Source organism: Lactuca saligna, chromosome 8, assembly GCF_052625555.1.
Source record: "Lactuca saligna cultivar CGN05327 chromosome 8, ASM5262555v1, whole genome shotgun sequence".
Lineage (NCBI taxonomy): Eukaryota > Viridiplantae > Streptophyta > Magnoliopsida > Asterales > Asteraceae > Lactuca > Lactuca saligna.
Genome location: NC_136424.1, coordinates 14,585,325 through 14,657,413, shown reverse-complemented (window position 1 = coordinate 14,657,413; position 72,089 = coordinate 14,585,325). Strand labels below are relative to the sequence as shown.

The following is a 72,089-nucleotide window of genomic DNA, read 5'->3' as shown; positions in this document are numbered from 1 at the left end:
AGTCCCAAGGCCCAAAAGATATGCCATGACAAAAATGGGTCCAAGTCTAAAAGCCCATCATAGAAAAACTCACGGTCCAACAAGGGCCTAAAGTCCTTAAGCCCCAAAACGGTCCAAAATAAAAACCCAAGGCCCACTTTGATGAGTACGCTTAGCGTACCAATCAGTACGCCTGGCATACTCACACCCTCGTATCATCGGGACTTCAGACGCGTACGCGCACCCCAAGGTACACCTGACATACGCTGCAACTGGCCTAAACTTCATTTTAAGGTCTTAATCAGCTAAGACCAAACGTCTAATTTTAGATCTAGGCTTATTAAAGTGCATTAAGCCATAAATTTGTCAAATGTATGCTTTTACAGTGCTTAATAGGACAAATCTTGGATTAAACCACATTATCTTCATGAAACCACCTTCAATCCTTGCATGATTGAACTTTATCCATCAAGACTCCATTTTTATGTTCAAGGGACGTTAGAAACACTAGGATCTAGCATAATAACCTTCTGGAGTAGCTCATACTCTTAAGAAATACCTTAAGGGCCCTTTTACGATGAAATAAACCCTAAACTACAAACTATCACATGGAGTCGTCAAGGTAGAAGCTTTTTACCTCTAATAAGAAACCTCCGTATCCACAAGCTCTTTCTGATCCAATACTTCTTCAAAAATATTCTTCTTCTTCTCTAAGCATCATACACACCCAAAACACACACAAGGTCAAACTTTAGGGAAAGTGGAATAGGGTTTCGAGATATGACTCAAGAGGCAAAGGAGGTTGATAAGGTGATAAATATGAAGGACTTAATCAGATTAAATAGGGTGCAAACGCTGAAAATCCGAGTTTGCCTCTAGCTTGAATACGCCATGCGTACAATTAGGTATGCCTAACGTATGTTGATGTCACCCCGAAACGTGCATGAAAAGGGAGTACGTTGTGCGTACCTTATGTACACCCAACATACCTGTAAAATCCAAAACATGATCCCAAAAATTTTGTTTTTAATAATAGATAAAATAGTGATTCCAATAACATCTAATCATCTCAAATAAAAACCAATGTATTAATTGTCATAAAATCAGAGTAAAACAGCAAGTGCGGAATCCAATGTTGTGTGCAATGTAATCATCCTGAGCTCTTCCCTTTGGAACCAGAAGTACCTGAAACATACACTGAAAACCATAAGCACAAATCTTAGTGAGTTCTCCCAAAATACCACATACCAATCATACAATAAACAAATAGTGGGCCCCGCCCGACATCGAGTTGAGCTCGGTAAAATGGGTCCCACCCAACACATAATAGCATATATCAAAATAAATGCATACATATGCAATAATCACAGAGATACATAGCATACATATATCCATTAGTCCCCGCTCGACATTAGGCCTTAACCTGGAAAACATATAAACACAGAACATGCAAAAGTCACGGAAACAACTAGCATACTAACAACATAATATAAACTTCAGCCGGCCTTGGTGACTTCGACCTACTAAACCCGGTAAGGAATCTTACATCAAATGTTGAATGGTAACTCGAAAAATCCTAGCCCCGAGAAATCAACTCTACCCAACCCCTAAATAGAAACAATCGCTTAGATACATATCAATATTTCAAAACCCCATAAAGGTCAGGCTTGGTCAAAGTCAACGTTCTGAGTTGACTCAACTCGCTAAGTTGTTCTTCTGTAGCACTTGGTTCTTGGTACGTCTTCTTTTATTAATTCCTTAAATATTTTGCATTTTTAGCCTTGGACTCGGCGAGTTGAAGGACCAACTCGCCGAGTTGAAGCGGGATGGGGTGCGGGACTTAAGTGACGGACTTGGCGAGTAGGCCCTGCCTGGACAAAACCCTAACCCAAGGGTTTACACCCTATTTAAACACCTTAACTCAGCCTCCTTCTTCCCATTTGCTCCCAGAAGACCCCCATAGAAAACCCTAGTCGTTATTGAAGCAATCTAAGGTATTTGGAGTCATTTTGGTGCTTTTGTGACCCAAGTAAGGAAGGAAAAGCTTGAAGGATCAAGAGGAGGCTAGAAGGATCCGATTTTGAGCATCATTTGCAGTCTATAGAAGGTATAAAGTCTATACCTTGTTTGTTCTTTTGATAGATCCCATTTTTGTGGAGTTCTAGGGCTTTTCTAAGCCATTTTGGTCACCAACCATGATTGCAAGCATGGTTAGGGGTTGATGTTTCAGATCTAGGCCCTTAGAGGGGTTACAAGGCAGAAAGGAGTGGCTCTTGCACTCAAGGAAGGCCCCATGCATTGTAAGAGATTGTTTTAGGATCTTTTGAGCTCAAAGTCCCATGCAAGCACGTAAAGGTTTTAAATTTACATGCTAGATCGATTGTAGAAGCATAGATCTATCATTTGATCAAGGGTTGTACGTCAGAAATCGAAGATTTAGTGAGAGGATGTGACCGACTCGACGATCCCATTCTTGGACTCGGTGAGTCCAAGGTTTCTGTCCCATATCAGTTGAGGGTCACAAGGACCCAGTTGAGTGTGGAAAGGTTTTAGCCGAGAGGGGGGGGGGTTCCCGGGAGTGACCCAACGTTCTGGACTAAGCCATTGTTCTGGAAGCTCATGGGACTTGGCGAGTGCATGAGCAGACTCGGCGAGTCCAAGACAATCCTCTTAAGGATGAAGATGAACTCGACGAGTTGTTCATACAACTCGGCGAGTCGGATGAAGATTCAGTCGATGTTCTATTAGAAGGAAAAGTCGTCGAGTCATCGCCTAACTTGACGAGTAGAGACGGGTATAAGGAAAAATGGAAGGATAAGGACTGGGCGAGTTGACGAGCCAACTCGGCGAGTCAGGTCAACTAGAAGTTAACTTTGACTTTGATTTGGTCAGGGGTAAAATGGTCATTTTACCCTAAGAACAGTTAGCAGTGTATGACTAAGTGTTTTGTGGGAATTATAGCCGGAGGATTTCCAGAGCAGCAGTCAGAGGATTCCCGCTCAGATCAGTAGCTACTACGAGGTGAGTTACCTTCCAGTAGCGGTGGGTCTACGGCCACAATGTCGGCCCACCAGTAGGAGATGTATGTTAGATGATTGTCTTTGTGATATCATCTAGGTTTGCTACTACCTAATATGTTATATGTTGGCATGATATGTTATATGTGATAGTGATAGAGTTCGGTTGTTAGGACCGAAGGGTAGGTCAGGCACCCCAGATATGTCTGACAATATGTGATTATATGTTATATGCTGACATGATATGTTAAATGTGATAGAGGTAGTAGGAGGGGAATAGTCCCCAAGTTCAGTTGTTAGGATCGACGGGTAGGTCAGCACCCCAGAATGGCTTGACATGGGTAGGTCAGCACCCCAAAATGGCTTGGCACAGGTAGGTCGGCACCCCAGAATGGTCGTACGGGTAGGTCAGCACCCTAGAATGGTCGTACCGGGTAGGTAGGGCACCCCAGAATTGTCCGACAGTATGTATGATATGTGATTGTATAGTATGTGGTACGCTGGGGGAACTCACTAAGCTTCGTGCTTACAGTTTACAGTTTTTGGTTTCAGGTACCTCTTCAGCGAAAGGGAAGGAGTTGGCGTGGTAGCGGCACATCATACATACACATGTTGGTTTTCCGCATTAGAGTTTCTTGGGATTGTACTCTAACATTGTTTTATTTTGTGAATGGGTTTCAAACATGGGTTGTGGATTTATGAAAAGTTGTTTTTAACTGGTGTTTTCTTACAAATATCTTTACAAATCAATTAAGTAAAAATGAAAATTTTGGACTTGAGAATTGGGTCGTTACATCTTCGACTCACCAAATTTCCTGATTAATTAACAAAATTGCAAAAAACCGCTCCAACTTGCCCCGAGTTCACCCATGAACTCGTTGAGTTCCCCCCTCCCCGGTTTTAGCAGAGTCGGGAAAAACCCAACCAACTTGCCGAGTTCACTTATGAACTCGCTGAGTTCTTCATTCAGCAAGACCCCTTAAACCAATAAGCCACAAATCTAAAAACTAAATCTCTCCCATTCAAATCTCGACTGAAATTATGTGTATAAGGGTAAAGTTTCCAACTTTACCCTTAAGAACCATCCTAATGGGTTTAAACTCAAACCCTAATCTTAGGATGCTAAGGGCCTAGCCATTAATCACCAAATCTTCAAGATAAGGCTCAAGAATGCATATTTGGACCTTAAGGGCTAAAAGGTCACGTAAAGCTTCCAACTTACTCACATGCAAGGCTAGAAGAAGCTTAAAAGCTTAGAAAGAGACCATAATAAGGGCTTAATGGATGCATAGAGCCCTTAAGACTATCAAGTTGATACCTTTATGCAATAAGAGTTCCTTAGAACTGTAGATCTAAAGGACTTAGCCTCAATGGGATGTCTAACTCCGATCACACACTCCAACATGTATAAAACATGCAAAATAATCCTAAGAAGAAGATCTAAGTATAAACTAAGCGAGGTTGTGACTTTTTACCAGAAATATGCTGAAAATGGAGTAGGGAATCAAGATCTAGAAGCTCCCTCTCGAATCACCAAGTTGCACCAAGCTCCTCTTCCTTCCAAGAGCTACAAACACACCAAAATGCACTCAAAATGGGATCACAACACTAAAAAATGCCCTAGGCTTTCGAGATTAGGTTAAGGGATAATGGAGATGAAGCATCCTAAAAATACAATCCAAAATTTTTGTTTTTAAATCATTATTAAAACCATAAATATCATTACAATAATATAAAATCATAAACCATGTATCTTAAAATGTCATAATATCTATCAACATATCAAAATCTCATATCAAATATCAGAGTAAATCTCCCATGATAGAAAACTATGGTGTGTGTCATGCGATCATCCCGAGCCCTTCCCTTTGCTAGTTGAGATACCTGAAACCAAACTGAAAACTGTAAGCACGAAGCTATGTGAGCTCCCCCAAACTACCACATACCATACAATAACACATACTGGGCCTTTCCCACTGCATCGGGACCCGCCCGGCATTGGACGAATTCGGCATCAGGCCTCGCTGGGAATACGACCGAAGTCCAGCATCGGTCCCCGCCCGACATTAGACTGAAGTCTGGTATACATATATCATAACAACAACACGTAACACATAAACATATAACATATAACATGTAAAGCTTCCTCGGGCTTGCCACGACATCGGACCGAAGTACGGAACACATAACACATAACATATAAACTATATCTTCATTGGGCTTGCCCCGACATCAGACCGAAGTCCGGAACACACAAACAATACATGCAAGAATCACGAAGACATCAAGCATACAACATTCCTAGAGCTTTCTCCGGCATCGGACCGAAGTCCGGTACACATAAGTTGCATTGGGCTAACCCCAACATCAGGCCTAAGCCTGACATATACTAACATACATGAACGGGCTGTCATTGGTGCCTTCGACTCATTCCTACTAGAGAAAAACCCACCTCGCAAAGCTGTCTGTAAAATCTTGCGGTGAGGAATATCTGGTAGCTGCCCTAAAGACTCCCCGGGTATAAAATCACAATAATACTTAGTCAAGATATGATAATCCTTTACAAGATAAAATGACCAATTTACCCTTGGTCAAAGTCAACGCTCTAGTCAAAGTCAAAGCTTGGGTCAACTCCCAGTCAACCCAACTCATCGAGTTATCTCCTAACTCATCAATTTCTATTCTATCCAGTTTCGTGATAACTAATCCAACTCGTCAAGTTCCATCTTATATAGAATCGAGACAAAACAAGTCAACACGTTGAGTTCCTTCACAGACTCAACGAGTTCTTTAGTTTCCTAGTCTTAATCACATCCATCTAGTTGAATCACCTCCCAACTCAATGGATTCACTCATAATCAGAGAAGGTTGGGGGGGGGGGGGGGGGGGGACTCGACTCGCCAAGTTGTATGAACAACTCGTTGAGTCCCCCAAATGACAAATCTATATAGTCAACTTTAATTGGTTTCAATGCTTCTAACTCACATATCTGGACTCCTTAGGCTAGCATTACATGTAAAGTTTCTAACTTTACGTGCATGCATGGTTTTATGAGGCTAAAACACCATTATCAAGCAAAAATATAGGTCTACATCATGGAGTATGGCTATGGTTAAATAAAGGTGGAAACTTTAAGCCTCTAGAGCTCAAGAGTGCCCAGATCTGGAGTCCTTACTTTACCAAGATTCCAAATCTCATAAATGACCTTGTAAATGGTCCAAAAATGACAACATGAAAGCCTAGAAGAATTTCTTAGTGAAATGAAGCCAAGGTATAAGATTTATACCTCCAAAGGGTCCGAAATGCAACACAAGCTCTGGATCTACTGTCTCTTCTTGAATCACCAAAGATTTCCTTTCTTCTCCTAGCTTCAAATCACACAAATGGCAAGAAAAATCTTAAGAACACTCAAGGGTTGATTAGGGTTTCAAGAGTAGGATGTAGAGGTGATGGAGACTAGGGTGGAGGCATGATATGATGCTTAAATAGGGTGCAAAACCTAAAGATTAGGGTTTCCTCCTGACGGACCTACTCGTCGAGTCAAGGCTCTCGATGCGTCGAGTAGACCGCTTAAATTCTGCATCCAAACCGGCATCTACTCAACGAGTTAGGGCTACCAACTCGTCGAGTAGCTCTTACAAAATAAATACTTAAATAAATTAAATGTGTACCATGAACGGGACGTTACACTGGAAGATGAGGGCAACACCTGGGGTTAAGGCCTTTAAATAGGGTGCAAAACCCTGAAATTAGGGTTTCATTCCTTTACACCAACTCGTCGAGTTGGGACTTCCCAACTCGTCGAGTTGATCACTTCATCACGCGACCCAACTACATTCCAACACGACGAGTTTGGGGCATCCAACTCGTCGAGTTCTTCTATAAATTCCAATAATTTGAAAGTTAAAAACATACCGGAAACCAGGCGTTACAATACCCTCGACTAGTCCTTGATTAATTGAAATAATGTTTAAGGTTCATACTGGAGACTCGGGCGTTACAAGAACACTCCAAAACAATAAAAAGAAAACTCAAGGATCTCACAAATGGGGCTAGGGTTTCGAAATTAGGGTTAGAAAGGATGGAGGATGAATGTAATAAGGGTTTGGAATGAGTTAAGGTCTTTAAAAAGGGCCCAAAACCCAAATATTAGGGTTTACGTCAGGCTTGCATACAGCCAACGTACGCCTGGTACGCTCAACGTACTAGATTGGGCCTCCGCGATCAGCCATGCCTAGTACGCCTAACGTACTAGGCTAAACCCAAGGTTGTAGAAAACGTTAGACGTTAGCTAGTCGGTAGACTGGAGTCTAGAGATCAATCGGCTAGGTGGGGATTAATCGGAGGATTAATCGGGGACTATTAATTATTAAGAAAATTATTCAAAAATTTATAAATCTAATTTTATTCGTAAGAATATAAATAAATAAGTATAAAAGTTTAATAAGAAGTTTAACAAACACAATAATTTATCATCCAATTAATAAAAAATGTTATTCAAATTTTAATATATCTTAAGAAAATAAGTAAATTCGGGTATTTGTATATTAGAAAACATAGAAATTTTGAAAATTTTGGCGAAAAGCTTTAAATTTGTTTTAATTTTTTTTTTATATATTAGTTGAAAATTAAAATACTATGAACTTTTGAAAATTTGAAAATTTTGGTTTAATATTTAAAAATTTGAAAATTTGAAATTTAGCTGATTAGGCCGCCTAGGACCGATTAGGACCCGCCTAGGACCGATTAGAACCGTCAAGCTCCGAATTTGACCCCTTTTGACCAAAACCGATTAAGCCAACCAATTAGCCTTAATCCTATTCGGTTGAAGACCACCTAGCGATTAATTCACGATTAATCGGCCGCCTAGACCGATTTTTACAACACTGGCTAAACCCAAAACATTCCTAACTTCGAACGGTTATAACTTCTTTGTTCTAACTCCAATTTCGACGATATGTATATCCACAAAAAGGTATTGAAGAGCCCCACAATATTATCTGGATATATTGGACTAAAAAATAATCGAACAAGAATCCATATTCCATGCTAGAACTCTGCCTATGACTTTCCCCTTTTGACCATTCAGCCAATACACAGTTTAAGGGTTAAATCTCTTAACCATCATTACCTCCTTTTACAAGAACTAAAATTAACCTCCTTAAGACCTAAAGCCTTTACACAATCGACTTTTGGTCCACGGCCCTAAAATAAGAAATGACAGGAAACATGATGTTACACACTGGTCTTGGGCATTATACCCCAGTGCATGGCATGGTCAATACATGTAAGGCGATCATATAGAGCCGAAGATTGTTGTTGAAGCAGTCACATCACATGATCTTTGGATATGACATGCATTCTTTGGTCCAGTTAGTGTAAACAACGACATGAACTTTCTCAACTAGTCACCGATATTCAACGACATCTACCTTTGAAAGTCGCATAATGTACTGTTTGAAGTAAATAGGGTGGCTTATAAGTGTGGGTACTATCTTATTGATGGGATATATCCTACCTTATCTGTTTTTGTGAAATAGTTTACATATCCTAACGATGAAAAAAGGAAAAAAGTTCACATTCATCACTTGTCACACCCCCAAACCAGAACGGCATAAACATCTGAGGGTGGATGACTTTCATGTATTGTATCATAACATAATGAATAATAGTGATCAAAGCAACAACCATCATTATATAGTTAAGGAGATTACATTGTACCCAAACACTGTTTGTTTCAATACCAAATACATATGCCAAAAGTAATTAACGTGATGTTGTGACCCCCATCCTCAAAACCTTTTGATTACATGTTTACTGATTTTCTGAGAATACAAGTTGTTTTGAAAAAGTGTCAACAATTAAGTTGGTGAGTTCATAAGAGTTTTGTATGACAAATCCGGTAACTTTTCCTTGTAAAATGATAGAGTGCGCTTTCAGAAAATCCAATATTTTCTTTATAAAAGAGTTGTAAGTCGTAAACCCTAAGACCAAAAATGTAAGTAGTATTGTACTGCAAAATAGTATCATGTAGTTTTATCATTATATAAAACCATTTGAATGCATGTTAGCTCATGAACCAAATGTATTGTTAATACCCCATGTGAGGTTTTATAACCATGCTAAAAGACATAGATGGCCTGTCACGACGTTCTTCGGGCGTCAGAATGTTAGATATTTGTCACCCTAGACCCGTCGGTCTAACTGTAGCTAGCAGCTTGCGTGCGGGATTGTCAGTCCTGTATAAATCTTTACACAAGAATCATGTTCTCTTATGAAATATTATGGTTATAATACAGGTCTTTTGTAGGTACTCTGGTAGGTACGTGAAGACTATGACTCACAAAATTGTATCAACAGGTTTATGTATAGTGTAATGAAAACCCTTTTTGTAAGTGGAAATATTGTTTTTCCTTAGTAAATACATAGTGTAAAATAATTATAAATTTAAATAGTTATATGTTTCGTCCAAAATGATAAAGTAGTATTTATGACCCATAAACTATACCAATTATTGTTTATTATAAATGCTTTGTTAACTCCATTTATAAAATCATATATATATATATATATATATATATATATATATATATACACACACACACACATATAAGTTAACATGTCTAGATGTTTTAAAAGAGTATATCATATAAATTTACATCTAACACAAGTATAAGACCATTTAGTACGATAAAACCAATTTCTAGTTTTTGCCACTTTTAATGACATTTACCGATAACTAGTCAAATGTAACTTTGTAAAACTTATTTTTACCTTTTTGGTGTATTTAACTCGAATTAACTTTATATGTTTAAAACCATATATTTTTAGTCAAAACCCACAAAAATGATGTCATAAACTAAGTTTTATAAAGTTAAATTTTTGTGGATTTTGACTAAAAATATATAGTTTTAAACATATAAAATTAACTAGAGATAAATACCCCAAAAAGGTAAAAATAAATTTTATAAAGTTAAATTTTACTAGTTACCTGTAAATGTCGTTAAAAAGAGGCAAAAACTAGAAATTGGCTTTATCGTACTAAATGTTCTTATGTAAATGTCGTTAAAAAGAGGCAAAAACTAGAAATTGGCTTTATCGTACTAAATGTTCTTATACTTATGTTAGATGTAAATTTATATGATATAATCTTTTAAAACATCTAGACATGTTAACTTATATGTGTGTGTGTGTGTGTATATATATATATATATATATATATATATATATATATATAATTTTATAAATGGACTTAACAAAACATTTATAATAAATTATAATTTGTATAGTTTATGGGTCATAAATACTACTTTATCATTTTAGACGAAACATATAATTATTTAAAGGTATAATTATTTTACACTATGTATTTGATGGGTTTCGAGAAAAACATCATTCATATGGTGTACATGCAAAAGCTAATAGCTTTAGGATCTAGTTTGTCTAATGAACATGCAATTGAATATCCAAAGCTATAAACTCTAGATCTAGCATAAAATTAATCATATTAACATAAAATAGGGTTTAGATCTAACATTTGAATGTTATATAGCAATAACAATCTAATCCTTGGCTTCAAAAACTTAGTGCCTCAAGTGTTGCACCTCTAATGGAGTTACAAACACCACTAAGCAACAAGATGAAGAAGGAGAAGAGCAGAGGCACCCAAAAACGTCTAGGAACCCTAAGGAATCAGTTACCCATGTTTTTGGGGCCTAAGGGGTCCTTTATATACTTGTGTAGGCTGCTAGGGTTTCAATCAAAACCCTAATGGACAGCTTAAACTCTAAGCAGCCCATGGAACCTTCTGGTATAAGGCCATGGACGAAAAAGGCGATGGTGTCACACGATCTATCCAATAATTGCAGCCCAGTCCCTTATATTTATTTAATCTCTTTTAGCCACAAAATTAATTATCAGTTAATTGTTGACTAATATTAATTAAACAATATGATTTCTCCTTTAATATATTATTCTTATAATATATTAATAAATCATAATTAAACCTTTCTCTTTCCATAATTCATCTTACAAGTTGCTATGGTGAAGGTAACCCAAAAGGACCATGCTCATAATTGGGTCAAGTACATACCAAAATAGTTATGGACTTAGACACTAATCCAACAGTATTTAGTAAGGAAAGGCAATATTTTCACTTACAAAAAGGGTTTTCATTATACTATACGTAAACCTGTTGATATAATTTTATGAGTCATAGTCTTCACGTACCTACCAAAGTACCTATAAAAGTCATGTATTATAACCAGAATCTCCTGTTAGAGAGCATGATACTTGTGTATAGATCTATACGGGACTGACAATCTCGTACGTAAGCTGCTAACTACAGTTAGACCGGCAAGTCTAGGTTGACAAATGTCTAACATTCCGATGCCCGAAGAACGTCGTGACAGGCCATCTATGTCTTTTAGCATGGTTATAAAAACTCACATGGGGCCCCTTCCTTAGTGAGATTATTCAAGCAAATGCCTAAACCAAAATATTTTATTTCTATGGGAGCATGTACAACTACAGGGGGGATGTTTAGTACTAATTCTTATAATACTGTTCGTGGAGTCCATAAGCTAATTCATGTGGATGTATATTTGTCGGGCTGTCCACCTAAACCAGAAGCAATTATAGATGCTATAACAAAACTTCGTAAGAAAATATCTCGAGAAATCTATCCAGATAGAACTATGTCTCAGCGAGAGAATCGTTGTTTTACTACTAATCACAAGTTTCAAGTTGGGCATAGTATTCAAATACAAAAGTTTAGTATATTCCCCCGAATTAGTAAATTAGACAGGATTCTTTGCACGGAATAAAAAGTCACGGCTCAATCTTCATAAATTTCAATATAAATTTGAAATAATTATAAAAAATGCGGGAGAGATAAAAAAGATGCAGGGTCATTTGTCTGTTTAGCTAGTTAAGCATGGCCTATTCATAGAACTTTGGGCTTTGATTATGAAGGAATAGAGACTTTACAAATCAACCCAAGGGATTGGCATTCCATTGCTATCATTTTATATGTATATGGTTACAATTATCTCCGCTCCCAATGTGCCTATGATGTAGCACCAGGCGGACTATTAGCTAGTGTGTATCATCTTACTAGAATAGAGTATTTACCCCGAGGAGGGATCCTAGAATTTCGTTTGTTTTTTGGGTTTGGAAAAGTGTGGATTTTCAAGAACAGGAATCCTATGATATGTTAGGAATCTCTTATGATAATCATCCCCGTTTGAAACGTATATTAATGCCTGAAAGTTGGATAGGATGGCCTTTACGTAAGGATTATATTGCTCCCAATTTTTATGAAATACAAGATGCTCATTGAATGATAAATAAACAAATATTCAATTATACATTTCTATAGATTCCATGTTCAATTCTAGATTAAATAGAGTAATTGAGGTCCCATTTATGGTTTGTATTTTTATTATGTATAGAGTAAACAAATACAATAAAATAAAATTAGGAATTAATCAGGATTCTTAAATTTGTAAAATACTTATTTCGGATGAGCCAAGTCGATAGGAGGAACCAAACGAATTATGCAACATCAACTTTGGAGTGCACAATTCACTTAAGCGGAATCTTATAAAGTCATGTAATGTAGGAGTAAATTAAAAATGGAAAAGAAAATACAAAATTGAATCTTATTTATTTGCATCCTTCAACTACTCTATTGAATCTTTCAACCTTAACCTTCGAATATGCATATGTGTATGAAGTATTCACATTCTTTTCTTTTTGAACCAGAGAAGAAATAAAAAAGAAGAGAAAATAGAATCTCCTTTTTTAACATACTTTGTACAATAAACTCTTTACCCCCTCTATAAAAATCAAATAGATGGGGTTCTAAAGAACGAGATGGATAATATGTATTATTATCTAGACTCTTAATGAATATATATTCAATCAATTAATTGCTCATATCAATTAATTGGTAGAATAGAGACTCATACAAATTAATCATGTGTTAGGAACTAGATTTGAACCGGTGACATGAGCATATTCAGTCCTCTACTCTACCAACTGAGTTATCCCAACTATTCCTCATGTCTCATACTCGTTTTCATTTTACTAGAGAACTTGGGTATATGTCAATTGAAAGGGTATTACAAAGCCTCATCCCGGGCAGGCTAACATACATTTAAATGGTTTTATATAATGATAAAACTACATGATACTATTTTCCAGTACAATACTACTTACATTTTTAGTCTTAGGTTTTAAGACTTACAACTCATTTTTAAAGAAAATATTGGATTTTTTGAAAGCGCACTCTATCATTTTACAAGAAAAACTTACAAATTTTCTCATAAAAAACTCTAATGAACTCACCAACTTAATTGTTGACACTTTTTCAAACTACTTGTATACTCAGGAAATCAGTAAACAGGTAATCAAAAGGTTTTGAGGATAGGGCGTCACAGCATCACGTTAATTACTTTTGTCATATGTATTTGGTATTGAAAAAAACAATGTTTGGGTACAATGTAATCTCCTTAATTATATAATGATGGTTGTTACTTTGATCACTATTATTAATTATGTTATGATACAATATATGAAAGTCATCCTCCCTCAGACGTTTCCACCATTCTGGTTTGGGGTATGACATAATGGTATCAGAGCTAGCGCATGGGTCGATGTGTTCAACGGGGACATCGAATCCTATAATGGGGGAGGGGGTGAAGGTGGCTTGCACCTGATCCCACATCGGCTTGGAAGGAGAACTAAACACTCTTTATAAGGGGTGTGGATACCTTCCTTGTCACAACACATTTTAAATTCATAAGGGCAGTAGATCCCATAAGAACTATGCAATTAAGCGTGCTCGTGCGGGAGTAGTACTGGGATGGGTGACCCTTAGGGAAGTCCTCGTGCCGAGTAGCGCAAAGCGCACAATATAGTGATACGTACCAGAGGGGGAGGTTACATCACTCCCTTCGTGCAGATTTGGTGGACCACGTTTACAAGGCTCACATACAACTCGAGGTCGAGTATCAACATGATGATTTGTTTGATGAATCAAATGAAGATCCGGATATGTTCACTTAGGACTCAAGTGAGGATTTGGATGATGAGGACGAAGATTCAAAGTTATGTACTTATTTAATAATGGCTTATTCTTTTTGTTGTGTAATTTTTAATGATGCTTTTAAGGGTTTATTATGTAATTTCTTATTTTCAAGTAATGAAACATTTCTATTTTTCTTATTAAAATTTGTTTTTATCAATGATTTTTAATTAGTTTTATTTATTTTTTGAATTATAAACTTTAAGATTAATTTATTATTAGTTTTTAAAAAATAAAAGTGAAGGTAGTGAAAGGTGACCATTTTTGTTTTTTGATGAGCGAGTGAAAAGCTAATGTAGCACTAAAAAAGTGAGTGGTGAGGTGTGAGTACACCCTACAGTTTAATTGGCGATATGGAGACATCAGGCTTCATCACGGTTTGACTCTTAGTCCTTATGAATGAACTCTATTACAAGATTAAAGATAAAATCTATTGGAAGATCCAAGAAGGGGGATATAGCGGCTAGAACTGAAAATCTATTACAAGATCCAAGAAAGGGGATATAGCTGCTAGAACTGAAAATTGGGATTCATTTTCTTTCCATCAAGCCAAAACATCAAAATTCTCAAACTCTTGCACACTTATATATATGCCAAAAAATCAGAACGAATGTACCATCTGAGGTCTCTATAGAGGTGTTAAACCGAGCTCGTTTGGTATTTTCATTCCTTAAAGCATTATAGAGTCGAATTGTTTGGTTATTTTTGTGAGAAGTGGAACAGGGATTCCTCGTATTTCGTATCATGTCATTGAATGTTTGTTGAACTATATTTTATTAAATAAACATCAAACAAACTTTGTTAAAATTTAAAATTTGCTTTCATGCAAAATCTATGTCATCTTCCAGTAAAACCCAAATCATAAGAAATATTTTCAAGTAAAGTCTCAACCCTCCAACATTTAAATTCGTTCAAAGTAGCAACACAAGTTACAACAGGGGGCATATTTTTAAATTTTACTTTCATCGGTTTCACCATATTAACAAACATCACGCCTCTAATTTCAAACTCGTTTATTTTCGAACACATTAAAAATATTTGATTTAAAACTAAACAACTTGTATGATAATAAAACCCCAAATACAAAGTAGTTTTTATTAAACTCCAAACATTTCCAAAACAAGTTTGATAGTATCCCAACTTGACCCCGGATAAATCGTAACCCTATTACGTTCTACAATATTGTCATGAAACATTTTTAAAGTGTCTTTTCGAGGCAAGGTACATTCAAACATGTTGCAAGTAGAGTTTCATTGAGTAGGTACGTCCCAATTCTGACCTGACCTAACCTAAGGGCATCCTCATGGGCACAAAACTTCATATAATTATGACATTGGACATTATTAGAACTATAAATAATCTTTAGCATTTATTTGAAAGCATCTTTTACAAGTTCAATACTAGATAGTCCATCTTGCATAACCAAATTAATGACATGTGCAACACATCAACCATGGCATAAAAAAAACCCTGTCGCAAATCGGTTTATATTTTACTTTTAGTTGTCCAATCGCGAAGGTGTTGTTTGATGCATTATCAAAAAAATACAGAAAAAACTCTTCCTTGAATGTTATAAGTTTTGATCTCATAAAACTTTATATAAATTTACACCGATGTGCAGGTATTCATACGATTCAAAAGTAATTGTATGCTTCATCATTACGCAAGTTTTGGGATTTACCCGATGAACGGTAACACAAAGGCACACATCTGGTGCAGTGTGAGGAGTCATCCAAACATCACAAGTTAAATTTACATCAGTTTCTAGAACTTGAAATCCTAAAAGTATTCATTTTTTGTAAGTTTCCATATTTAGATACTTTTGCACCTTAGGGAAGTACAACTCACATGGCAATATCGTGGTTGGAGAACTTCTTGGATGAGTAAAGTCAATCTTTTGTTGTTGAAGTGGTCAAAAGGAAAGCATTCTTGAATAAAAAAATTCGTCATCCTATCCCAAACTTTAGACGGCTCGTAATTCCACATTGTAGAATCTTTCGTCTTCGTTGTTTGATTATACATCGACCCAAATTTTCCCGATGGGCATCTCTTGTTTATAAGAGTTTTCAATGTTGAATTCTCTTCTTCCATGAAAAAGGCACCACATTTCTTGCATCACGCTTTATTTGGACTGCTCGACATTATACATAAATCATAATAGCACCGTATCTTTGGGTTTTAATTTGTTTCTTTGATGGAAACAACAGTAATATTGCTCGATGAATATTCAACACCAACGGAATCCAAATCCATTTCTTGAAATGAGAGCATTTTTTTATTTAAGAGAGTTTTTTAGTAGTTTGCTATAATAACGTTAGAATAAAACAAAAAAGGTAATGAAAGTACACTGTTAAAACCATTTCCACTAAATCGGTGCCAACGGCTATATCCTCAAACCAATACAAACCGACGGATGGGTTCCTCTTGGATCAGTTTAAGTTGAACTGATTTTTATGCACATCCACACAAGAGTGGTCACCACTTGACCACTCAAAAAATGCATTCACATCGTCATCACATTAGTACTACTTCCTACTATTTTCCTATCACGATCTTATGGAAATGGAAAATGGTCATCACTCCACCTCACTAATATAATTTAAATTTTTATTTATTTTAATATAACATTTAATAAATTAAAATTAAATGTTATATGAAAATTACAAAATTAAAAATACAAATAACATAATTAAAAATAAAACAGTAATTTCTAGTCGTTGTCATCATCATCATCATGACCATCGTCCTCATCATAGTGAATCATCATCATCATCATCCATATATTATTGTTATTTTATGTATCGTCAAATCATGACGAAGTTTGTGCTTGTATTTAAATGCATTCCACTTATCTTTTATGATTCCAAACGTTTATTCAACATCCTTCTGTGTCGCTTCTTGTGCTATTTTGAACAATTTTTTTTCTCATCTTGTGAATATGGATATGATTTGGAAAATATAGCGTACTCCAGATATATCTCATCACCAATATAATAACCACACTTGTACTTATTTCTATTCACAATAAAAGATAACTAGGTGCTTTGCCGTGCAAAATTTGGTTGAATATCAACAATGTACCAAGAACATTTAGGTTGTTATTTAACCCTGGCATACCAGACTATGCATGCGAAAACCATAGATCGTGTGACACCATCGCCTTTAGCATCATCATAGGATATCCTTGATCATCGTACGCGCATTGACCTCGCCATGCATTCAGACAACTTTCTCATACTCAATGCATACAATAAATGTGTCCAATCCTTCATACGAAACCATATTTTTCACTATGTACCACATTTAATTTTGTAAAATCACTTCTCGTCAGTTGTGGCAAATATATGTGACCATAAAGCTCTATCACGTAGTCACAAAATAAATAAATATATTCTCATGCTGATCTCTCTGACATCTTCACATATTCATCTATGGCATCCGGAGTCATGCCATATGTCAAATGCAAAAGTTTCATCATACATTTTTGTATTGTAGTAAACCATCGTCTACCTCTAGCATCTCATTTCAATTCAAAGATCGTGCAATTATCGTTCAAATCATTAGTGATAAGCATAAATGAATATCTACTCAAACGATAATGATACTTGAATGTATCCTTATCATACAAATAATCATTGACAAGTAGTCGCATACAAGATGTTCGTTTGCAGCTTCATGTTCCCTATTTAGATATCTCCTACTTGAACTTTCACCTAGTACATGAAACATTGTATGTTCCCTATTTAGATATCTCCTACTTGAACTTTCACCTAGTACATGAAACATTGTATGTAGTAGTAACTTGAAGGAAAGCATGGAAAAACAATATTGTCCTCATCCGAAGATGATGTTGAATAATTTTCCATAGTGTTTGTGTAAAGTATGGAGTAAAAAAGAATGAATTTTATGAAATTGGTAGTTGGTATTTATAGATATTTAAAAAATAAAAAATAAATAAATATATTTTAAACGGTTATATGACCGTTGGAGAAGAAAAAACCCCGATCAAATATTGTGGTTCCAACTACGACTCTTCACAACAACGACAATGACACCACCGATAGGGTGGTGTTTACTATGTTAATAAGCATGTTGTGCATGCCCCCTATGTCTCACTCCCCATAGCATGTACAAATCATAATTTTTTGAGATTTTTATCGGCTTCTTGGTTTGTTTCTATAATTCCTTTTTTATTTTTTCGGTATTTCGGAAATGGTGGTTTTATCGGTTTTTCTAAAACAAATAATAATTATTATTATTATAATCATAAATATCAATAATAATATAATAAGAATACCATACCAATAAATATCAATGATATCAATATAATGATAACATAATTATAAAAATATAAAAGTTTCTCAAATTACAATGGCTTTCTCTAAAAAGAAAGTAAAACTTTGGGTTTTACAAAAGGGCTTGGCTAAAAGACCATACTATACCATATAGACATTGTTATTCGGTTATTAAGTTATTTTTATTGATTCGAATTGTATTTTTTATTTTTTTCGAAAAACACTCTTTGCAATTGCATTCATGAATTGTTATGGACTTATGGCCGGTGGGTTATAGCAAGTCAGTAAGTCACTATATAAGCTTCATGCAAAAAAAGAAAAAAAAAAAAAAAAAAAAATCGTCTTTTCAGGAAATAATAACCCATCAAAAATGCAATTGTTTCTTTTTTGTAACAAGGCTACATAATACCCAAAGATTATCATTAATTAATATGCCCCTATTGTCCGGTTTTCTCGAGGTTGTTGTCCTAAATCCTAATTAAGAGGTCGCCACAAGATCTTAATAGATGAGTTTGAACCATGTTTGATCGCAAAAATCGGACTAGATTTATCTTTCTCATCCCCAAAATCCGAGGAATCTTTTGCTGTTTTCATCGGATCATCTTTACGTTTTGTTTTAGGAACGAGTGAAACTCCTATTCGATTTGCAGCTTGAGAAGCAGTACTCCAACTCTGGCGCAAGGAAACTAAAATCACACTGTATACTGAATTCAAGTTGAAGCACGCAGCTGTGAGTCTCAATGAATTAAAGGAAACATATCCCACGTATGTAGATGTTATTCGGCAATGGTTCGTTGCATTATAATTAGACTCATGCCAAAACCTAAATGAAAGATCTTCATCTGGCTTCTCCTCCTTAATGCTTATTTTAATATTCGGACATCCATCGTGGGTAACAACCTGCCCACAAGTACATACTCCTTTGGAATCTCATAATCAAGAATCACACTGATAAGGTGATCTTCAATAGCATGCCCCTGCATGGAAATTAAACATACGATTGAAATAAAGAATGATTGAAATTGCAAAATATGCGTAAGTAGAGCTTAACCTTGAGCATGGAGTCTAGTAACATGTAACCAACAAATGGATCTAAATTGTACACCCCACGAAGCGAGAATTTCCACAGCCATTTGCAGTGTGAAATAGCTCCAAAGCTTTTAAGTGAGGGACAACCATACGCTTCAACAATCGCTATGCTTGATGGGAGCTCTGATAATTCTACAAGGTCTGAGCAAAATGAGACGTTGAGCAATTTGAGCCGAGGAGTTCGCATGAAACTAAAGTTTAATCGTGAAAACTTATTTTTTGATAGATTGAGTTTTTGCAAGTTGGGTAACTCCCAAACAGCAGAGCTGATGTCTTCATCTCCCAAATTGCACCAACTGAGATCCAGTTCTTTCAAGTCTTTACGAAAAAAACATATATAACCGTATGTGGTTCGAGTTGGATAATTGGCAAACAGAAGAACCGATGTCTTCTTCTCCCAACAAGTTGTCCATCTTCTCTTGGATTTCTGAGAGCTCAATAACTTCGGGGCTCACGTGCAATGAAAGGGTCTTGAGTTTCTTTAGTCGGGTAATGGATGGAAATTTCTTAATACGCTTGCAAAGCACTATAGATAAGCAAACAAGCCTGTCCAAGCGTCCAAACGATGAATGAATCTCTTCTAGTTTCTCACATCTCCAAAGCTTGAATCTTTCAAGATGTGGAATTCCATCAAAATTTGGTGTCATGATTAGGTTATTTAAATCGTAAAGTTCCATTATCTTCAGATTTGGGAGCACCTGTCATATACAAGTGCAAACAGGTCATAAACATATCAAAGTGATAAGAATTTTGATAGAACCGGATTGGCAAACACAAATACTCGTAACTTAATGCGTAAAGAACAAAAGATAGGGGGCCTAATATACTCAAGGATCTCCACAAAATTGAAAACATATAAAACATTGCATGCCTTCTTAGAACCGGTCCTAACCCTATGTATTGACTCTCCTATTATACTCGTAGAATGAAGCCCTATAAGGAAACTAAAATCAACTAGATAAATACTAAATAATAAAGATACTATAATAATTATAAATTGCGAAACAACCACTGCTTTCTTTTTGAGCCTCTCGTAGACCCGATCCTACTTCTCCACTTGGTTCATATCATATTTAACAAAAGTTGGGACGGAAATCATTCGAAGTGGTTTATTGTTAATGCGTATACGGTACATATTTATTATTTCTGTATGTGATGATAGATAGACAAAAGAAAGAACTAATGGAAATCATTTTGATGTGTTTGATTGTTTAATTATATATCTAAAAATCACTTAACAAAAACAAAATCATAACAGATTTTTAAGCCCAAATTAAAAATAGAGAAATTAATATCATTCTATATTTCTTTTTATATATCCTCATACATATTTTAAATGATGACATCACACAAATATATTAAAATATTTTTATTTTCATTAAAAATGACATGTACCATCATTAAGATGGATAGAAAGATATGTAGGAAGATATTTAATTTCTCTTAAAAATATATCAAAGTTTAATAATCAACAAAGCGAAAGATTTAAATTGAAATCTTACATAAATAATTAAGTAGTATTGTTAAGAAAAAGAACAAAATCGATTCTTATATATTTGTTTAGACAAAGAGGTATTCATTTTTCTACACTATAGGTAGTTATTAAATTATTATTAGTTTATTAAATACAACTGAAGTTGCTTAATAACACCAATGATAGGTAACATAACCATGTGCTCCTACTCAGTTAACTACTTCCAATGTACTCTCTAGATTGGTCAAGCCTATAATTCATCACCTACTTTGGTTCATTTGTGACTTAGATAAACAAAAAAATTTACCTTACAACCATTCCAAAGTTGTTGTTGCATGGCATCACGCAATATCAGACAACAAAGCTCCTTTGGTGGAAATTGCTTAAGCAATGGATTTACTGGTTCACCTTTCCATTGAATATACCCAAGGAAAAACTCCCACGGTGAAAGTTTCTTAAGCAATGGATTTGCAAGGTCACCTTTCCACCGAATAAACCTAAGGTTCCTCATGTTTGCAACAATCAAAGGAAGAGGAGGTTCTTCATGTACTCGAAGTCTATCGGATTCAAATAATTCTACTCGCAATTTATCGTAATGAACTTGTATTGCTTCAATCTTGTCAAGTTCCTGTGTTAAGAGGAACAAAAGGTATCAATGTTGGGTTAAAAGTGTTTGTTTATACATGTATATCATGCAAAGCTAGCTTAAAATTTACCATTGTTGCATCCATAGCACATATTCTTTCAACATCTTCCTTCTTCCATATTCTACTATGTTTTTCAGGATTCTTAGGGTGGTCTCCTCTAACAATGTAGTGTCCCATTTCTTGCACTAGATCATGCATATCAAACTTTCCATCCGAAATAGTTATGAGAGCCTTTTGTCTCAACTCCTCTACTCCTATAACAGGATGAAAACCACAAGCATCAAGCTTCTCCATAGCCATATCTATTTCCTCCCACCTAAAAAAACATGCAATATCAAGGAACAAATCTTTTGAACCTTTGTAAGTCCATCAAAGTTGACTTTTAGCTTTTCAAGAATCTTGTTATCTAGGATCTCTTTCATCCTGGTTAATGCACTCCTCCATTGATCAATGTTTTTGTCACATAGAGAAGAACCGAGAACTGTAAGTGCTAATGGAAGCCCACCGGCATAAGAGACTACCTCTTTTGAAAGTTGCTCATACTCTTCCATAGGTATGCAACCCCGAAATGCATGCTTGTGAAAGAGCTCAATAGCCTCATCACCATGTAACAAGCTAACATCATGTACTACAACTTTGTGAGCTTTTAATAAATGCTCATCTCTAGTTGTGAATATTATTCGGCTTCCATCACCAAACCAATCAGGTGATCCAGCTAACATTTCTAGTTGATCAAGTTGATCAACATCATCAAGAATAATCAATACCCTTATATTGCATAATTTCTTATCTCTTAAGGATCTTCCTCTTCCAACACTGTTTGCTCCCGTTTGTGAAAGAATTTCTTTTTCTAATTCTTTCAAACCACGCCTGCTTGATTCCTCTCGAATATTTGCAATAAAACAGCAACCATCAAATTTTTTTGATATTTCATCATATACAGAAGATGCGAGAGTAGTCTTACCACCACCCCCAACACCCTATATTCCAATCATGCGCACACCACATGTCCCAATTTGTAAGGCTGATTTTAAACGTTGCACACGAGGTGCTATTCCGATCAATCTCTCATTTGCAGTACTTGAAGTTACTAGTTGCAGCCTCGATGAAATTTTGTCAACAATTTCTTTGATAGCCTTTGATTCATGTCTGTAGATTGGATATACAAGGATAATTAATACATGATCAATCACATTAATAAAAGAGATATTATGTATCATGTTCTATGAAAAAAGGAGACTAAGAACCCTCATTTCATAATTCACATTCGATATAGAACTCGTAATAATTAATACCAAATGAAGTTTGTAACAATATTCTTGGGAAATATTGACTAGTTTCAAAAAGCAAAAAGTGAAGCAAGATGAATTTGTTGTTGTAGCTTCAAACAAGGCGTTAAGTATGGAATTAGGAGGTAGAACTCAATAAATTCCATCGTAACTAAATTTGAGCTTTATCCATCATCCTAAGACTTGAGTCTTGAGATATCTTTTAACTAAACAACCTGATCAATTGATTTAGTCAAAGCCTCTTATTTATCAAGGTCATTAACATCATCAAGAATAATTAAAACATTTGTCTAAATGCTTATATTGAAGTATAGAATTATCTTATAGAGCACACATATCTTAAACGTAAAAAGTGCAAAAACAAAGAAGAACATTACCCGTTGGCAATGTTCTTAAGTTCCCATCCAGAGACGCTACTTGCACCCACAAGTGCTTTTTTCCAACATTCAACTTTGTTCTTGTTCTCCAACTTATGTTTGGCAAATGCTTCTCCATATTTTTCTTTTTGATTTCGGACTGTAGACGGGTCCACGTCATAAAATATAGGCATAACAATTAGCCCATTTGTATCCTTGCATTTCATAATATGTACAACTTCATCTAAGCACCACGATGAATCTACATAGTTTATAGAGAATATGATGACAGCTATCTGTGATTTCTCAATGGCCTTCATAAGGGATGTACTGATCAATTCGCCTCCAGGAAGTGTTTCATCATCCCTGTAAGTGTCAATTCCTTGTAGTACAAGAAACGAGTAGAGATGATCCACAAAAGTCTTGCGGGTATCTTCTCCTCTAAAACTAAGGAAAACATCATGATTCCATGATTGAGAAGATGATGATGATGATGATGAAGATGCCATTGATCACTTGATTTGTAAGAGATAGAAGGTATGTGATGAGGTTTCACTTTTCAGCACCTTAATGAAATGAAGCATACAAAGAAATAGAGAAACATGTGAGTTTCCAAGAAATTTCCGATTTAGTAGAAGCTCACGAAATATCTATGTAAATACATGTTGATTGGTTAATAATATCCAATCTACCAAAAGTTAAAGAAATATCCACTTGACATTTTCAATATAAATCATCAAAATCAATGATTTTTTATTGCATCTAATAACAACTTGCTTAGCTATTTCTACCAATATATATACATCAGATTTGATTTTCGAAGAAACTTCCAATTTACCAAGAGCTAAAGAAACATCTGCTTGACATTTTCAATATAAATAAGTTGACTTTATATTAATGATATCATCATCACAATAGCTATATATTTATACGAATAAACGCAAAAGATGTCATATTCTTAAAATTTTGCAATTTACCAAAAGCTAAAGAAATATCCATTTTACTTTTTTCAATATAAAGTGAGTTGATTTCATATTGATGATATCATCATCATAATCAATGATTTATTGCAACAACTAACAACATGCTTAGCTATATCTACCAAGTACCAATATACAAAATATGTTTTTTTTTATCATCAATAACAATCAACTAATATCTTTTCAGTTTCACCGATAATAAACAATTTGTAAATTAGAACCTATAAGATGATGATATAGCACCCATGACATGGAATTTTCTAAAATTAAAATAATTTCAAATTTATTATCGTGACTATTATTAATAGAAAGGTCAAATACTTATTTATGCAACAACCTTTCATCTTTCTGCCATATATGTGCTCTTATTTTTCCATTATGAAATGCCATGTGAGGTTAGTACCCAAACATGCAACTGAACTTTTAAACGGTAACGTTTTATTTTGTCTAAGAAATGTTTATGTGGATTAGAACATAAAACCAGATCATATGCAAATAATTAAGATTTAATAAAGAATATTTTGCAAATTTGTAGCAATAAATTTATATTTTGTTAACTTCCGCAAATATACTTTTCACGTTATTTAGTATCATTGTAGTAAACCAAAAACGAAAGTGTGTAAAGTAGCATGCACTATTGCTATTGGCGGAGCTTTATAAGGGCAAGGGGGGTTGTGGTCCCCCTTGATTTTTTAGTTATAAACAGCCCTCATACTTTCATTTTATATATTTTTGGCTGAAAAATATAAAATTTTTGTTGTGGCCCTCCCTGCTTAATAATTTTTTTTTACATATTATATTCCCCTCCCCTCCCCCCCCCCCCCCCCCCCCCCCCCCCCCCCCGCGCGGAAGCAAACGTTGAAGCTCCACCCCGTCTATTGCCCAAAAACTACATTGATTATTATACTGTTCTAAAATCTTGGAAGTTCATTGTTTCCTGCTTCTTCATCTATTATCATAATTAAATGTTAGTTTCAACTCCTATAATCTGTTTTTCTACTCTTTTGATCTTAATCTCTTCTATGCTCAATGCTATTTTTCCAATATTTTGATCAGTCATCATCAAATAAGTAAATTTAAGTGTTGTTTGTTTTTTCAAAGAGAAAATTTATGAAATTTGCATACCACCTCTGCAATCCTTTGTAGTAGAAGAGGTGAAACAAACAACTACAGCCTATAATAAAAAGCATGTTTGTTTTTTAACATCTGCAGATTGCTGCAGTAAACTGAAATTTAAATAAATTAATTTTATAAACTGAAAATAGTCTCAACACCAAAATTTTAATAATTTTAATCTTAAAACATTGAAAGAATACGAAAAAACATGTAAAAAACGAAAACATAAAACTTTTTAAAAAAAACTTAAAAAAATATAACAGAAGCTAACATTTTTATTCTAGAAAAAAAATTGTAAAAACATTAAAAAAAAATTAAGAAAGTATTGCAAACGATGTCTACAAAATTCGTAAAAAATTACACACGTTAAAAAAAAGTATAACTGAAACTAAAAATATTATTAATAGAAACGGTAAAAAAGTTAGAAAAATCAAAGTTCTTTTTTAAAAAATCAAGTTAAAAAAAATTGTGGAAACTATAAAAAGAAATTGTATCAAATTAGTCTAGCCTAGAACTTCATTATGCTATGGGATCTCTCACCCTTGACATCTCATTATTTGCTTTCATGGAAACAGAGGGAGCTCGAATTACACGAGATAAAGAGGAAGATGTGGACAAGAAGTGTGCAGTTGCAAAATGATGGTTGTTTCTTTTTGTAAAGTCTGCATGCATGCTACAATTTCAAAACACATTCAAAAACATAAATGCCCTCAAAAAGAACATATGAACTTATAAAGAAGAATTATCATGTACCAATTCAGTATGAACACAGAAAGAACAGTGCTTACTGACCAATTCATCTCAGAATTATCTCATGTAATCATTCATTCATAGACATTCAAAATGATAATATGATCGAAGGAATATCATCATAATATGATCTCATGTAATCATTCATTCATAGACAACCAAGAAGGGAGTGAGAATTATTAGAGACTTATTGGAACCTATTTTTATAGATTTATTTTTTCTTTTTGCACGGGTAAAATCAAGATCCGATTATCACGCCTTTGGCCATAATTAGTGGCTTGATGACTATAAGATGGGTCATCGGGTTTAAATTAAAGTACAAGTTAGAGAAATTACTAGGATTGTATTAGGCACTAATTATGTTCCAAACGTTGTTTTATAGAGTAAAAATGTTCATTTTATACACATAATAGATCCCGTTAATCTTCATCAGATATAAAGTTATGAGTTTAAACATTGATACAAATTTCATTAAACCAACTTAACACATATACGCTACAAAATCACATAATGTCCAACTCCAAAAGCATCATTCTATTTTACACACAAATCCAAATCAAAAACACATTCTTCCATTTCTATAAGATGCCTATAAAACTATCACAATCTCTACAATCAACAACTTCCAAAATTCACTTGCAATAAGCAAAAAAAAAAAAAAAAAAAAAATTATATAGTAACTCCCTCATTGAAAGAACCATGACTTAATAAAAATAGCAAGACCAAACTGCAACACACATGCAGCAACCAACACAAGGGTCAACTCAGTCAACTCCACATGTGACCTCAGATTCAAACCAACAAAAGCTGCAGACGCGACACCTGTTATGATCGTGATGCTCCATCTCACAAATTCCACAGGTATAACCAACAAAACCTACCAAACATGTTTGTTAGAATCTAAGGGTAAAATAGTCATTTAGTCTCGTTCAAACGGTTTATTCAGCAAGGTTAAAGATGGATACTTACAGAACTGAGGATGAAAATGAAGAGAGAGTATCCCCACATGCACCACAAATGAACAAGCCCAACTTTTGAACCAAAATACTGAAGCAACAAGTAAAAACCAAGTGGGACCAGAAATGCATAACCATACACTGCAATGGCTGACACCTGGAAGTAGTTCACATCAAAGCTCCATGCAACACTAGAATCGCCTTTTTTAATCATTAAATATGTGGCAAGATTACCCACTGAAGCTATCACAAACACCAATGTGGTAGCAATCCAGATGAGCCCATATCTAAATATGTATGAAGAAAAAGGTTAATATTTAATAACCACCTAATTTCAAGATTCTTAGCTGGAGTTTATAATCATGAAACTTACAGATCTGGGTTAGCTTCAATTTTCCTGAAAAAGTCACCAGTGGGGTATAAAGAACTTGTTAATCTGTTCACAACATCATCTGTATCAACATTAAAGTATTGTGTGTAGGATGAGATGCTGAATGCTCCATTCCAACTGTTGGCAGATTGTTGTCCATTTCCATCTGTATATATGTAGAAATGCAGGGAATTAGGTTATACTTATTGGGTATCTGTCACTTGATCATTTTCTCAGAGTGTGATGTAAGTTGTAACAATACCACTTGGGCCTGTGAGAGTCTGGTAACCCCTGCCACCAGCATTGCTGTTAGGAGGAAATATTTGCAGGTTTGCTTCAGGATCTACAGAAGATTTGAATAACAGGTAAATAGGTTACATACTTTTAGTTTAACTATAGTTGGAAAGAGATATTAACAAGCTATAAAACAATATCTTAAAGAATCTCATACCCTGTTGTGTAACTGGAGCCTTTACTTCTGTGATGACAGCCTGAATATAACAGAGAAATCACATAATTACTTAGATGTTAATCGTGAATAAGTCTTTCATGTGTTTACATCAAGCACATAAATTGACATATTGATCCTAGTAAAAGCATACACATTAACACAGTAAAAGATGAACAGGACACAGGATACGTTAACCCTACACACAGGCTGATATTTCACAGATTAACCAAAATTCGTGATTCATTTTTAGTTCATAAATAAATTTGAATTTGACAAATGGCTTTCAGGAAATCATTTGGCAGATCAAACCATCCAACTGTTCACCTAGAAAGAAGCTAGTGTTTTGTCTTTGGGTATCAATGGGTTAGTTTCAACATCAAATTGGTAATGAATGTTACACTTTGAGAAGAGTGGATAACTACTTAAACCGTATGACAATTAACAAGTCATGTAAATCTGTAATAGCGTAATGTCGGTAGATGATTTTAAACGGAAGTAGTGCATTGGTATTTCCGCCAACGTAACACAGTTCAACAGAAAATAAATTTCCAATAACACACAGTTCAAAAGCATATGTCTACAATTACATCACAAATCAAAACGAAAAACGAACAAAATAGTGAAAGATCATAAACTTTCACCATCCGATCACTTCACATCCCCGACTTGAGATCAATTTTACAACATCAAGCGATAGCAAATAATTTGTAACAGTGATCATAAATTAGGGCAAATTTACAGTATAAAAAACATGATATTAGCGACAACATACCGGAACGGAACCAGGCAAGTGACTAGTAGGAAGGCTGGTGTAGTTCGAATCCGCCATGGAATAGTGTTTGTCGGAGAGGGGAAGAAGAAGAAATGGAGATTTTCAACAATACATATTAATGCAGTGGCGACGAAATTCGATCGAGATTGGAGTTTTCTTGTGGTACACAATCGGAATTGATGAACAAAATGGAGCCCTAATTACGAGAATAAAACTATAGAATTAAATAAAGCGACACTCCTCAACTAGGCTTGTCCTTTACTAACTGGTCGACCTGATAACGTGTTCGGAGGAAACTGAATTTGTGAAACCAAATTAAAATTGAGATATTTACGAAAATATCAATTGCTTTTCTAAGTCGCATTAAAAAACTAACATACAAATTCAACGTTTTACATCTTCGATTATTTCAGCGTCAAGTCGAAGCCACCACTAAATTATCACGAACAAAGTTTTCATTTTTTATCAAGAAAAGACATGACATCACAACATTTAAAAAGTAACGCGGATAAAACACGAAAACAATAACATACAAAACATAATATTTACGTGTATGAGTTATCAAACATACTTCATAATATTTTCGTGTATGAGTTATTAAACAAAGGTTACAAGTATTATTTAACACAGATTAGTCTACTCATTAGAATTCAAGATACACACAAATGACTAGCATACATATTTATTTATAAACTAGAGATCAAACTAAAACTCGAGATCGGACCTAAAAGTCTAATGGGTCAAATTCATTAATTTATAGACCCATAAAAGGTCAACCAATCACAATCTGTTATGGATGTTATTCGTATTGAAACGGATCGAAGCTGAATAAACTGAAAACCGAATAAGATTAATTAGAGGAACCGAAAACCGAATTGATTAAACCAATACGGGTCCGATTCAGATATTACCTGAATCGTTCAAATAACATTTACGATACGATTAAGGATCGAAAAGGGCCGAATAAACCGTATTGTTTGGTAATTTTTTACTTAGGGGTTGTTTTTGTAACTAGTTAAGATATTAGAAATATAATAAAATATATTTTCGGATGTATTAAACTATTTCTATCGTTTGGTTTCACAAGTTTTGAAATAATATTTTTATTTTATATTTTTAACATGCTATGACGTTACAATTAAATGTTAATTCATGTCAATTCATTTATTATTTAAAAAAAAACACAAATGATTATCGGTAATTATAAATTATATGCATCAAAATCTTTAGATATAATTATAAGCAATATATTAAACACTAAACATTAAACATCCAAAAATTCATATATAATTATATAAGTTGAACATTAAACATTAAACACCCTAACTAAATTATGAATAAACCTAAAATACATACCCGAGAAGCGAATCAGATAGTTTATTCGGGCCTAATTTGCTCTTGTTCCTTTAGGTATCATTTGGTACGTGGACTAGATAGAACTGAACTGAACTGAACTGGATTGGACTGAACAAACCAATAATATTAGTTGTCTAATGTTTGGTTTGACTAGTGCAACACAACACAACACAACACAACACATGCAAACCCTTCAAGAACTTGTTCAACAATTGAACAAAGGAACCTCTACAATTGCTGAATTTGGACGCAAGTTCAAAGCTATACGTGACCAATTAAGTACTATTGGCCATCCTATCAGTGATAATGACAAGTGTCACTAGTTTTTACGAGGCCTTGGTTCCTCGTTTAAAACCTTTTAGACAACTCAAAGAGTCGTCTACACTCGGCCTACTCAAATTGATTTAATGGCTCAAAAAGTTGCCAACTTTACATTCATGCATGCAAAAAAGAAGCTCTAGAGCTCAAGAAAGGCGTAATAAAGTACTTATTGCATGAATGTAACCTAGAACCTAATAAAGCTTGCAAATTTAAGCCAAATGAGGCCACAAAATGGCCAGATCTAACATAATAACCCATGAAACACTCAACTCCTTGGACATTCCATCAATGAGCCCAAAAATCATGATGAAACCCCAAAACAAGAGATCTAAACAATAACAAAGCAAGGTATAAACTTGATACCTCAAAGAGACTACAACAAGTGGGATATTTTGGACCTAAAGCTTTCCCTCCAAGCTAAACACCTTCAAGCTTCAAGGCTTTTTCAAAAGAGTACAAAAATCAACACTCAAGGCTCTCCACAAGCTCACTCACTCAACAATGGAAGATGATACTCGACTTTAGGGTTTCTGGACAAAGGAGGCTGGTAAGGAGGCCAACCAAGGGACTTAAGACCTTTAAATATGATGCAACACCCTAAAAATCAGGGTTTCCTTCCCAGCTGCCAACACGTCGAGTTGAGGCACCTCGACTCGCTGTGTTGGTTCATTAATCTCCGTGGCTGACACGCCATGTACTAAAGAAAAAACTATAAACAATTGAAAAAATAAGCTCATATCAGAAACCAAGCGTTACAGTATTCATTTGTTTATTCAAATGTTTTGAATTTATATACCTTAATGAAATATACACAACTTGGGAAGAAACCATTTGCAGATTGCGGTTTCCATGTTATTACCGTGAAGAATGGTTGTTTTCATGACATATGAAGTTTCAAATGTAGCTTGCAAAAACAACTATCATTCGTGAGTGATCAAAATGTTTCTTTTATAAGTCATAATATATTATTTATACGACAGAGCACTACTGGTGATGTTAGTTCTATTAGTTAGACGAAACCACTTCCCCGATGTCACCACCATGACTATACGACTTCTATGAGGCCACTAGCAAGACTTGACCTCTTCATTGTCCATTAGGACCCGTGACCACTAGTCGGACATGAAAACCTTTTGTCTCCATCCTATGATGAAGAAGATAGGTAGAGCACACTTTTTTTCCTTCAAGATTATTAGACCACCTATGTTTTACAATGATAATAAGCACCTTACGAGAAATAAAATACAAGGAACATGTGCAAAATGAAAATGTGACAAAACATGACAGACAAAAAAGTATTCCTATTAAATTATCGCGCTACCATTCTCTATCTTTTGTGTTACCATGCTAAGTTTACTTGACTTTTAAAAAACTAAAAAAAAATCATATGTGGCAACGTGCTAAGAATACTAGATAAAATGTCAATGGATAATGCTAAGCAAGTACATAGGTGGTGCCCTCCCTCTTTGAGGTCGATGGTTCAAGTCTCGTTGTGGATATAGGTGAAATAGGTGTTGTTAGCTTAGTAGTAAATTAGATTTGACAGTTCAAAAAAAAAAGGACATAAATTCTATAACTATAACTATAACCATAATAATTGTTCCATTTATGATACACTTATGATATTTTGAAGAACTTTCTTTAATTAAATCTAAAGTATTTTTGAAACATAATCCCTTATTCGGTTTTCTTTAACACCCATACAAAAAAGAATTGAATTAATTTAGTTATTAGGCCATCTCCAATGGTATTTAATGGAGAGTTGAATGGGGAGTTTAATCCCATTAAACTCCACACTCTCTCTCCTCACACACACATACATAAATGATGTGACAATCCATTAAATTGTATTGGGTTTAATGGAGTGTAGAGTTTAATAGATAAAATTGTATTGTGAGTGGCATGTACATGTGGCAATCCATTGAACTCATTTGAGTTCAATGCATTGAAGATGACCTTAATTTAGTTATTGATCGGTAATCTCATCTCCAAAGGTAAGCTTGTAAAACGTCTTTAACATCTTGTAGATCCAAGTACCATTACTTATTAATCTCTTATCTCTTAAGTAATTAACAAACAATTTTTATTTTTATTTCTTTTTGTGGCTAAACAAGCCTTCAAACAAAATATATTTTTAATTATAAAATAAAGGGAAAATGACTTATATGGGTAATTATGTTTCAAAATTGTTCAAAAAATACCATTCAAATTTGGTGTGTTCAAAAAACACCATCCAAGTAAAGCATTTGTATAAAAAACACCAACGAAGTATATTCTTTGTTCAAATTGGTCCTATAGTAACCGACAATTACCGGTAAAAACAAGTAAATGAAAAAAAAAACAAGAGGAAATGACTCAAAGAGGTAACTATGTTTCAAAATCGTTCAAAAAACATCATCCAAGTTTGGTATGTTCAAAAAACACCATCCAAGTAAACTTTTTGTACAAAAAACACCAACAAACTATATGTTTTGTTCAAATATTACCCACCGGTAACTGACTCTTACATGTTAAATGGTGACTTGACTTAACTATTATGACATGGCATAGTAATTATTGATAAAACAATAAATGATATATTCCTCCTTTAAAACTCGATTTAGGGTTTCTTCATGAACGAATGACTTCTTCTCCTATGATTGCTCTTCTTCTTCTAAAGTGATGATCTCGAAGTCAAGTCCAAAACCCTAATTCTTTACTTAAGGCAAAAAGGGCTCCTTTACCCCTACCTTAATGAGCCTCCCTCCCCCTACGGCCTAAATCCATAAAAAGCCCCAAAAGGCATCCAAGCCCAACTATAAGGCCTCTAAGGCCCAATATGGCCTAAGAACCCCCAACATGGCCTTAAGCCCAAAAATGACTTGCTACAATTAGGTGGGCATGTGTCCTAACTTAAACAAGTCCATGCATACGCCCAACATATGTTGAAGCCTCTACGATTTGGATGTCAAGCCAGTACGCCCGGTGTACTCCTAGGCATCTTCCAAAGGCCATAAATTCTTCATTCGAATTCTGATTTCATCATTATTTATATCCACGGGAGCTAATTTAGGCATCAGACAACCATACTGAGGGTCTAAAGAATGACAAAATCAGACTTGGAATGAAGAAGTTATGGCCTTCGGAAGATTGGTGGTTCTTAACCCTAACTGAGTATGTTAGGCGTACGCTAGGAGTACGTCAGGCATACTGGCTTGAAATCCGGATCGTAGAGGCTTCAGCATATGTTGGGTGTATGCATGGACTTGTTTAAGTTAGGCCTTAGGTCCACCTGATTGTAGCATGTCATTTTTTGGGCTTAAGGCCATGTTGGGGGCTCTTGGGCCATATTGGGCCTTAGAGGCCTTATAGTTGGGCTTGGATGCCTTTTGGGGCTTTTTATGGATCTGGGCCTTAGGGGGAGGGAGGCCCATTAAGGCACGGGTAAAGGAGCCATTTTTGCCTTAAGTCAAGAATTAGGGTTTTGGACTTGAGTTTGAGATCATCACTTTAGAAGAAAAAGAGCAACCATAGGAGAAAAAGAAGTCATTCGTTCATGAAAAAACCCTAAATCGAGTTTGAAATGAGGAATATATCATTTATTGTTTTGTCAATAATTATTATGCCATGTCATAATAGTTAAACAAAGTCATCATTTAACATGTAAGAGCCAGTTACCGTTGGATAATATTTGAACAAAACATATAGTTTGTTGGTGTTTTTTGTACAAAAAGTTTACTTGGATGGTGTTTTTTGAACATACCAAACTTGGATGATGTTTTTTGAACGATTTTGAAACATAGTTACCTTTTTGAGTCATTTCCACTTGTTTTTTTTCATTTACTTATTTTTACCGGTAGTTGCCGGTTACCATAGGACCAAATTTGAACAAATAATATACTTCGTTGGTGTTTTTTGTACAAATGCTTTACTTGGATGGTGTTTTTTTGGACACACCAAACTTGAATGGTATTTTTTGAACGATTTTGAAACATAATTACCCATATAAATCATTTTCCCTAAAATAAATGGGAAGATCTACTTGGATGAAAAAGCCAAAGGAATATTTTTTATTCACCCACCCCAAGAAAAAATAGAGAATTCAAAAGGCATTTTTCCAACGAAATCGATGCTAGACGAAGGAGTGTGTTCCCTCCATCACCACACCCCTTTCATCTCTTCTTCTTCTTCACCCACACTTCAGCTCTTACCTTCTTCCGCCGCCGTTAATTGCATACATTCAGATCTCCGGATATCTTCATCTTCACTTCCTTTAGCTACTTCCTGCTTTATGAAGAGTTGAAGACACGCACATACATAAACCGAGTTTTAGCATCCACTATTAATGGAACCGATTCAGGTTCTGGAAACTCAGACACTAACTCAATTAAACATGGCAAAAGGTAATTTATTTGATCCACTTCATTCGTGTTATGATGACATTTGTATTTTAATTTTGAATCCGTGTTTTTTTAACATCATTTTAATTTTAAGTAATTGAACTGAAACTGATTTGTTAGATGTTGTTGGTGGAGAAGGAGAACCTGGATTCAGAAAACCTAGTAGCGTTTCGGCTTATGATGAAGCGATGGATGCTTTGTCCTCTCTCATCACCAAAAAGAATCGTGCTGATAAGATCGTCGTCGACCATAGATATGAGCTGATGTTTGAGTATGTTAAGGTAGCATTCACAACTTTGATTTTATATTGCAATTTGAGTTTTGAATTATAGTATCAAACCAGGTACCTTTACTAAATTGAAAATCCGAGTAGATTTTGTCATGAATAGTTTTTATATTGATGTTATAGGTGTAAAATTCAGCTTAATAGTACTTACTTGTGTAAAGTTCATCATGTTCTACATCATATCCTGCAACTCAATATGATTATTCTTTCTTAGGGTGTGAGTGATAACAAAACCTATGATGATTTATGGTTCCCCCACTCACTCTTCTTGTAGATTTTGGAATTAGAGGAACCAATTTCCCAGATGAAGATCATCCATGTTGCAGGCACAAAAGGAAAGGTAAATATTTTGGTATTCAGCTTAGATCATCACCATTTAATGTAGGAGTTTTGTATTTATATCCAAATTTGGATTGTTTAAAGGGATCAACATGCGTATTCACAGAAGCTATATTACGCAATTGTGGCTTTCGCACTGGACTCTTCACATCTCCTCACCTCATTGATGTCAGAGAAAGATTCCGATTGGATGGGTGAGTTTTCGAGCTTTACAACTCTAATTTGCTCAGGTTAACTGTAGAAGGTTGTTTAATTTCCACAATTTTGATCTGTTTCAGTGAGGACATAAGCAAAGAGAAGTTTTTGGCATACTTCTGGTGGTGTTGGGATAGACTGAAGGCATGATTTCTGATCTGTATACTATATGAATGTAATTCACCCATAACCACATCAAGAAAATATATATTATAATAAATTCTTACTTTTTTATGTTTCCATATACAGAAAAAATGCGGTGATGATATTCCAATGCCAACTTTATTCCGCTTCCTTGCTTTACTTGCTTTCAAAATATTTGCAGCAGAGCAAGTAGATGTTGCTGTTATGGAGGTGGGATTAGGTGGAAAGACTGATGCAACCAATGTGGTATGCAAATATATATATGCTTATCATATGTCCTCTCTTACATAGCAGTTACACAATAGTTACATACAAGAAATCAATCTAATATGAAGAATAACTTTTCAGGTTCAAACACCTATAGTATGTGGAATCACACCACTAGGGTATGACCATACCGAAGTTCTTGGTTAGTGTGTGCATATTTTTAACCTTATTTTATTTATTTATATCCCTTGTTCAAATTCAATATAGTGTGTTACAAATCTTGAAACCATTTGAAATCTATTTCAATATTAATGAGCAGGAAATACTCTTGGAGAAATTGCTGGTGAGAAAGCTGGTATCTTTAAGGTGCTTCTTCACATCACAATTCACATCCCCTTCTAAATATGTGATTTTGAATTTTTGATAGATCAAAACATTTTGCAGAAAGGTGTTCCAGCATTTACTGTTTCACAACCAGAAGAAGCCATGCAAGTGCTTAAACAAAAAGCCTCTCAGTTAGATGTAAGTTCCAATTCTCTTAACATTTTAACTCGTAGAAAATCACAAAATATTCATATTACACTTTAATTTAAATTATACTGTTGTGACAGGTGAATCTTGAAGTGGCAAACATGTTGGATAGTAAATTGCTAAATGGATTACATTTAGGGCTTGCAGGGGATCACCAATATATAAATGCAGGACTAGCCATCATGTTAAGCTCCACATGGCTCCAAAGGACACGTCATTTGGAACTTGAGACTGTAAGTTTATGTTTAAACTGAAATATCTGTTGCCATATATATATTTCTTAAATCATTAAATAAGAATATTCCCTTCCTTTTTTTTGTGATTGGATACAGAGTAGTTTGCCTGAGAGATTCATCAAAGGGCTAACAAGTGCAAATTTACAAGGAAGAGCTCAGATTATTCCTGACAAGGTATCTGAAGGTGATTTGGTGTTTTATTTGGATGGAGCACATAGTCCTGAAAGCATGGAAGTCTGTGCAAATTGGTTTTCCATAGCAATTGGTGATGATAACTCCAAGAAGGACTCTGCACAGGTTAGGGTTTAGTATTTTTCTAAAACTTTGTATGAATATTTAAAACTGTGTAAGATGAATTTTGACATTTTGTAATTTTGTATTTGAAGATATTATTGTTCAATTGTATGTCGGTGAGGGACCCACAGTTGCTGTTTCCACGGTTGGTGGACACGTGTGGTGGACATGGTAAGTAAGTAAGTATTATGAGTTATGCATTTTATTTATAATAATATTTGGTTATATGATAATAATATTTCAGGTGTAAAGTTTAAAAAGGCGATATTTGTGCCAAATATGTCGGTTTACAACAAAGTTGGATCCAGCTCATCATCTTTGCCACAAACTGATTTAAAAGAAGTTGATAATTCATGGCAGCTGACACTTGGAAGAGTATGGGAGAACATTATATGCTGTGGTGAAAGTGAAAGTGAAACAGGTATATTACATAAAATTAGTATTATCCTGGTAAAATTAGTTGAGAATGATTTTTTTTTTTTTTTTTTTATAATAATTATTATCAGGAAGTTGTGAAAGTAAAAATAGTATGGTGTTTTCATCACTTCCATTGGCGATAAAATGGTTGAGAGACACTGCCAAACAAAATAAGTCTGTTCGGCTACAGGTATGTTCATCCTCTTTCTTTTACTGATAAGTTATAATGATAATAATAATAATAATAATTATTATTGTCTGCTTTTGCTTCATGTATTATATTTATTTTTGGAAAATATTATTAGGTCTTGGTTACTGGTTCGTTGCATTTGGTGGGTGATGTTATGAAATTAGTGAACAAATAACTTAACAAACTCAAATTTCTTATAAGTTACAACAGCAAAGATGGATTTAACATTTATTGTAGTTTATGTTTCGTTGTATTTGTTTCAAAAAACAATCTAGTGTTTATTAGTGTTATTGTATTTGTTTATGATACTTAGATTGGTTTTTTGTAAAATATTACTGCCATTGATTACTATTATTTTTATCAGAATTGCGGTCATATTATGGGTGTGTTTAATGTATTTTTTTAAATGTTGGAGGTTATCTACATAACCAATCTCCCTGGGGAGCTTTTTCAAATAAGAATTTTTGGTATTATATCAACAAAGTAAAAACCTAAACGCCTAGTTCTCGAGTTTAAACAAAGAAAAGCAGAGAAGGGAAAAGAAAGTAAAGAGAGAAAAGAAGAGAAAGGAAAGAAAAATAAAATTTTCTTTTGTGATTCCGAGAAGTTGATTCTTTATTTTCAAATCCTTCCAAAAATCCCCCAAACGAAATTAAAACAGGGGTTAACCTTGCCTCCGCCTCCGTCCCCGCTCCTGATTTTTTTTTAAAAAATCCCCCAAACGGGACGGGCCCCCCATGGGAACGGGGTCCCACGGGACTTTTTGACATCCCTAGACCTCCGTATGAACTTTTGTTTCAGTTCAGATTAGGACTATAAATCAACACCTCAAAGGTTTGGAGCAGGTGGGTAAGAACCTTAAGGTGGAGCCAACAAATTTTTGGTGGTTGTATTGACCAGTGGGATGGTGAGGTTTGATTTTGATTTGTTGTAGGTTTGATTTTGATTTCCACCTATGATATGATCAAGAAGAAGAAGTGGGTATCGTATTTTTTTCTTTTTTCCAAACCTTCTTCAATGGATCGACAATTGATTTTGATCCAATTGAAGAACGAATTACACTTCAGAACAATCTTAATTATACTTTATTTCCATATTAATTGTGAAGAAAGAGAAAGTTAGTGATCCATAGAAACAAAGACGAGAGAGAGAGAGAGAGAGAGAGAGAGAGAGAGAGAGAGAGAGAGAGAGAGAGAGAGAGAGAGAGAGAGAGAGAGAGAGAGAGAGAGAGAGAGAGAGAGAGAGAGAGAGAGAGAGGTGGGGATACTTTTTTTCTTTTTTCTTTATTTTCTAATTAAAACAACATTAAAATAGTTATAAAAAATACAAAAAAGAAAATAAAAGGGTATAATCATCTTTTTAAGTTTTTTTTTAACCAAAAACCCAGAAAAACCTTGATTTTGAACATTCCATGCAAATTAGAAACTTTTTGAACCCCATCCAAAGGTTTTTGAAAACTACAAGAACCAAATTTGCACTTTTGTCTAAATATCCATTTTGAAGTGTTAAATTTCACAGTTTTAACAAATATTTGATTTTATGTCTTAATATCATAAACAGTTCACATTTATTATATTTGTTCAACTTTTTAAGTGATTTGAGTAAAAAAATTAACTTTTTTCTTGAAATTCAAAAATTATTCATTGGATTTTAGATTTTTTTTTTGAAATTCCGATTTTTTTAACTCCGAATTTCAATTTGAAATCCAAAATGTTAGCTCAGAATTATTTTTGCTGAAAATAATTCTTGTGGTTATTTTCTTCAAAAACACAGATTATATTATCATAGATTACCCAATTTCCCTTATTAAAATTTACATAGCTTATTGACTAAATTAATTCTTTTTTAAAACTCTTGTTGTGGATGCCTTTGAGGGAGGTATTGATGTATTATTGGCAAGGCGATGTTATAATTCCAAATTATTATTTTTTCATATTAAATGAGCTTTAAGAAAACTAAATAAATTCATTGCAAAATACTAATTTCAAAACCTGATTGTTGATTTAAAAAAAAAAAACTATAAATGGGATTTCAAAAGTAAATATAATTTGAATAACTGCAAACATTAATCGCCATTAGAAAACATTCCAAAATTACCTAAAAGTAACAACAAACAACATGAATCATTTATGTTCATCAACTTTAGATAAATCAGAGTTTCCATCACATCCTATATACATAAACATGTTCTACCACTCACTCGTCTCACCTCTTAAAAGTCAAAACGTTGACTTTTCCATTTTCTTTCCTTCTTTCCCAAAGACCAAAATCATCAAACTTCAGTACAACCACCAACAAAAACCCTCCTTTCCTTCCACATCAAGTAACTTTTCATTTTTTCAAACCATAATACTTGATTTCTCATTGCAAAATCACACAATTTGTTCATTTTCATAACAGTGGTTAATTGCAATGACAAGTCAAACATAATGGTTCAAAAAGTCAAGTCAACTTATAAACACAGTCCCACACACACACACACAAGTAAATTGTTAAATAATGCTCACAAAAGCTGTCGAAGTTCCTGATTCTCTTTACGCAACAACTGAATTTCCTTCATAAGCTCTGCCTGATTTTCCAAAATCGCCCTCATTGCATTCGACGTTTGCATCTACAAAACAAAAACACACATAATGAGTGAAACATTTTATATAAAAGATTAACAAAAAAAAACACAAACCTCTTGCATATGAAATTGTCTTAGAACTTCAATATGAAGATTTCTAACATCTTCATGAATCGATTTCTGAAAAGAACCAAGAGCTTCATCAAGAGTCCCTTGAAACAGTTGCAGAGAAAACGAAGATCCCTGTTGTGAACTATTTGTTTTCTGTCCTTGTGTATCCAATGCACCCTGTCTCACAAAAACCACAATTTACAAAAATACCCTCGGAAAAAAAAAACCAAAAAACTTAAATTTAATCCACTCACATTCATGGATTCCATGGCAGCCGATGACATGTCATGCCTAGGTGTCAAGCTATTTAAAAGCTCTTCTCTCGTTTCACCTCCTGTTTTCTTCATCATTTTTGGGGACCCCACACCCACAGCTGTTGAAGTCCCATCACTAAAAGACGGATTGGTGCTTATCCTCTCTGCATAACTTGAAAATCTTCGTGTTGGAGTTGAAGATTCTAAGCTCCCTTTTATGCCAACTGAAAGAGAGGCCAAAGGGCTATCTTGATTAGATGTTGATGAGCTGTCATACACACGGAGATTAGCTAATGGTGGCAACCCTGAACTAAGATCCTCAAGTCCAGTCAGCATAGACCCTGTGGAGGATGATGTCATCGCTGCAAATCGTGAAGGTAGTGACACTTGCTGACGTGGCGGACGGATGAATTTATCGGATAATCTCTCTCCACCCCATGCTTCTGGAGGTGTAATGGATGATGGTTCTTCACTTTTTGGAGAAGAAGATGGTGGTTGAGAGATTGGTGTCTGGTTGTCATCCTGTGTAAATTTTGCAATTTTGTAATTGTTTAAAAAAAATGTTACATATTGTTTACATTAATTACCTGTGTTAAAGTGGAGCTAGGTTTCCAGTCAAAAATGGAGTGAGGATCACTGCCTACATCTGAAGATGAAACAAATCTTTTTGATGAAGGAAACAAAAGAGAAGTTTTTTTATCAAAATCTTTTTTAGTTCCTTCCCATAACTTATCAAAAGAGGGAGTAATTGGTTGAACTTCCACAAGTGGAGAAAAAACCTCCATGTCATCTTTGTAATTATAGCTTCTTGGAGCATGTAATCTTGCCAATCCACCGACCCTTAATGTGCTTCTCAGTGGCGTTTCTTCACTTGTAGATGACTCAGACATTGATGGGGTAACTAGCTCTGGGGAGGGTCCGGATCCTGCCCGGGAAATTCGGGCAGCAGAGATTAAATGGGCAGATGTTGTTGCTGATGGAAGAGGGTCAGGCATCACAATTGAATCATCCACAGTACCTCCCATTAAAGCTGTATCTGGTGTGCAAGTTTTCTCATTTACATATATTGGTTTTGATCTTTGCCAACATAAACTTGTCACAGCCTGATGTAAATAAACAAGATTTAACAAAAAAAAAGGAAACATAATTTAAATAAGATATATGAAGATGGGTTTACCTCAGAATTTGCATATGCACGAAGAACAGTAAAAGGTTGAGGCTTTGCACGAACATCATAAAACACCACCTGTCCAGTAGTTGTCCCAGCTGCTAAAGTATGTCCATCATCACGAAATGCCACTGAAGAAAAAGGGGATTCATAGGGTATGCAATATGAAGGTCTTCTTGATCCTGAGTCAAAAGTGTATAGCTTTTTATCCAGTCCCACACTAGCAATCATCTGTCAAAAACCAAATAAACTTGTAAAAGAAAGAACAATATAATTGTACAAAAATGATGATTCAGGTTGAAAGAGAGACCTTGTCATTTGAAGGTGAAAAACTAACACCAGCAGTTGGTGCAGAATGCTGCTTTAACCAAGAAACCTTTGGGTTTCGACCAGTTGTATCCCATAAATGAACAGAGCCATCATCGCCAGCTGTCACTAAAAGGTGTCTGCTAATCCGTGAATAATCAAGCACCCTCAAGACCTGAGAGCTCGAACCATCAGACAAACATCTAGCACAATCAGGAAAACAAAGGTACATGAATTACAAACACCAATAAGAACTAAGATTCTTAATGGTTTTGTGATGGATAGAAAGTTGGAGAAGATTTAGAAGACACACCTGTCCATTTGGATCCTTGAGTTCAGTAGCCCTTGCGCCTGATGCAAGGTTGTGAATTATAAGATCACCACTAAGACTAATGGAAGCTAGATGTTCGTCTTTGCAATTGTATTTCACATCTGTTATTGTGTCTGTGTGACCTTTTAACCACTTTATACACTTTCTTTTCTGTAAATCCCATATTCTCACAGTTTGACCACTTCCACCGGAACAAATGTAACGAGATGCTTTGGAACTGAAGTTGATTGTGAAAATAGACTCCTGCAACATGAGGAATCGATCAAAAGAAGGTACAATACAAAGAAGATTACCTATTGATTGTCTTGTGAAATTTGAGAGGCTATTTGAACCATATGAAAGATATATGTCGAACTGAAGATCAGCTCACCTCAGCATTGTCACCACTGTCGCTGCCGGCCGTAGGAATAGTTCCCATGCTTTGACCATTCTTTCGCCATAACGATATCCTTTTATCATCACCAGCACTAGCCACCACCAAATCTAATCACAACCCAATCTTAAAACTTCAGGATGGTTTTTGCAATTTAGAAGCTCGCAATCACGGCATTATATGAAAAACGGAAACATCGATTCTTTTAATCAAATTAAACCACCAAAAGGAGAAGAAAAGAAGAAACTTACTCGTATGATTCCACTTTACGGAGTTAACTTGAGAACCGGGTGAAGGCGTGTGGCTGAGAATACAAGGATCGCCAGGATCCATCGAGACGTCGAAGAGTTTAACGGTGTCGCCGCCGCTAGCGGCCAAAAGCGACATTGCTGGATCGGCGAAGTTCATTAGTTATTAGGGCTTGATCTTGATGAGATATGGAGCAAGGTCTAATCACGTCGGAGAGTCGACTGATACGAATTATAACATCGGATCGAAGTGAATACAATCGAAATTAAACCAAAAAGGAGTGATGAAATTAGAATTTACAAATGATGAAATGTGATAGATTGAGGGTAAAAGTGGGATGAATTTGATGTGATATATCTTCTTTTCTCGTGATGATTTTGAAACCCTAGAGAGAGAAATTTTCAAAAATAGTGTGAGGGCTCGGCGCCCTTGTAACTTTAGGAAAATGGCCCCAATCACTTTTGTCATCCCATTTGAAAAATACTCAAAATTCAAAGAGCACGTCGACTCAAATATCAACTATGATGTTGTATATTTCTCTTAACATGTTTGGCATATGCCTAGAGTATATTTCTCTCCGAATAGGACAAAACCGATCCGAATAAACCAAAAACCGAATAAGAGTAATCGGAGAAACCGAAAACCGAATCAATCAAACAAATACGGGTTCGATTTGGTTTGGATATTAATCGGTCTAATTCGATTACACTCATCGGAGTATGATGTTGTATATTTCTCTTAACATGTTTAACATATGCCTAGAGTATATTTCTCTCTGATTAGGGATGTTATTATGGTTGGAAACCGACCCGAATAAACCAAAAACCGAATAAGAGTAATCGGAGAAATTGAAAACCGAATCAATCAAACAAATACGGGTTCGATTTGGTTTGGATATTAATCGGTCTAATTCGATTATACTCATCGGAGTATGATGTTGTATATTTCACTCAACATGTTTGGCATATGCCTAGAGTATATTTCTCTCTGATTAGGGATGTTATTATGGTTGGAAACCGATCCGCATAAACCAAAAACCGAATAAGAGTAATCGGAGAAATTGAAAACCGAATCAATCAAACAAATACGGGTTCGATTTGGTTTGGATATTAATCGGTCTAATTCGATTACACTCATCGGAGTGGAGTGCGGTTTGGAACCGCGTTCGTGCCACGTCGATCGCAAATACCGCTCCTGGGTGCGGTTTCGTGCGGACTTGGCCGCACTACAACTAGAAAGAACCGTTACCTGTGATTGGTTGGTGCTTGATTCATTTTTGACAGTTGAACAGTTCATTGACTGGATTCATTTATTTTTTTATTATTATTATTTTTTAACTTTACTATATATATATACCATTATTTACACAACCTCCAACCAAAATCTTTACTCTTTTCCTCCAAATTTTTTTTGAAAATGTCTTCTTCCAAAAGACTCAGCAAAGAAAAAACACTCGTTAGAAACACCATCACCCAAATACCTTCATTTGATCAACCGATTTTTTCATCTCCGTATTACCACTACAGTGGTATGCTACCGTATTTTCCACAACGACCAACGCAACCACTACCACAAACACCACCACTACCATAACTTGACACAGATTTTAATCCATTTGATTTTTTTGTCTCTACCCGAGTTTGTTCAACAAACACAAACACAACCAGAAACGGTCGTTTCTGATTCCAAACCAGAATTCGTTACAGAAACTCAACCCACTTGAGCAACAACTAAAAGAAAAGAGAAGACGGAGGCTAAATGTTAGGAACCCCTGGAAGTGTTAGTGTTCTTGGATCGATATTTCAGAAGATACGAAGGTTGGAAAAGACCAACAGCATGACCGCTTTTGGATTTGTGTTTTACATAGGTTCGATAAATGAATGAACCATGGAAAATACCGTACAAAACATCAAGTGTACATCAAATGGGGGAAGATAAACAAGGAAATCATGTTGTTTAATAATTTGTATAACAACATGACACGTCAATGGAAAAATGGAGAAAGCGATGAAGTGATTTTGAAGAAAGTGTTGAAAGTGTATCAAAAATAAAATATGAAGGCTTTCAAGTTTCTTGAAGTTTGGAATTTTGTGAAAGATAACAAGAAATGACAAAGTAGCAAAACATCAGACGATATCGACAGTGGTTCAAAATGCAGCAGAACATCTGAGTCCGACCACACTACATCAGATGCTCGTGTTCAATTTGATCTGAACAAAGATAAATGAAACATCCTAAAAACACAGTCTGAAAATTTCGTTTAATTTAATAATAAAAACCATAGTCAATAAACCTCATTTCAAACTCATAAGACATTTATCTCAAAATATTGTAACAACTGTCAAGTATATCAGAGTATAAACATCCCAAGCTAAACAAATGGTGTGTGCACTGTAATCTTCCCGAGCTCCTCTTTTGAAAACTGAGTACCTGAAACCAAAACTGAAAACCGTAAGCACGAAGCTTAGTGAGCTCCCCCAAACTACCACATACGATACAATAACATATAAAGCATCTACTAGGCCTTGCCCTCTGCATCGGATCGAAGTCCGAAAACTGCATCGGACCGAAGTCCGGAAACTAACCAGGGCCTTGCCCTCTGTATCGGACCGAAGTCCGGAACTGATTGGGACCTTGTCCCCTGCATCGAACTGAAGTCCGGAACTGACTGCATCGGACCGAAGTCCAGAACTGATTGGGACCTTGTCCCCTGCATCGGACCGAAGTCCGGAACTGACTGAACATAACATAAACATATCAACTAGCATGAACACATATACTACATACTGCATCAGACCGAAGCCCGAAACACATAACACATAAATCCTGTCTGAGCCACGAAGGCATCAAACATACTAACTACTACATCGGACCGAAGTCCGGAAACTACTATTAGCTAAACGGGCTGACATTGTGGCCTTAGACCCGTTCCTACTGGAAGGAAACTCACCTCACACTGCTGACATCCCATAGACACAATCTCATACTGCTGAAGCCCCGCAGACTCAACCTTAGCTGCTGGATGACAGATTCCCGAACTGTCAACACCAAAATAACACCCAATTAATAATTGGGTTCTAACACATAACTATAAATACATACTTTGGGTAATTACTACATTACCCCTAGCTTGGCTTACCCAAGCCCAAGGTCCAATCCATAGGCCCAAAGTCAACTAGGGATCAAAGCCGAACATATGGCCCAATTTCTAAATTGGGCCCAAACCTCTACATGGGCTTCCCTTAAGGCCCAATTGTCCAGTCCAGTCCAACATTTCCCATTCTAAGGGCCCAATATCATACAGCTCTCTAGGCCCAAACTATGGCTCATCTATGGCCCAATTTTCCAAATTGGGCCCAATCCTTCATTAGGCCTTACCCTAAAGCCCAACTAAATATTCTAGTCCATAATCATTCTTGGATGGCTCATTATTGGCCCAATTACCAATTACTGTAACAGCCCGGAATTTCCAGGTATTTATTTTTGGTGCATTTTTGAGAATTGTGAGTGGACTCAGCGAGTTGGAGCTCGAACTCGCCGAGTAGGATCGCGATTTTGGACACGGGTTCGCGTCTGGACTCGGCGAGTCCAAGAGTGGACTCGGCGAGTCCACGCTGTGTAATGAAACCCTAATTCCCAGGGTTTGAGACCTATTTAAAGGGCCTTATGGCCGTCATTTGTGCTCACCAGTCCATAGAGAAAAACCCTAGAGTGCTTGAACGTTTTGAGAGAGAAAGGAAGTCATTCTTGACGTTTGTGTGTTGTTTAGCAAAGAAGAAGGAGGTTCTAGCCAAGAGGAAGCAAGGAGGTTGCTATACTGTGGATTTGAAGCTTAGATCATCGAACTTGAGGTATTATTTCGACTCATCTTCTGTTTTATGAAGTATAATTGGATTTAGGGTTTCTTGTGGCCTTTGTTGGGTTGATTTGATGGCCAAATAGTCCCTTGCTAGTGATGAGGCTTTGGATCTGGATCCATAGAGGTCCATAGAGCCTCATTCATCAAGCTTTATGAAGAACAATGGAGGTTATGACCTTGAGTTATGGTATTTGTGGCTAAATCATCATATATGGTCATATAGAGGTCGTATGTACATCAAGATAGCGACTTTACGTGATAAATAAGCTTGGAAGGACTGGATCTATGAGTTAGTGGAACAGATCTGGCCTTAGGAGTGAGTTTGAGTCATTGCAAGGCATGGACTCTCCGAGTCCGAAGAACAGACTCGACGAGTAGCATGAAGATTGTCCAGCACCACTCAGCGAGTGGTCTTGCCGAGTTGAGGGATTGACTCAGTGAGTCAGGGAGAGTCAGAGTGGATTGACAGGTGGACTGAGTCAAGTTGGGACTCGCCGAGTTGTTCTTGAGACTCAACGAGTTTAGTCGTGGAGGCCCCACAACTCATGCCAGGTGAAACTCGTCGAGTTAAGAGAATACTCGACGTGTCAGGTGAGGATTTCAGGGAAATCAGTGTATGCGCTTAGACTCGCCGAGTCGTTATAGTGCACTCGTCGAGTCCGGTCAAAGTTGACCATTGACGTATGTTGACTTGTTTAGGGATAGTCAACCTTAGTTGGGAAAGTGTTAATTAGAGATGTATTGTGTTATAGGAGGACTATAGCTCGGGAGATCGAGCACTAGTGATTTCAGGGATTTACGAATTACCGAGACACACGAGGTGAGTCTTCTCACTATACTTTACCTTGAGTAGGTAAAGAGAGTTATGTGATACAGTGCTTGTATGCTATATTTATATGTTATGTGTTGCGCTGCATTATTCTTTGTGATTTATGTTGTGCATGTTTACAGAGTTAGAACCTGAGGGTTCACAGAGTTTGGGTGCACGGACCCACAGAGTGATAGCCTCGAGTGGCTAATATGTGTTATATGTGGTATTTTGGGGAACTCACTAAGCTTCGTGCTTACAGTGTTTGATGTTATTTGTTTCAGGTACTAGTGACGACCGCGGGAAGGCGCCGGCTTGATCCGTACACACGCATGGGATTTATGATTTTTGAGATCTTGGGATTTTTGTATTAATTGGATTGAATGTTTAAAAATGGTTGTTTTATGAATATTAAGTGAATTATGTTTTATAAAATTTGAAAAATTTGTTTTGAAATTTACGGTGTTACAAGTTGGTATCAGAGCCTTGGTTTAAGGGATTCGGGTACACCTTCAGGAGTATTTGAACTCAAACTAAGGATTTGGAAAAATATTTTCAAAAGAGAACCAAATTTTTCTAAAAGTAAAAGATTTTTTTTAGAGAAATTCAAAGAAGAAACGTGTGTACGATCAGTCAGCGTCCGAACGGTGATTTCCCAAAATGCCCTTATATTATATGTTTATGAAAATTTATATGATGTATTCTCTTGCTAGAGTAGGCTAGGTATTCCTATTAGGACTAGAGTGCCCTGATTTGTGATGCCTTAGCCTAGGAAGAGGTGAGCTGCTATGAGATGCTGGAGAGTGAATAGGTAGCAGCGAGGAGCTTATGAGAGATCTGTTAGAGAGTGATAGAGTACTTGGAAATTGGGATCCGAAGAGGAGGATTTGGGGTGTATAGTGAAACGGTGTGGACAGTAGTATTGGGCCCGTACTACTGAAAGCACCGGGGCGGTATACGGTCCAAGTAAGAATCTTTGGTATGCCAAGGATCAAGGAGGGATGAGTTGTCGAGTGTGAGTATGATCGAGCGGATTCTAATTTATCATATGTTGTATTTCAGAGGTTGATCATGGTGAAGACACGTCATATGCCGGAGGGCGTCGGGGCTAGTAATGAGGAGATCCGTCAGATCATTCACGATGAGGTGGCTGCGGTCATCAGGGCAGAGATACCAGAGATGTTCGGGTCTGTTAAGACCGAACTGATTAAGACTTTTGACGAGCGTTATGCTGCTCTTTCTGAGGCTGTTGTTGCGGCGGCCACCGCAGCTGTTGCTGCTACGAGGCCGCAGGGTGGTGATGCGTTGCTGTTCCGGGAGTTCAGCAACACGAAACCACCAGAGTTTGATGGGACCCAAGACCCGGTGGAGGTTATGAGATGGATTTCTGACATAGAGGGGTGTTTCTTCACTTGCTCATCTCCTGAGCATTTGAGAGTACGGTTCGCGCTGAACCAGCTTCGCTTGGGAGCGAAGGACTGGTAGAAGTTTGTCACAGCATACTTTTCGCCTGCTGAGCTTGCGGCAGTGACCTGGGAGAGGTTCACTGCCATGTTCCGAGATGAGTACGTTCCCCAGGTGGAGAAGGAGCGTTTGGCCCAGGAGTTTCTGACCCTCAAGCAGGGCACTGAGTCTATTACGGTGATTACCACGATGTTTCACGAGAGGGCGATGTTCTGCCCTGAGCACGTATCCACTGAGCAGGCACGTATGAGCCGGTATTTGAGTATCTTGAGGCGAGACATTCGGGAGTTCGTGGCGAACTCCTCATACCGGACATTTGCTGAGCTTTAGTCAAATGCCCGGAAGAGGGAGATCGAGCTGGAGACTCAGCCCCTCCCGAGGTGGTTTGAGTTTCTTTTCATTACTCTTTTGGAAATTACAATTACAATGCTTTACTCAAGGATAAACACACACAACCACACTGTGGTGGCCGGCGGTGGTGCTTAGCGGCAGTGACTATTCCATGAACTCCGGCTAACCAAAATACCCAAACACACATAACTAATAGAAATACAATCACACACACCTAAAACAAAACAAACACACACAACCACCTTATAGTGGTCGGCGGCGGCAGGTAGTGATGGTGCTCGCTCTTGATTTCTGGCTAAACCAAACGACCACACTTCACTCGAACTTGAAGCAGCAACACACTCGTAACCTTGTGAAATACAAGCATGGTCGTCCCTTGGGACGCTAAGAAACAACCGGAGTGACATGAGGGCTGCATAGGCGGCGACGACAAGTCGTGGCTGGAACACGACGGCCACTAGAACGACAACATCAACGACTAGTAGTGGCAGGACGATGAGAGTCCGCCATCGATAGGCGCAACAACGGTAGCATCGAACGGTGACAAAAGAGGGTCCTTTGCTCGGATTCTATTGATGAAAACGCAACAGTCGACGTCACTGGGAAACGATGGAGGTGGCGGCACTAAACGGGAACACCGTTGCTCCTCAGCGCCATAGCGACGGACGTGTGCTGAGGCAGCCACCCAAACGCAAATAGCAACCTACCCACGAACGAGTTCCTAATCCCTTGAGTCTCTTCGTCTTGCCGGTGGTGGAGCTAGGTGGCTGCTCCGGTGGTTCTTTGGCGATGTCAGCTGGGAGGAGAAGAGGAAGGGGGTGGCGGCTGTAGGTGCTCCCTTCAGTTTAGGGTTTGTGTTTTTCCAACGATGGGGAAGGGCCGAAGGGGTTACCGGGTATATCCCGTGTCCTCATGAAACTTTGATCAATTTATTCAACTTCAGCCCCTCCATCATAATTTGTTTTCAAACTAAATCCAAAACATACCAAATAGACCCTGCCCTCAGAAATCTTTACAAATTGAATCCAAAACTTACTTTTTAAACCCTGATCCCATAAATTTCTTTCATAAAAGATCCATAAATCACCAATAAACCCTTAAGCTTTCAAATCTTTTCAATTTATGTCCTGAACGTACACTTTTAACCCTCGACTTTCAAAATTCTTCACAAACTAGTCCGGGACTTACATTTATTAATTTATTTAAATAAACGGGATGTTACAATAAACCTGTTCTAATTTCACCACCTTCCCGACCAATGGTAAGAGACAAAACAAAAAGTAAAGGCAAAGGCAAAGCGTTAGATTCAGATGAGTTGAAAAAAATGGGGGCCGACATGAAGGGTATAAAAGATAGAATGGACAAGATTTTGCAAATTGTTTCTGAAAGAGAACTTTGGAAACAAAGGAGGAGCGACATGTGAATGCTAGCGTTGGACACGTCGAATATGACCGGGGACGAGCTTCAAGTTATTTTGACGATGAAGGAGGAAGTGAAAAAACGTTACATAAATCGTGGCTAATTTCTAGTTTTTTTAGTTTTTAATCGTTTGGTGTGTGTGTGTGTGTATGTTTTAAAATAAGTTGTAGGTTTTATGTTTTTAATATGCTTTTCTAATTTTTTAGATTTTTTTTAAGTTAAGCAATGTATGGTATTTGTATTTCTAATTAATGAAATATTATCTTTTTAAAATTATATTTTTTTGTTAAAAAAGTAGTTTTATTAAATTAAAATAGCTAAAAAACAAAAAAATAAAAATAAAAGTGTGGCATCACTCCCTTGGTGTGGCAAGAAACCACACTAGTGTGGTAAAAAATGATGTGGCGCTTATGTGGTGGTGAATGGGGTGCGGTTTCGATGGCACCACTCCCTCCAGCCTTATTTCCTGAATAAATCGAATAACATTTACAATATGATTAAGAACCGAATAAAATAAATGCTAGTTAAAAAAACTTCTAATACCCTCTATTTAGGGATCTATATCTCATTCAATATACAATCAAAAATTACATGTAAACTGTGTAAATAGTAGTTTAACTTCTGAACTACAAACTCGAAAAAAATCATCAAATTAGACAAATAATGAAGAAATTATGACAGTTAAACTATTTTTGAGAAAAATATTACTCTTGATGCTTTTGTCGCCTGGAGGGGGGAGGTGGGTCAAGTGTTTCAGCAAAGTAATGTGGTTTAGAAGTTTTACGTTATGAATCTGGTGTGTTAAATTGTGAATCTCAAAATAAATTTCCCGAAAATTATGTAACATCCGCAAATTCGATCTAGACAATTAAAATATAATAAGTAGTAGTTATTATAATTAAAATCTTTGATTAGGATAATATATAGTCATGTGTAACATCCCAAAATTCAAGGCCAAAAACTTCATTTTTAATAAGTTATTATAAAACCAACAGTATAAGAAAACGTTCATAATATCATGTCATGTCAAATTCAAAGTAGAAATAATCAAAATATGTTATCATAAACAATATCATAGTGTAATCCCAAAGATCTCATGTGCGGAAAGACATAATGTGATGCGATGCGATCGAGTCGGCTCCTTTCCTTTGAAAACGAAGTACTTGAAACCAAAAACGAAAACCGTAAGCACAAAGCTTTGTGAGTTCCCCCCCCCCCCCCTCGTACCTAATAACATACATAACACATACTGTCAGGCAAATCTGGGTACCGGCCTCCCCTTTGGTCTATTTCAACCAGATATCTACCTAGCATATTTGGGTGCTGCCCTCCCCTTCGGTCTATTTCAACCGGATAACTGCCTAGCATATCTGGTTGTTGGCCTTCCATTCGGTCTATTTCAACCAGATAATTGCCTAGCATATCTGGGTGTTCGCCTCCCCTTCGGTTTGTTTCAACCGGATAACGGGGACTATTTCACCCTTACCACTACCACATAATAACATAACATAAACATGTATCATATAACATCCTAGCACACAAACAAGACAATTAAGAGAGTACGAGATAATTGTCACAAAGAAAATTATCTAACAAACAAATCCTACTAGTGGGCCGACATTGTGGCTTTAGACCCACTTTTACTGGAAGGTAACTCACCTCACACTGCTGAAGTCCTGTAGAAACAATCCCAACTGCTGGTTGACAGATTTTCGAACTATCAATATCAAAACATCACCGAATTAACAATTGGTTCACATACCAAAATCATGAATCCATACATGGGGTAAAATGACCATTTTATCCACGACCTAGTTTGATCCGGAACTAAGGCCATAACCCAAATAAAAGCCTAACACTATAATGTCCATAATCCAATAAATGGCTAAATTTTATAAATTGGGCCCAAACCTCTATGTGAGTCTTGCCATGAGGCCCAATCATTCTTCCTAGTCCAATACACTTCATATTCTGATGGCCCAATAATAATCCAAACACCTAAACCCAAAATGCTAAAAAAAAATCACTCGTGGCCCGGTCCATGGCCCAATTTTCCAATTTGGGCCCAAGACCATAGTAGGCCTCCATAAAAAAAATGTCAACCCAAAACCTGATGGCCCAACAGCGCCCAAAACAACAAGCCCAGAAGATGGCCCAAACCAAAGCCCAAAAATCAAAATCTCATTCTGCTGAGTACACAGGGCGTACTCAGCTTGTACGCTAAGCGTACTGGCTTAAAGTCTTGTACGCCCAACATACTCCTCCTGTTGACCAACTCTCAATCCTAGCTCTTAATCCATTAAGCCAAGACGTCCAAAACCTCAAAATGGATTAATATAAGTGACTTGGCCCATAAAGTCGAATGCCTTAAGCCTTTGCATGGCTTAATGAATCCCAAACACCAAGGATGAATTCCAAAAGGTCAAAATCACTCCCAAAATGTCTTTGCACTTCTTAATACCTTAATACCTCAGTCCAAACTTCCATATCTGATTTCAATGGACTTCTTAAGTCATAAAGTTTCCAACTTTATGACTTAGCATAACTCAAGGGAGCCTAAATCTAAAACCTAAGTTCCAAACTTCATCAAATGACTACCAAATCATGCATGGAAGGTTTATACCTCTCGAGATCTAAACTTTATGACTCCATAACCTCAGTAAAGACCAAATAAGAGGCTCAAATGTTCTGGAGTAGCTTCTACTCACAAGAACCACCTCAAAGGGACCAAAAACCATAACAAGGTACCACTTAGCTAGATCTACATGAAAAAGTTGTCAAGGTTGAGACTTTATACCTCCAGAAGATAGATCTAGATGCACAAAGCTTGGATCCGAAAGCTCCAAGTCAAACAATGACTCTTCAAGAAGTTCCTTCTTCCACTTCTAGCACCAAAACACACCAAAAATCACTTTGAAGCTCTAAAATCACTCAAATGGGGGCTAAGGTTCGATTTCTAGGGTTTGGAGGGATAGAGGCTAAAGGTATTAGGGTTAGGTTATGAGATAAGTGATGGGTTTTGGTCATAAGACATCATATGTGCTCATACAAACCCTAATGCTTGGATCTAGGTTTCTCTATTGTACATGCTTTGAATCCAAGACTATAAACCCTAATTCTAACATATGGAAATCGACATTAACATATAATTTGGTTTAAGATCATACCTTGATTGTTATGTAGCAATAACAATCCCAATTCCTCCTTGTATTGACTTTGGAATGCTTAGAGTCACAAGTGTCACTCCTCTAATGGCTTACAAACACCATAAGCAAATGGAGAAGGTATAAAGAGAGAGGTGAGAGGTTAGAATTCGTATCTAGGACCTCTTGGGAAGGGATACACGAATTCATGACCCTAGGGGTGTTTATATAGGTGTAGAGATAAGGTTTCAGTCATTATCCTTATCTAGTTGATTATCCATTAAGCAACCAATAAGATAATCCTTGAATCCTTATCATAATCAAATTCTAAGGCTTTCCAACCTTAAATTCGTCCACCATATAAATTAGATAATCCTTACCTTATTTTGTAACTATCACATAATTACAAATCAGCCCCTCTAGTTTAATTAATTACATTTGATCACAAAACTAATTCTTAATTAATTATTGACCAATATTAATTAAACAAATATGATTTCTCCTTTAATATATTATTCTTATAACATATTAATAAATCATATTATCCTCTCTCTCTTTATTCATTTCTCCAATCAAGTTGCTTTGGTGAAGGCAACCTAAAAGGACCATGCACCATCGGGTCAAGTACATACCAAAATAGTTATGGACTTAGACACTAATCCAACAGTCTCCCACTTGGATAAGTCTAACAACTATTCTGCGTATGACTTCAAATCCTGATCTGCAATCGTAGCTTTCCAAAGCCGCTGTCAACTCTGATCATATCAGATATGCGTGTCCTTAGATAAGGGATCATATATTCCTCCATTCTAGATATCGTATGAGATATGATTTCAAATCATTATCTTTGTACTCTATCTCGATTTTTGATTTATGACGACAGACTAATTGAACAAATCAAATTAGCCCTAGCCCGGCCGAGCATTTACGTACGTCATCACTAAACCATCGAGGGGCCCAAAGATATCGCTTTTATCCTACCTTGGATAAAAGGAACGGATAAACTTTGATACAATGCTTGCCTGCACTCACTAACCAAATCACACACAACAATATGTTTTATAACACCAATTTACTAGTGCGCTTACATATTATCAATGTGCAACCGATTAGCAAGATACAACTCACACATCTCGGTTTCAAGAATATAAGATGTTATCGTCTCACCAATCACTCGTAATACAATTCATGGAGTGATCCAAGTGAGCGTGGGTTTAATCCAATGCTCAAATCATATTCATAAGCACTCATGAACGTTGCAGCAAACATTTGCTTATGTCTAATACTCTTATAGACAATCCACACACCAATTCACGACAGTCTTCATTCATATCTACTTCCAACATATGAACGACTGTGTCCCGTTTGAATAATTCGATTATTCTTAATAAACTCAATTATTCTGGAAGTCAAAACATGCAAAGTGAAACACAAGAATAATACTAATCCCATATGGCCTCAAACCTTTGAGTATAAACAAAACACGTTTTATTTATCACCATATCGATTACTCATTATTTGTCGTTTCGGGTAATCAACTTTTTACTTGAATTATTACACTTGTCCCATGCTCTTAGCATGCACACAATGTTTACCTATGGTTCTTACTTTTGTGAAATAGACAAATTGAACACATTTCCAATCATTCTCATTTTACAACTCCAAATCCATTTTCTTAAGTGTAAGAATATCAAATTCTTGTTACTTGTAGAATATACTAGATTCTAACACTTTATGCAACGATCCTTTTGTAATGTCACTGCACCAAAGTCTCAAAGACTATTGCCAATGATATTACAAAGTCCTCTATCGGAGATTGTTACAAGACAATTCCTTAGATATGATGTCTCTCACTCAAAGTACATTCCTTTGAACATCCTTTTGCATGAAGGTTTCTAATCTAGTCATAGATTTTCAATATTTACTTCCCAATATGGACACGCTTCCATATTTTCCAACTAGAATCTTATCCATTCGTAATGATGTCGATATTGTCCATCCAATATGGAAACATTTCCATAATTTCCAATACTATACTTCCAAGTACTCACAAGCGACCAATTCTCGTCGAACTTCAAATCGTCCTTTGATAGTTGTTTAATTATTTTAGTCAAAACCGATTCTAGTCCCTTTTCCCTCTCAATGCGCTGGACATTTGGAAAATTTTAGAATGGTCAAACATTAAAGCATTTGCAATCAATCCTATACCCGAAGCGTATGGGACATGATGCACAATGTTTTATTTGCTATGTTCTCAAAATTCGAATTGTGAAGAGGAATGCCGTAACCATAATCGAAATTTTAAGAACACACTATGTACCTTTGACTAAATTTATCAACATTTCACAACCTAATCCTTTAGATTTGAAATGAAGCATAATATTCTCTCCCTTAATTATAGCAAAACAACCTTTCAACTCTTACAACTTTGCAAAGTATGACTCTTGTTTTCTATAATTAATATTGCCAACTATGCAATACTTGCCTTAATAATCATACAATCATAACATTTATGCTCCCACTATCATGATGATTATTATAAAACATAACACTTATGCTTCCACTAGCTTCGACATGTATTCATAAACATCTTAACTTTCAGAAAAACAATACTTATTGAATTTCTTAAGTTCATGTTTCTAATACTTAGTGCTTTGATAATCTCTTTTATCAAGGCTTCTTGAACTTATACACTTTTGCCTTAGATAGTTCATATGTGTGTCTTAACGATTAAGACTAATTGCCAAACCTCACAATTCAAATTATGGAAAGGGATGCCGTAACCATGATCGAATTCGAGAATGCAATTTTACAATCACTATCTTTTAAAATCTTTCTTAGTGAAAGCATTTTCTCACAATCATTTTCATGAAGGAGGAAATCTTATGACACTTAGATTTAAACGGTGTATGTGTTCCTATCCATGTGAATTTGTTAAAACAAAGTTTACAACAAATTCAGACTCATATGGACCGAACTTTCTTAATCTTGATTTCTTGCCTTATGGTAGCACAGCTGCCCACCACGTCTTCCAAGTAGTTAAGCAGCTCACCTTTTCCTATCAATGTACTTTCCATTGATCAAGGTCATTGCCTTTTATGCATTCAAATGAGAACTCATAGGACTCACATGCATAATTAACTTGATTGGATTGGCACAGAAACAAAATAATGTCTTCACGATAGGTTGTAAACCTCAACTCGTGTGCTAGTGATAATCGATAAGGTTTATTTGATTTGTTCTTGAAACTTTTCAAGACTATTAAGACTCCCACTGACTCCTTGACATATAAGATTCTCTTGTCAAAACATTTCTTGACAAACAAATATTCAAGAGTTAGTGTAGCTTTTATTAAAACACTTCACAAATTGGTCCTAGTTGGTCTTTTGTCTTATCCAAGACATCACAACTTTCCACATTTGATGAATGTTATAAACCTTTAATACTTTTCACTCACATGTCACAATCTTAACTTTAAGACTTGTTATTGAAACGAAGTATGATTGACTTCTTGATTTGACCATTTCTTCAATCTTTGATTCCTCTTCTTGGACATACAATTGTACCAAGACTCATTAGAGGATCAATTGAGATATGGTTCTTAATCATTAAGACCTATCATAAAGCATAAAAGGTACTCTCCCTTCTTCTTAGAATGGAGAAACTTTTATCTCTCTGCCTACTTGATTCTTGTTATTCGTTCTACTATTGATCTAAACCCTTTAATCAATTCAGAATTACACTTATTCTTGTAAGTATAATCATATTTACCAAACCTTTAGTAAATCATGACGAATATATTTGTTACTCTTATGGTGAACTTGATCAACACACAACTTTGTGTACTCGATCTCCTAGTCCTTCACTTGACACTTTGTCAATCAATTAGTCCAATTTCCAAATACGAAATTTCTCATTCATCGTGCATCCACGTTGCATGATTCCAAGTTTCTGTCCAATTGAAACTTGGGCGATGAGAAACTCTCCCTATTTGGTAAATTCTCGACATTTCCATAAATAACATAACTAAGAATCATATCCATTCGTTGTAGAAATATGCAAACATCAATTTTCACATAACGATTTCATTGCAAGGAAGTAGACAAATAAATAAATAAGTCAAACAAAATTTATTTTATTTATAAAAGCAACGGAAAAACATTTGTCCTTTCAATGCAAAATCTATTGAAAACTATGTAAAAAGAAAATTTCTAACAACTCTATCATAACTATCTAAGCTCAAAATCCAATCTTCAAGTCCATGAGATCGAGATCCATCTCTTGTGATTAGATTCATCTTGCTCTCTTATCAAGCTTCCTTTCTTTTCACCGATCCTTCAAAACATTCAAATGCAATCTTATCACATCATGTATCAATGAATAGGAACTTAATGGAGTTAGATAGTGGATTCTTACCTAAAGTGTAGTCATACTTTTGACTCTCCCATCTCTTAGATCTCTTAGGTAAATAGGGCAACTTCGTCTCCAATGCCCCTTCTCTTTGCAATAAAAGCGAATTGACTCCTTTGGAACAACACATGGAACTACTTCAGACATCGCCTTTCTCTTATGATCAAAATTTTCGATCATTGCATGTCTTTCATTGCCATTGTCTATATCCATAGAGGTCTTGAAGGCAGATTCACCAATCAACTTTGCTTTTCTATTGCGCCAAACCATTGCTGATTCAGCAGCAATAAGCATGTAGGTGAGATCTATAAGGGTCACGTCGCGGTTCATCATATAGTACTCTCTTACGAACTCACTATACGAGTTAGGAAGTGACTGAAGAACCCAATCAACAGCCATCTCTTCAGCGACAACGGATCCCATCATTCTTAACCTATCAATGTGTGACTTCATCCCTAAGACGTGTGCACACACCGACTTGCCCTCTTTATGTTTACTTGCCAAAAGGGCTTGAGTGATATTGAACCTTTCAATTTTACAATCTTGTGGGTTAGGGAGAATAATTGGAGGAGGAGGAGGAAGTGAAGCATGATTTCTTGTTCCTCGATCGAATCGTGGAATATCATCTTCATGTGGAGTGCTTGTTCCACGGGATTTGAGAAGACCATAGTTGTCGAACTTTGACATCGGGAGAAAAACGAATTCAAATTAGTTGATTGATTGAGTCCTTGGTAAATCACCCAAATGAAATTCCAAGGCTAGGACCCAACACAATATCCTACAACTCGGGAGAGGGATGCCGTAACCCAAATTGCAGAACATTTGAAGGTAAGTGAATGACGATTCACTAATTTCGACCATGAAAAACAAAAAAGAAATTTAAGTTTTAAATCTATGAAAACTCCTAGATCCTTTGAGATTCATTGAACATTTCAATGGCATGTTTAAATCTCGATATGCCCCTCTAGTTTGTGACTGGGATGCCGAGGATCACAAAGCGGGTGTGAATAACCATGCAAACTACATGGTGCCCTCACATGTTACAATCACCTATTCGATGTGCCGGTAAACCACACACGCTCCACCGAACTATGACAAACATTGAGTCACCCTTTGCTACCTTTGCTTAGAACCATTTAGTGTGCCGGTAAACCACACACGCTCCACTAACGTCTTCGCAAGGGCACAAAGTGTAATTTCATGGAATTGCATCAATTCACTTTTGCCTAAGTAACTAAGATTGGGAATTTGAAAAACATTTAGTTACTTTGTATTTCATTATACTTATAATGGAAGGTTTCGTCCTATCCTACCCGTTCGGCTAACGACCCTCCACTAGTCAAGAGTGCGGTGGGTAAGAGTGGATACCCATTCAATCGCCATTTTATAGGCAATTTCCTTAAACACCCCTTATAAACCAGCTTCGTGAATGAGGCCTACTAACGGTAAGACTGACTTTTACTCATACATATATATAATGTTAGACTTTTAATGTTATATATAGTATAGAGTGTATTTTATACTTTTAAAATACTATATGGTTAACTTTAACAATTACACTTTTAATTCAATTAAAAGGTTAACCTAAACTTTTATGGATTTATTAAACCTCTTTTAATTATACTCCTTAATTAATTAATAAAACCATAAGGGTGTGATTTGAACTTTTCAAAACATTACTAGAGTTTTAGAATTTGACATTTCTAATTAAACCTTTTAATCAACTTTTAAATTCCAAAACTTGAGGGCAAGTTTTGAAACCTTTTTCAAAACATTAGGGTTTTAACTATTTAAATTTCAAAACTTCAAAACTTTTGGGTTCAAATTTAAACTATAAAACCTAAAGGGGAAAATATGAAACTTTTCATAACAACAAAGATCAAATAACAAATAATTTTAAATTAACATTTAATCACATAATTATCCATATTTGATTTATTTAATGATTTCTTGCAAAACAATTTATCAAGTTACTCAAAATAATTAATCAATTATCTTATAAGGAAACAATTATCTTGTTAATTGATAATTATCTTTAATTAGACCAAGAATATAGTCATATATATCATAAAATCGGATTTATATTGATCTAATATGATAAGGTAATTATCCCAATGCAAAAACAACAAGAAATCCCGAGATAAGCATTATCTAACGCTCGAACTCGCCGAGTACCACACTATACCCGCCGAGTTGAGGTCTACTCGCCGAGTACACTGTGGTACTCGCCGAGTTCCTCAGCCATAAAGCCCAAAAAACGATTTTCCAGTTATACAATGCATCAATACAATTGAAACCAAGCTAGGCTCTGATACCACTGATGGGTTTTGGTCATAAGACATCCTATGTGCTCATACAAACCCTAATGCTTGGATCTAGGTTTCTCTATTGTACATGCTTTGAATCCAAGACTATAAACCCTAATTCTAACATATGGAAATCGACATTAACATATAATTAGGTTTAAGATCATACCTTGATTGTTATGTAGCAATAACAATCCCAATTCCTCCTTGTATTGACTTTGGAATGCTTAGAGTCACAAGTGTTACTCCTCTAATGGCTTACAAACACCATAAGCAAATGGAGAAGGTATAAAGATAGAGGTGAGAGGTTAGAATTCGTATCTAGGACCTCTTGGGAAGGGATACACGAATTCATGACCCTAGGGGTGTTTATATAGGTGTAGAGATAGGGTTTCAATCATTATCCTTATCTAGTTGATTATCCATTAAGCAACCAATAAGATAATCCTTGAATCCTTATCATACTCGAATTCTAAGGGTTTCCAACCTTAAATTCGTCCACCATATAAATAAGATAATCCTTACCTTATTTTGTAACTATCACATAATTACAAATCAGCCCCTCTAGTTTAATTAATTACATTTGATCACAAAACTAATTCTTAATTAATTATTGACCAATATTAATTAAACAAATATGATTTCTCCTTTAATATATTATTCTTATAACATATTAATAAATCATATTATCCTCTCTCTCTTTATTCATTTCTCCAATCAAGTTGCTTTGGTGAAGGCAACCCAAAATGACCATGCACCATCGGGTCAAGTACATACCAAAATAGTTATGGACTTAGACACTAATCCAACAATAAGGAGCTTAAATAGGGTCCAAGACCCTAAAATAAGGTTCAAGTCTGATTGGCGTATGCCCATCGTACTCCGAAGAACATTCACAACCATCCTGGTTAGTACGCCCAACGTACTCCTAAAGTACACCCAACGTACTGGCTTCTTCACTAGTACGCCCAACGTACTCTTTGTGTACGCTCAGCGTACTCGGCTAAGCCTGAAACCACTAAACTTCTGAAGGCCATAACTTCTTTGTTATAGATCCGTATTCGACGATCCTTATATCCACGGAAAGGTAACGAGAAGATCTACACTTATATCAACTCATATCTTCCTAAATGTCCCCCGAACAAAAGTAATTTCCCGAAAAAGCCCAAACTAACACTTTATCGAAATACCCTTAGGCTCCAAAACATAAACCGAACATTCGGAACTTTTCTAATACATCACTCGCACCCAAAATGGCCAAGATCTTACCCTTTTCAAAATCCATAATCCTTATAATGACCAGCCTTTGGGCATAGCCTCAGACTAGGAGTCAATTCATAACATGGCATTACATCATGTGCATTGTAGACTATATAATATAAATTTCATAGTAAGAAAGATAAGGAAAATCAACTAAATCGTCCGTAAATCGTAAAAATAAGTGTGCCAATATATATATATATATATATATATATATATATATATATATATATATATATATATATATATATATGTATAAACACTACAACATTCGGACCTTATGGCGACAACAAATTCGGACCCTATCCAAACAACATGTCGTCGGTATAGGCTATGTCGATGACATGTTGTTGGCAAAGAGTCGTTGGCATAAACGTGTTGGCACAGGTCCATTATGTCATCAGCATAGATGTCGTCAGCATAGCTCCACCTATTGCGACGACTTGTTGTCGGTATAGCTTTTGTCAACCATATTTTTGGAAAAAAATAAAGTTTTATTAATAATCCATGGCGAGGACTTGTCGTCGGGACACCTATAGCGACGACTTGTCATCGCAAAAGGTCAAAGATATTGTGTGACAACCGTCAAATTCTAGTCAAGTCAAAGTCAAACAAAGTCAACGAGTCAAACCAGTCACTCAGTTAACCCTTGTATACTAGGGTTTACGTTGTGTAACTATTGTACAGCTCGTTATTCTAATGAGAAATCATCAATTGAAAAGTTCGTGTATCTAGACTTCCTTAACCTAAAACTGTGGCAAGTAATGAACCAAACCGATAAAACAATGTTGTATACTCATCGGGAGTGTGTAACATCCTTAAACATGGCTTAACGGAGTTTACGGACCTTGCGTTGCGAAGCCGGACACTCAAAAATGTCACAAACGAAACCTCTCTCAATATCTTACACTCTATCTCTCCCTATTATAAATCTCTCCCAAATATCTTGCAAAAGTTCCTATAACTTTTTGGAATCATTCGGGTCATCCCAACCCTTAACCGGGTCAAAAACAGCTTGAAACGGGGTAAAACGGGTAAAACAACCTTAAAGAGCCGAACCCTCTTAAGGAGCCGATTCCTCTTAGGAGCCGAGACCTCCTGAGAGCCAAGACCTTTTGAGAGTCGAAACCTCCTGAGAGCCGAGACCTCCTGAGAGCCAAGACCTCCTGAGAATCGAAACTCCTTAGAGCCGAGACCTCCTTAGAGCCGAGACCTCCTGAGAGCTGAAACCTCCTGAGTTCCGAAACCGCCTGAACCGAACCTCGTCTGAAGACCTCACCTCGCCTTCGCTCCCTTTCTCGCATGCGAAAGTCTCCAGCCAAACCTCGCTCTCGGTTCTCACCTACCAGTAGATCCCCTCTCTCGGTTCCCCTCCTCCGACTGAGCCCTCCTTTAGGCTCCCTCCTACTTTCGGTTCCAATCATAGAGGACCGAACCTCCAACCTTGATCTCGAATTTTCGCATACTTTCCCGGTTTTTGACCATGTTCACGTTTTGTGCCCCTTTTCGTGATTTTAACATGGGATTTTCACCCAAACTCGTATTTTAACATAATAAACCCTAAATATTCATATTTTAATTAAATTTTGGGGAAAATCCTTTCCTAAGAATAAAATCTATTAAGTTAGATTTTGGGGTAGAGTGTTTACTTTATCTAGAGTATGACACAAGCAACCTCCCCCATACCTTCATAGTAAAACCCTCAGTCACTATTCCACCATACCTAGTCATTTCATTGTACTTTACCCACCATTTTCCATCCACATACTTGGTCAAGGGCTAGAAAACTGTAACGAACCAATTTTCACGCCCACAAATTTCATTTAAAATAAGTGGTTTGTAAAATATATATAGTAAAACATCATCCGATCATCTCATCTCATAAAACATATTTCGTGTCTGAAACCAAAACATAAAAACAACCATAATGTCAAAGTACAAATCCCAGAATATCTCGTAGTGCAAAAAACAAAGAGCGTGTGTGTGATATGCCGCTACCGCGCCAACTCCTTCCCCTTCACTGAAGAGGCACCTGAAACAACAACTGAAAAACGTAAGCACAAAGCTTAGTGAGTTCCCCAACCATACCACATACCAAATAACCACATAACATACATATATTGTCAGGCATATCTGGGTGCCCGACCTACCCCATTCGTTCCTCTCGACCGGATACTCACTAGCATATCTGGGTGTTGGTCTCCCCTTCGGTCCTCTCGACCGGATACTGACTAGCATACCTCGGTGTTGGTCTCCCCTTCGGTCCTCTCGACCGGATATTGGGTACTATTTTACCCCTACCACTACCATATAACATGTATCACATAATCTATCATATCTGCCCCTTCGGTCCTATCGACCGGTAATCTGGGGACTATCTCCCATACTGTCACTAGCACATAGCATCATATCATACTAGCACATAAACATAACACAAGTAGTAGCAACCCTAGATGAATATCATAGAGACAATCATCTAATCATACAATTCCTGCTAGTGGGTCGGCATTGTGGCCTTAGACCCACTGCTACTGGAAGGTAACTCACCTCGAAAAGTAGCTGCTAAAAGTCTGCTTGCTAAGCGCCTGACTGCTAAATCGGTAATCCTCCGACTATAAATCATAAACATAGATTAGCCACTCCTAGATATCGTTAGGTCAGATGGCTAACCCACCCCAGGTCCAAGGTCAACTCCTTGGTCAAAGTTAACTTCCAGTTGACTGGACTCGCCGAGTCATGGCACCGTCTCGCCGAGTCCTTCTTCCACTAACCCGGTCCCACTCTACAAGTCCCTTTCCCACTCCATGAGTCACCCTTAACTCACTACTTGGGACAATAGAACCGACTCGCGATCCAACTCGCGGAGTCCAAGATCAACTCGCCGAGTCCATATGAGCAGATCTCCTACTCTCTTCCAAATCCCCACCAGAGCATCCTTTATGAGGATTTGGGTTTCTGAGACTATTGCTACACGTAGATTGCTAATTCCGCATGCAGATACAAAGGGTTTGACCTTCAACACATAAATCCCTCTTACTCAGTAATTGTTCATCTAACTCGCTGTGTTTGAAGAACAACTCGTCGAGTACCAGACAATCTTCATAAGACTCGCCGAGTTGTTCATCCAACTCGCCGAGTCTAAGGCTATCTTCAAAGAACTCGTCAAGTTCCACTTTGGGACTCGCCGAGTCCCTTGACCCATTTTCTATATCGACTAAATCTGAGACATGCAACACTTCAAAACCATAGATCTATGTTCCTAGGGCATGCTTATCACGTAAAGTTGCAAACTTTACGTGGATGCATGGCCCTACAAGCTCAAAAATGCAAATCCAAGCTCTTAATGAGGTCATACACCCAACGGGGACCTCAATCACTTCAACCACAGAAACTTTAGGCTTCTAATACGCCTACAAGGTCTAGGTCTAAAGTTCTTTCGGATCGTTAAGCACAAACACATGGAGTTTGGTGTTTTAGGGCTTGAAAACCACCAATTTGGGACAAAAATGGTATCCAATGACCTAGTGATCAAGGTAGGAACTTTTCTACCTGAATGGAAGCTTCTCACAGTGTAGATTTCGGATCTACTCCCCTCCTTACACTCTTCAACCTCCTCCTTCTTCTTCTAAGCTTCAAAATTCCTTCACCAAGAAAAATCACTCACAAGAACAATATGGGGGCTAGGGTCTCTCACTACAGCTCTCTGGAAGTGTTAGGGACAAGGGAGGCCGAGTTAGTGTGCTTAAATAGGGTGCTAACACTAAGGTTAGGGTTTTTGCCCAAACATGGCCTACTCGCTGAGTCGGGGAATCGACTCGCCGAGTCCAAGGCTCAGACCTCACGTCTCATCCTGCTGCTACTCGGTGAGTCGTTCCTACAACTCGCCGAGTCCAAGGAAAAAATGTATGAATTTAGAATTATTAATTACAAGAAATACGTACCGGGAACCAGGTGCTACAAATCTCCCCCACTTATTTTAGACTTTGTCCTCGAAGTCTGCTGCTCGATCCTGAAACAGCTCGGGGTAGTGCTCCATCATCTTTTCCACCGGATCTTAAGTCCACTCCGATCCTTTCCGGTGCTGCCATTGCACCTTTACGAGTTCCACCCTCTTGTTCCTCAGATCCTTCGACTTCCTGTCGAGGATTGCCACAGGGCGCTCGATGTAATTCAGGCTGTCATCGACCTAAATATCCTTCAAAGGCACCAATGTCGAGTCGTCCACCAAACACTTACGCAACTGAGAGACGTGGAAAGTGTTGTGGATCTGGCTGAGTTCGGCTGGCAGATCCAAACTATACACCTTACCCACCCGGGCTACAACCCTGAATGGCCCGATGTACCTTGGGCCCAACTTGCCTCGTATTCTGAATCAGATGACGCCTTTCCATGGAGACACCTTCAGAAGAACCATATCCCCGACTTGGAATTCAGAGTCTGAACGGTGCTTGTTGGCATAACTTTTCTGCCGACTTTGTGCAGTCTGAACCATATCTCGGTCGTCTTGAGCACCACTTCGGTGGTATTACTTTTCTGGCAACACCTTTCCATGGCGACACCTTCAGAAGAACCATATATCGGTTGTCTTGAGCACCACTTCGGTGCTCCCCATGACCCTCTGGCCAACCTCACCCCAACATATCAGGGTCCGACACCTCCTCCCGTACAACATTTCGAAGGGAGGTCGATCAATACTCGCATGGTAGCTATTGTTGTTCGAGAACTCAACTAGAGGAAGATAGGTATTCCGGCTACCACCGAAGTCTAGCTCGCATGCCCGCAATATATCCTCTAGAGTCTGGATGATCCGCTCACTCTGACCATCTTTCTGCGGGTGAAAGGCGGTGCTAAAATGCAGACGAGTGCCCAACCCGTCATGAAATTTCTTCCAAAACCTAGAAGTAAAACGCACATCCCTATCTTAAATCACAGATACTGGCACCCCGTGTCGTGCCACAATCTCCCTGATATAGATGTCGACCAACTTTTCGACCGATATGCTCTCCTTAATTGGTATAAAATGGGCGCTCTTGGTTAATCAATCCACGATGACCCATATCGAATCCACTCCTCACGCGGTCGTGGGAAGCTTTGTGATAAAATCCATCGTAATATCTTCCTATTTCCACAACGGGATGTCCAACGACTGCATCTTGTCGTGCGCTCTCTGATGCTCGACCTTGACCTTCCTGCAAGTCAAACACCGCTCAACGTACCAAGCCACATCCCGCTTCATGCAGGGCCACCAATAATCTTGATGAAGATCCCTATACATCTTCGTCGCCCCAGGATGAATAGAGAACCGGGATTTGTGCGCCTCCTCCATCAGAACCTGACGCACGTGACCATGATAAGGGACCCACACCCTATGGTGAAGAGTCAATAACCCTCGTCTATCATAGTCGAAAGATGAAACCTATCCCACAACCCGCTGACTCTTCCGATGTTCCTCCTTCATAGCCTCCTGTTGAGCCTCTCGAATCTGCTCAAACAACGAAGTCACTACTATCATCCGTAGGCAAATATCTCGGATCGGCGTTGCCTTACGGCTAAGTGCATCGGCCACCACATTGGCCTTCCCTGGGTGATAAAGGATCTCGCAATCGTAATCCTTTACCACGTCCAACCACCGACGTTGCCTCATGTTTAGATTCGGCTGATCCATGAGGTACCTCAAACTCTTATGGTCCGTGTAAATGGTACAGCGAACCCCATAGAGGTAATGACGCCAAATCTTGAGGGCGAACACAACAACCCCCAGCTCCAAGTCATGTGTCGGGTAATTCACCTCGTGAGGCTTCAGCTACGTCAACGCGTAAGCGATGACATGCCCTCTCTTCATCAATACCGCGCCCAAACCTGAGATGGACGCATCGCAATATACAACAAAATCCTCTATGCCCTTAGGTAGGGACTAGATTGACACCTCGCACAATCTCTGTTTCAGTGACTCGAACACTACCTGCTGCTCAGGCCCCCAACGAAAGACCACTGCCTTCCTTGTTAGCATGGTCAATGGTACGACTATCTTGGAGAAGTCCTGGATGAATCTCCGATAATAGCCCGCTAAACCCAAGAAACTCCGAATCTCGGATGGAGACTTCGGAACCTCCCATCTCGTCACGGCCTCTACCTTGGCCGGGTCTACTGAAATCCCGTCCTGGTTGACAAGGTGCCCAAGAAACTGCACCTCGTGCAACCAGAACTCACACTTAGAGAACTTAGAATATAAGCTCTCTCTCCTCAGGGTCTCCAACACCTCTCAGAGATGTCCCTTGTGCTCCTCCTGCGTCTTGGAATAAACCAAGATGTCATCAATGAAAACTATCACAGACCGATCCAGTATCGGTCTGCACACGCGGTTCATGAGGTCCATGAACGCGGCAGGAGCATTGGTGAGCCCAAACGGCATCACCACAAACTCATAATGGCCATAGCGCATCCGAAACGCGGTCTTCTGCACATCCTCCTCTCTGACCCTCATCTGATGATAACCTGAACGCAAATTGAAAATCAATTATGGAGAAACAAGATGCTCCCTGCAACTGATCAAAGAGATCATCAATCCTCGGGAGTGGGTAACGGTTCTTCACTTTTACCTTGTTCAGCTCCCGATAGTCTATACAGATCCGATGCGACCCATCCTTCTTCTTCACAAACAGAATCGGGGCTCCCCATGGCGAACTGCTTGGCTTGATAAATCCCTTGTCTAGCAGATCCTGCAGCTGCGTAGCCAACTCCTGCATCTCGGGAGGAGTCAACCGATAAGGTGCCTTGGCTATGGGAGCGTCACCAGGGACTAGGTCGTTCCTGAACTCCACCTGGCGCTCCGGAGGTATCCCGGGCAGCTCCTCGGGGAATACGTTTGCGAACTCTCGTACTACTGGCAACTCGTCCACCGTCGCTCTACCCGCCTCCCGGGTATCCATAACATACGCGACATAACCTGCGCAACCCTGCTGGAGGTAGCGCCTTGCCCTCGTTGCCGAACATAAGGCTGGCCCTCGCTATGGTCTCTCACCCTGAATCACCAATTCTCCCCCACTTAGGGCTCTGACTCGCACTGGTTGCTGCGCGCAGTCTATCACTGCCCCATTGGGGCTTAACTAATCCATACCAATAATAACCTTGTTCCCCCGCGAAGGTATGGGAACCAGATCCACCAGATAACGCTCCTCAAACAATCTCAATACACAATCCAGGAAAACCTCTGATGCTCGCACCGAACGATCGTCAACAATCTCTACCTCTAAAGGGCAATCTAACCTGCCCGAAGACTCAGGAAACTTCTTGCTAAGCGCAAGAGAAACAAATGATCGGGTAGCCCCCGAATCGAACAACACCTAAACTGGGATACCGTTCACATGGAACGATCCTAACTAGAGCACATACATATAACATATCAACATTACAGCAGCATAACATAAAAGCATAAATAAAGAATCATACCAGTCACCACATCGGGTGCGACGCGTGCCTCCTCGATAGTCAACTGGAATGTCTGGCTTCTCACCACTGGAGCCTCTGCCTTGCCCTACCGGCCATCAGTGATCCGCAGGGTCGCTGGAGCTGGCGCCTTCACTGGCGCTAAAGCTGTTGTCAACTTGGGGCAATTGGCCTTCTTGTGGCCCCCTCTGGTTGCAGTGGAAGCACAGCAACTCAGACGTCGAGAAGACAGGTGCAGGGGCGGTACAATCCCTGCTAAAATACCCTATCTTGCCGCACTTATAGCATCCTGATGATCCCAACTTGCACGCTCCCTTGTACGTCTTGCCGCATTTCTTGCAGCGGCCTCGCCCCTGTTGGCCTTTTGGCCCAAAACCTGATCCCTTGGGCTTCTTCCTCGAAGCCCCTGTAACCTGTCCCTCCTCTGCCTTCCTCTTCCGGATATGCTCCAGATCAATCTCCCTTTCCCTAGCCCTGGCAATCATGGAATCGAGGGTAGGGTAAGCTGAGAAACTAACATGCTCCCGGATGTCCACTCGTAGCATATCATGGTAGCGGGTCCTCCTCATATCCTCATCACCTGCATACTGGGGCACTAACAACACCCTCTCCCGGAACTTGGCGGTGATCTCCGCCATGGTCTCCGTCGTCTGCCTCATATCTAAAAACTCTCTGGCCAGATGCTGAAGCTCGACAGCCGGTGCAAACTCTGCCTTGAACCTGGTCACAAAGTCCGACTAGGTCATAGCCTCGACAGTCGAGGCTCCTAATGAGTCACCAACAGACTCCCACCAATCTCTAGCTCTGTCTCTCAAACACCCTGCTGCGTATCTCACCTTCGACCCCTCGGGGCAAAAGCTAGTCAACTGTGCAGACTCGATGTCTGCAATCTACCACCTGGTGGCTATGGGGTCCTTCAACCCATGAAAATTCGGCGCACCACTGCCCCTGAAGTCCTTAAAGGACAGCGTGTGAGATCCCGACTGGCCAGATGCCATGTCGCTCCTGAATGCCCGGAGGCGATCCTCCATCAACTTAACTATCCCTTCCTTAATCGACCCGAAGATAATGGGAGTCGACTCAAGGATGCCCCTGGTGATCTCTGACGCGATGAACTCATCCCCTAGTTCGAAACTTGATCCCGAACCTGATCCCCCTTGAGGAACCAGATCCACTACAAGTTCCCTAGTCTTATCTCGGCCTTCCTCGGTTCGGGTACGAATCCTCTGCTTTCAGTAGTACGGGCCCATACTACCTTCAACATTTATCCATAACTTCTTCAAGGACTGCCTTGACTCCACCAGATCCCTTTTTACAACTGCTGATCACTGTTATCTTTATCCTAGGCTTACCCTAGGTAAATCTCTGACTCCACTTAAAACAATCCTCAGCTGCTGAAGGCCTCTTGTAATGCCAATTAGCCATCACCTGAATACCATCACATGTGACGAGGATCTGATAATCCTTCGAGTAAAAGACTCGTCCCTACAACGGTTGACTCAAACGAGAGTTGCGCAGCCGGGCCAAATCCAACACTCAAAGATTATCCAACCCTGACCCCATGTGATGTGACGTATTCACCTAATGGCTAACTCCCATCACTTGGAGTCCCACAAAGCACAAAGCAAGCATCATTCGGATACAGGAACTACTCAAGGAAATCTATTCTCATAATGAGAAACTTCACTAGCATTCAATGCTGAACTCATACTATCAGGCATAACCTAAACAGGCTATCCTACTACTATCTACTCAATTTCTAGCATGCAATTCACATAAGGCTGGAACACAAAAAGCAGGCACGTAAGGCATCCTCCTAGATCCTTAGTCCAATTCTAGCATGTTGTTCTAATGAAACTGATAAACATAGTATAACATTGTTAGGATGGCTCTAGGGCAACACTGATGCTTTGCTGCACTACTAGTCATACTAATAAATTATGTCTCGCTGTCTTGGTTGTTTGCGGAGAGCTATGTGGCGGTGCTACTTAGAGCTTGATAGCGTATCTACCGTCAAGTGGTGCGTAGCGAGACCACCGTCAAGAACTGGTCAGCAGGGCCGCTAAGGTCCGGGGAGCGAGCTGCAAGCGATAGGTGGGCAACATGACCATTAAAAGTTGGGCAACGAGACTACCGAGGGTTGAACCATGGGGCTGCTCTTTCGATCTGGAATACCAACGTCACCTCGGGGATGCACTATCATGCATAACATCAGCTCTTCATGTACTTTAACTCTCCCCCTTGGTATTAAAAATCACTTCTACACTACAAAGTCTATCAGGGTGGTCTTCTTCCGCTGCTTGTCGTGGCTAGTGATTATTAAGGGAAGGTGAATCGTGCCCAACGGCCACATGCTGTGGCCAGTGAATCCCACCAGCCTACCCGTCGTAGGTCGCAAATTGTCTTTCCAGCGATCTGGGAGGAGCCGGAAACAATGCTCATATATGATGTCTGCTGAGCTCCCAGTGTCGACATAGACCCTATGGATAGTCACGTCCTTGATGGATGCCTGTATTATCAAAGGGTTGTCGCCCTTCCAACCGTCTGGCCGAGGATCCTGTATGGAGAATGTGAGCGTGCGTGCTGGCGGTTTAACAATGATTTGCTCTCCTCGTTGTTCCTCCCTACTTCTTTTACTGCGTATCATGAATATCTCCTTGGGCTGAACTCCTTCGCTGGATGGACTCGTGGCATTCTCAGCATCGAATTTGGCGCGTAGGCTTTGCGCCACCTCCACCAG

The 72,089-nt window shown here is 37.6% G+C and overlaps 3 protein-coding genes and 1 pseudogene across 4 annotated transcripts; 1 reads left to right on the top strand and 3 right to left on the bottom strand.

Annotated features, from left to right (window-relative positions):
- Positions 1-19,395: 19,395 nt before the first annotated feature.
- On the bottom strand, positions 19,396-23,781 carry LOC145008467 (TMV resistance protein N-like; annotated as a pseudogene). Its single transcript, XR_013663467.1, has 4 exons — positions 23,257-23,781; positions 21,660-22,739; positions 21,251-21,571; positions 19,396-20,167 (listed from the first exon to the last, which is right to left on the bottom strand). The product of XR_013663467.1 is annotated as a TMV resistance protein N-like (transcript).
- A 2,791-nt stretch (positions 23,782-26,572) lies between these two features.
- LOC145013068 (Integral membrane Yip1 family protein) lies at positions 26,573-28,821 on the bottom strand. The gene is made up of 6 exons (XM_078971872.1): positions 28,631-28,821; positions 27,859-27,898; positions 27,670-27,750; positions 27,411-27,573; positions 27,051-27,324; positions 26,573-26,958 (listed from the first exon to the last, which is right to left on the bottom strand). Exons 1-6 carry the CDS (start codon positions 28,685-28,687, stop codon positions 26,767-26,769), a joined length of 807 nt encoding a protein of 268 aa, XP_078827998.1. The 5' UTR covers positions 28,688-28,821; the 3' UTR covers positions 26,573-26,766.
- A 5,559-nt stretch (positions 28,822-34,380) lies between these two features.
- LOC145012086 (folylpolyglutamate synthase-like) lies at positions 34,381-37,900 on the top strand. Its single transcript, XM_078970864.1, has 15 exons — positions 34,381-34,689; positions 34,807-34,967; positions 35,247-35,312; positions 35,396-35,505; positions 35,590-35,650; positions 35,756-35,896; positions 35,999-36,059; positions 36,177-36,223; positions 36,302-36,379; positions 36,469-36,621; positions 36,721-36,921; positions 37,011-37,089; positions 37,163-37,339; positions 37,425-37,525; positions 37,641-37,900. The coding sequence occupies exons 1-15, from the start codon at positions 34,632-34,634 to the stop codon at positions 37,698-37,700; spliced, it is 1,554 nt and encodes a 517-aa protein (XP_078826990.1). The 5' UTR covers positions 34,381-34,631; the 3' UTR covers positions 37,701-37,900.
- Positions 37,901-39,578: 1,678 nt separating this feature from the next.
- NEDD1 (Transducin/WD40 repeat-like superfamily protein) lies at positions 39,579-43,345 on the bottom strand. The gene is made up of 9 exons (XM_078969654.1): positions 42,886-43,345; positions 42,632-42,744; positions 42,244-42,504; positions 41,935-42,105; positions 41,634-41,855; positions 41,044-41,559; positions 40,457-40,978; positions 40,206-40,379; positions 39,579-40,136 (listed from the first exon to the last, which is right to left on the bottom strand). The coding sequence occupies exons 1-9, from the start codon at positions 43,040-43,042 to the stop codon at positions 40,029-40,031; spliced, it is 2,244 nt and encodes a 747-aa protein (XP_078825780.1). The 5' UTR covers positions 43,043-43,345; the 3' UTR covers positions 39,579-40,028.
- Between the last annotated feature and the right edge of the window lie 28,744 nt (positions 43,346-72,089).

Bases quoted from the DNA above. Each gene is read 5' to 3' on its own strand.
- NEDD1 (XM_078969654.1), bottom strand. From the start codon at position 43,042: ATGAACTTCGCCGATCCAGCAATGTCGCTTTTGGCCGCTAGCGGCGGC. The intron at 42,505-42,631 runs GTGAGCTGATCT...CTCATGTTGCAG, and splicing joins ACAGTGGTGACAATGCTGAG to GAGTCTATTTTCACAATCAA. The intron at 40,137-40,205 runs GTTTGTGTTTTT...TTTGTTTTGTAG, and splicing joins GACAATTTCATATGCAAGAG to ATGCAAACGTCGAATGCAAT.
- LOC145013068 (XM_078971872.1), bottom strand. From the start codon at position 28,687: ATGGCGGATTCGAACTACACCAGCCTTCCTACTAGTCACTTGCCTGGT. The intron at 27,899-28,630 runs GTATGTTGTCGC...TGTTATATTCAG, and splicing joins ACTTGCCTGGTTCCGTTCCG to GCTGTCATCACAGAAGTAAA. The intron at 27,574-27,669 runs GTATTGTTACAA...ACATATATACAG, and splicing joins GACTCTCACAGGCCCAAGTG to ATGGAAATGGACAACAATCT.
- LOC145012086 (XM_078970864.1), top strand. From the start codon at position 34,632: ATGGAACCGATTCAGGTTCTGGAAACTCAGACACTAACTCAATTAAAC. The intron at 36,380-36,468 runs GTAAGTTCCAAT...CTGTTGTGACAG, and splicing joins AAAAAGCCTCTCAGTTAGAT to GTGAATCTTGAAGTGGCAAA. The intron at 37,340-37,424 runs GTATATTACATA...AATTATTATCAG, and splicing joins TGAAAGTGAAAGTGAAACAG to GAAGTTGTGAAAGTAAAAAT.